The 63,998-nt window shown below is 47.0% G+C and overlaps 1 long non-coding RNA gene across 1 annotated transcript; it reads left to right on the forward strand.

The window, feature by feature from the left end:
• Positions 1-37,213: 37,213 nt before the first annotated feature.
• Positions 37,214-39,438, forward strand: LOC140000957 (uncharacterized). The gene is made up of 3 exons (XR_011806146.1): positions 37,214-37,292; positions 38,175-38,320; positions 39,381-39,438. It is a non-coding gene; the product is annotated as an uncharacterized lncRNA (long non-coding RNA).
• Positions 39,439-63,998: the final 24,560 nt, after the last annotated feature.

Consider the following 63,998-nt stretch of genomic DNA (forward strand, 5'->3'; position numbering starts at 1 on the left):
TGAAATGGCTGACCGAGCTTTTTATTTCCTCGCTTTGGGTGGAAATGACTGAATCTTTCCAGGCAGCGGAGCAGTGCTCGACCGGCTCCCTCGGCCTCCCCGCGTGGGAAGAGCTCTGCCAGGAGCAGCCCGCGTAACCCTCAGATGCCAGCCCCATCAGGATTAGGTCCAGCAATGGGATGTTGGCTCCTCTAAGTGAGGACGCATCCTCTCGAAACACATACACAGAGATTTAAATGAGATATTCCCAAGAACACCTGCCTATTCTTTCAGCACGTGTGCAAAGAGTAAATTCATTTTACTTCATTCCTCTTTTTCTCAACTCTCCCCTCCTTCCTCCGGAAGGAAACAGCCAAGCAATATTAGCAGGGCCTTCCTTTTCCCCTGGTGGAGTCCAAGAACGCGAGAATTGAGAAAAGCGACTTGTCAGGAATCAAGTTTAAGAAGAGTGTTTGTGGACTGCGAGGTAAAATACCGGAAGCTGTAATCAGAAACACAACTTTTAACTAAAAAAAGCTTCTTTCCATTGTAAATTATTCCAGTTAGTGAAATAACAAATTAGTTCTCTGCTCAGCCACAGCCTCCTCCACCAAATTTAAGTAAAACCTGCAAAGAAGTCAAAGTTGTAAAACATTTGTCAGATGCAAGGGGCAGCGTTGCGTGGGTTAGCATCACGCTCAGATGCCCACAGTACCAACAGGTGCTTTCTTTCCAGAGGCACTGGCTCCTCCACGAGTTCCCCGCACGAAGAACTGAAGAAGCTGCAGGCAGGGTGAGCCTTCCTCAGTCCTCATCCTCACAGCAAGGAGTACTGGGGATGGGGAGCTGTGTTTCGGCTTGCTAAGAAGCAGAAACCCCCCGAGTTTTCAGGCGGGCTCCGCTCAGCTCCCCTTGTGACTGCTGCTCAGGACACGACCCTGCCTTGCTCAGCACCCTCGACTCCAGCAGGTGCTGCTGCTGGCAGCTGCCCTATGTATATAAAAAAAGAAGAAACCAACACAGTATTTTCCTGCTTTTAAGTATATCCCAAAGATTTACTAGGCATTGTGACGTTCTGCAGAAGCCCACAGCTGTAACTAAGGTTTGTGGGGTGTAGAGGGGCTGGGGGCTAAACAAGGCCAACAAGAGCCACATCTCCTCCCCGTTTGTCTCCCCTGTACTCTTTTTAGGACATCCAACATTCCCAGATCTTGTTTTGTCCCAGTGACCAAACAGGAGCCTGGCACTCATGCACTACGCCTTAAAACCTCTACATATCGTGCGCCTAAGTCACAGCACTCATTATAAGCCGGCAGCTCTTTCTGGTCTCACAAACTATATGTGGCTTGAGAGATGCTCTCCAGATTCAGGGCGCTGAACACCTGCAGCCTTTGCCATAACCATGACAAAGTTCAGGAGCTCCCTGCTGGCTCCAAGGCTGGCTCCAGCAGCGGCTTCAAGCTGTGGGTCAAGAAGGCCAAGACACCCAACGAGAACCTGCAACACCAAGTGGCTTTCTGGAACGGCTCCAAACACAACTGGAAGCCTGTTGTTTTTTTTGGAAGTGAGCTCTTGTGGACCTGTTAGGTGCAAGCAGAAGTCAAACTCTCAAAGCATGTTTGCATCATTAAGCTCTCCATGATCTATCTCCAAGGTCTTCTAAGAGCTAGTAGCAACGTGGTCAGAGTTCTTGCCTGTTTTTCCCTTCACGTTCTTCCACGTCAGCAGCCCTGTGCTCCCTTTGGGCTGACTTCCAGAGCTGGGTAGAAAGGATCCCCTGGAAGCAGAGATGCTGCTTTATGCAACACCTTGCAGCTCACTGCACTCTGAAGGGTACACGAAAAGAGGTGAGTGGTCCTGGTGTGGTTCCTTCCAGCTCTCAGAAAGGCAAGAGAACTGGAAATGAACCATCAGCCAAAGGGAGGCACGGCGCAGCCTTGCGAAATGCCATCTGGCTGCTACAGGATAAGGAAAGGAGGCATTTTTGGTGGCTCCCATCTCCACAGAAAAAGAAACAACTATTTATGCAGCAGAGTGGTTGGAGTATTTCAGGAGGCCCTGAGCTACCCCAAAAACCAACAACGAAACCACAAACCAAACCGAAACCAAACCAAACTAACATGATGGACTGCAATAAAAGATGAAAATCAGAATTAATACTACCAATGACAATAAAGATGTTGAAAACTTGAGTCATCACATCCCTTGTGTAGACTGCAGGAGGAAGCACCTTTAGTGCCTGATGTGACAGTGTCAGAAAGTTAATTAATAACACCACAAAACTGGATTCCTGTGAGCACACACTCGGCAAAGGTGATACAACCGACAGCCGGACTTGAACACTGATACTGGTACCTGACTGGGAAACAGCGAGGAAACAAAGGGAGGAGGGGAAACCGTGCTATCCTGAAAATTGCATCACTTGTTTACAAGTCACCGGCAACTCCGAGGCAAACCATCTCGGGCATTTATGGATCAGTGACCTCACGTCTCTGGCACAGGACGGAGAGGGAATACCGACCGTGAGTTCACAGAAGGGAATAGTGCGTCCAGGCCCTCCTGCACTGCGCCAAATGTGGTCAGAATGTCCCCTCCCCTCATCACCCCAAAACTTATCACGTAGGACTTCTATTAAACAGACCCCAAAGAGCTCGTTCTGTCAATTTTGCAACAGGCTCAGCATTTCTCAAAATTAGAGAGGCTAACTTCATAATATACAAAAATACTGCATCTGGCACAGGGGAATTCTCAGCTAGACTTCAGCCTTGAGACAAAGCGAAACTGACCATAGAAATAGAGATTGGCCAGAGCTCAGCCACAAGAGAGTATGCCTCCGTTATATTTATTATGTGCAAACAGAACTAGAAAAACAGTTTACACTGACTTGCTGCTTTAGAAGTTAGTTCCATAAAGATGGAAGAAATTCTCAACTCAAACTTGAAGAAAGCATCAGACTTCAAAACCAGTCGTAGATCTTTGAAGTAAGACTGTTATGAATTCAGAAGTCACATCCAAACAAAAAGATCATTTATATTAATGGTAACTAGATTAAAAAAAAATTAATCCTGTCCCTCAGGCTTTGTAAGTGACTGGGGGAAAAACAGCGCAAGGATAGTAATAAGCCTAAGTGAAACACCACAAACTGCTAAGGGAAGCAAAAGACCCAAAGAAACAGCCTTTTTGGTACATTAGGAACAAAAGGAATCCTAACAACAGCACAAAGTCCATCACTTGACAGAAATTCTTCAGCGTAGAGAAATTTACAAAAGGCAGAACCGTTCAAAACCAAGCTCTAACAGGCTCCAGGGACGCATGGACACGCAGCAATAAACATCGGTTTTCCCAGTAATAACCAGCAGAGATAAATGACGACAATTACGGCTAGCAAACGGAGCGCTGGATGCAGCTGAAGCAGGCACAGGTCATCGAGGGCTTGGCAAGAGAAGAGAGAGCCCAGGAGAGCCACAAGAAGCATTCAAGGAGTAGGAAAGCCTCACAAAGAGAATGCGTGCCCTACCTCCAAGTGTTATGTCTCAAACTTGTCTTTGTTAAACAAGCACAGTGCACAGGTGCTTTACGGAAATGCAAAGGGCTTTTTGGCTGAGGAAAGCTAGTAAGACTGCCAGCCTGAAGTTAGCAGTCACCTCGTTTAGAAAAAATGGCACCTCCTTCTAACGAGCTCCGGAGAACCCAATTAACAGCGTAACTGGAAGAGGCTGCCTTGCTGGCAATGTTTCAAGATGGTAACAAATGGGTTTTCTACATAATGTCTGCTTGTTCGGGGAGGTTTGGACTTACAGCCTATGGCATTTAGGTCCTGGGGTTTGCCTCATACAGGTTGTTCTCCACAGCTGGACCAGGTTCCTCAGAGCACCCACCAGCTCCTCGTGCGTGAAACCCCTCTGAGCAAACACCAACACAGCACAGGCTGCTGCTTAACACCAGCAGCGCAGCTTTCCAAACTCCCCTCTCCTTTCCCCCTCCAGCGGGCTGCTCGTGTTCACCTCAGGCCTTCCACAACAAAGCCCCCTTTGCACGGATCGCCGTGCACTTTGACAGCCCCAAGGCGCTCTCTGGGGCGCCTGTCCCGGCTGGGACCGCCACCTCAGCCTTGACTCACCCTTCAACGAAGCCAAACTCCTCCGTCAAGCCTGACAGGGAGCCCCAGCACCTACCGGGCAGCGCTGACAGCCGCAGCCTCTCCGCTCCCTCAGCGCCCCGCCGCCGCCTCCATTAGGTGCCTCGCCCCGCCGGCTGCCGATCTCCAGCGCCACGCAGCACCTGGGGGTCAGCCGGGCGTCAGGGCGGCCCCTGGTACCGCAAAAGCCCCCGGCACCGCAAAACCCCCCGGCAGGGCTGGGGACATGGCCCCGCTCCCCTCCCACCGCCACACCGAGCGCGTGTGTGTATATATAGAGGGGGGGGGAGCCCGGTCTCGGCTGGCTCCGTCCCGTTTCAAGGCACGGAAAGCGAAGTTGCTCGCCCTGCCCGTGTGCCCCCCATACCCCCGGCTCTGTCACAGCCCAACCGCGCCCCGTTCCCCCCTCACAGAGCCGGGGAAGGGGTGCTCGCAGCCGCCCCTCTCCTCAGGGCCGGCCGGGGGAGCGCCTCGCCTTCTCCCCGGGGGTCTCCCGTGGCCGCTTGGGGTCGCCTCCCGCAGCCGCCTCGCCCCCCTCTCCTCTCAGCCCCGCCGCCTGCCTCCTCCTCCGCCGCCGCCGTTTTGCGTCTCTGGGAGTCGTCCGCTGCCGGCGGGGCGGGCGCTGAGCCGTCCCCGAGTCCCAGCTCCGCCGGCCGCCCGGGCCCTCGCCTCGCAGCCCGCGGAACCCACTCGCATCCTCCTGGCACCTCGCAGCTTCCCCCCCCCGTCCCTGGGAGGGTTTGAGAGCCGGGCAGGGCCAGGCAGCGGCGGGCCGCGGTGCCTCAGCCTCCCCCGGCAGGGAGCGGGGCGGAGCCACTCCGCCCGGCAGGCGGCGGCCGGCCCGGCCCAGCTCGGCTCGCCTCGGCTCATGGCATAAAGGCGCTGAGGGCGCCCGGCTCCCCGACCTCGGCTTCTTCTCCAGCCCCGAGTTCCCCTCAGGTGCCCGGTGCTGAGTGAGGAATGCCCTCCGGGGCTGGCTGGGACACCCCCAAAACCTTTGGAGAAAAAACAAACAAACAGCGAACAAACAAAAAACCCACCCCCAACCCCCTTTTTTTCCACCTCCAAGTTGAATAAAGAGGAGCTCTTCCTTCAGTACGTGTCCAGATATCTTAGTCTACGCTTCGCTTTAACTCCCACTACGTACTTCTCTTCAATACCGCTGCTTTTAGCAATGTTTTTACCTCAGACACTAAAAGTTGATCTTTTCCCCAAGTCAGAAAAACCAGAATGGGGCTTCTGGGAACCCTTAGCTGTGACAGCTGTTCATGTCCAACCTAGATTTACTCCTTTATATATATTTAACTGTGAAGGTCTTCTTCTCTCCAGACTAATAACGGGGAGAAGTTTGCCCAAAACTTTGAAGAGCAAAAGTTTTGATGCCAGGAACGCTCCTGCTTCCTCGTTGCCTGTCATTCCCTTTTAAGTATGAAATTTTCCAGTTGCAATGCAATGAGCTGACTGTGGTTCCAGAGGTAAAGATGCATTTAGGATACCAGGTTTTCAACATCGTCTTGAAGTGGATAAGAAGAAACACATTTTTGCCTCAGTGATATGTTTTTTTCCTCTCCTTTGCCTGGAGATGCAATGAAAGCTTCCTGTTGTCCGCTCACCACAGGCATCTTCTTCACGGTAGCTTTTTAAATACAGTGCTAACAACACAGCTCTTTGTTCCCTTCTGTACATCTACTGAAACGCAGATTAGGTGCCAGGCGTAGGTCAGTCTTGGAAAAAGCTGCCACCCCTAACACACTGACGGAAACGTCAGCATTGAGTTGCACCTGGCTCACGATTTGCCAGTGTTTGCCTAGAAAGCTCCATGGTTTATATAGCATAGATAGATCCTGAAACAATTGAGAAAAGTTAGACTTGGAGCACTGTGTCCAGCAGTTCTGGGCTCCCCAGTACAAAAAAGACAGGGGTCTCCTGGAAAGAGTCCAGCGGAGGGCAACAAAGACGATAATGGGGCCTGGAGCATCTCCCCTGTGAGGAAAGGCTGAGAGACCCGGGGCTGTTCAGCCTGGAGAAAAGACTGAGAGGGGATCTCCTCAATGTGTATAAATATCTGAGATGTGGTGGACAGAGGGATTTGGCCAACCTCTTTTCAGTGGTTTGTGGGGACAGGACAAGGGGCAATGGCCACAAAATGGAGCCCAGGAAGCTCCGCACCAACATGTGAAAGAACTTCTTCACGGTGAGGGTGATGGAGCACTGGGACAGGCAGCCCAGGGAGGTTGTGGAGTCCCCTTCTCTGGAGATATTCAAGGCCCATCTGGATGCCTACCTGGGCAACCTGCTCTAAGGAACCTGCTTTGGCAGGGGAGTTGGACCCGATGATCTCTGGAGGTCCCTTCCAACCCCTACAATTCTAACAAAAAGGACTGGTTCATATTCATACTGGTGCCACAGTGGTGGAAGACGCTTATTAGACTGGCCTAGAAACCTGAAGTAATGTGCTCAGGAGTGCTAGCTAGTATCCCAAAAACTCAGCCCTGTAGAATGCAGTCACGGGAGAAAGATGACAATGCACTTACAACAGATTAGGAAAAAAGCTAGGAAGCAGAAATGGATATTTTTATGGTGTACTCTTTTGAGCACCTCAGAAGTTCTTGTCACCTGTCTTGTCTGTGATTCCTCAACTTCATGTTCATTATATAAAGGATTTCTCAAAAAGTCATTTTAGAGAACAAGAAAAGCAAACCATATACACAATCCCATTAAAAATGTCAAGCATAGATAAAAAACATCATACGATGGGTGAGCGATGTCTGACGGGTAGGGCTCAGAGGGTTATGGTAAATGGGGCTACATCAGGCTGGTGGCTGGTCACCAGTGGGGTCCCCCAGGGCTCCGTTTTAGGGCCAGTTCTTTTCAATGCTTTTATAAACAATTTGGATGTAGGACTAGAAGGTGTTTTGAGCAAATTTGCTGATGACACTAAACTTGAAGTTGTTGACTGTTGAGGGTGGAAAGGCCTTGCAGAGAGATCTGGACAGATTGGAGAGCTGGGCGATCACCAACCGCATGAAGTTTTACAAGAGCAAGTGTCGGGTCCTGCACCGGGGACGGGGCAACCCTGGTTATATGTACAGACTGGGCGATGAGATGCTGGAGAGCAGCTCTGCAGAGACGGATCTAGGGGGGTCGTGGTTGACAGCAAGTTGAGTATGAGCCAGCAGTGTGCCCTGGCAGCCAGAAGGGCCAACCATACCCTGGGGTGCATCAAGCACAGCACTGCTAATCGGTTGAGGGAGGTGATTGTCCTGCACTGCTCCGCGCTGTGCGGCCTCACCTCGAGCACTGTGTGCAGTTCTGGGCACCACAGTACAAAAAGAACATTAAACTGTTGGAGAGTGTCCAGAGAAGAGCTACGAAGATGGTGAAGGGCCTTGAGGGGAAGACATATGAGGAGCGGCTGAGGGCACTGGGCCCATGCGGCCTGGAAAGGAGCAGGCTGAGGGGAGACCTCATCGTGGTCTACAGCTTCCTCATGAAAGAATCATAGAAACACAAGGTTGGAAAGGACCCACAAGATCATCTAGTCCAACCATCCTTCTATTACCATTACTACCTATTACTAAAATAGCAGTAAGCACAAATGAAAGCTTAAGAACACTTTCTATTACTATAAAAATAAATAATTTGTAATACATGGTTAGTAATATTTAGCAAACAGTGTGCTACCACCATCACAACGGCCTATTACCCCTTCTAGCTTCAGAGGCATCCATACACATCCAAAATAGAGAGGAGGATATAAACTATATGGATCTCTCTCAGCAGTGGTTTCACAACAATTAGAAGGAAGAAACAGTTGCTGAGAAGCCACAACAAGCTCAAGTTAATTTCTGGACTTTGAATAATTACTCCTTAAGTTCTCTCTCTCTCCATACAGTAGAGCATGCTCCTGACTAACTTGTACAGTGCACTCTGAATAGGAGAGATTTGTTTGCCTAAGCTAAAGGAAGAAATAGAAAACCAAGAAAGCTACTTAACTTTTAACACTTAAATTAAATGTTAAGTTACAAAAGTTCACAGGCCATGAGATAACATAAATAAATCCCTTCTCGAGCTAAAAGATCTCATTTTTTTTTTCAGGAGCGGCCTCCCTGAATCTAAATAATCCTCTCACAGGCAGAACAGAGTGTCCGTTCTAACTCTTTATCCGATGTGGAAGAAGAGATCGAGATGACCAGTGCCTAAAAAAAAGAGGCACTCTCTTTTCAAGGCAGACTGATCGGCACAACAAATTTCATCTGTTCTCAAGCACAAGCAACTCTAAGATAAATGGGTTCAAGGATCTTCAATGTGAAGAGTGAATATCCAAGCGTATACTGGGAACACCTGACTTGGACCATGGACGCCTCACACAGATTTCTGAGGAGTTCGGACAACTCCGAAATCATCTTTTACAGGAAGAGACCAGAGAATTTGACTCAGTGTAAAACTGGCACAGGCAGAAATCTCCCCAATTACAGATGCTCAAGCGCATTAGTTAAAAAGAGATTAGAGTGTGACTAGAGAGAAGTCTCAAACTCTTGTTATATACTTAAATTTCTCTCCAAGGATGGAACAACTGCTATCACCGTGCATGACTGGCTGTAGAGGGAGAGAGCGAGTGAAAGACTTAGAAAAGCACCTTCCCTTCGTAGTCCTCCCGCTCCCAAAATGGTTCCCCAGGAAAACTACTGACAGACTAAGGTTAACTGCTTTGAAAGGGCTGTGTGGGTGGACCCATTGTCTTCAAGTTCAAGCTTTTTCCTGCAGAAACTGCCAACAGTTATGCCAAATATAACAATTGTTTTGCAAGGTGGATAAACGTCTTCCAGACTGAAAGGGAGAAGTCGTACTGTTGTTGTCTGTGCACAGACAGCTAAGCAGTGAAGAGCAATGCTAAACAACCACGATACCCCAGAACACACAAATACTGCGTAACAGTGACAGAAAGTGCTAGAATTCAAAACAAAAATTACCTTCACCAAATCGGTTTTGTCGTAGTCTTCCCTCTGGTTGTAAATACACTGATTAATGACGCCATATACTTTTTCCAGGTGATAAATGTCAAATCCCTTCGTTATCTCAGTGACAAAGCATAACAATTTCTGAAGACAACAATGGAGCAAAACAACAACTTTGAATACGCTCTATATGTTTTCGGAGGTTGAACAGTAACAATACAAATGAGAGCCTACTTTTTCTTACGCTATTAAATAAAATGTGACACTTCAGAGAACAGATTAAATATCCCATGAGATTTCAGCAGGGAAAATGAGTTAATTTTTCATATTTCAGAGAAAGGAAAGGCTGAAATTTCGGACAATCTTTTACTACTAACCAATCTATCACATCAGTGGTTGTAATTGCAAGTCGACTGCTCCCAAAGCAGCAGGGAATGACACGATCCTCTTTGTAGGACAGCTGCTGCCACAGCAAAGCCACTGTTGCATTTCATTAGAGAAGCATTGCAGCAGCGCGGGGCACTGTAAAAAGGCTGCAGATCTTGTAGATACAGCTGTGCCAGCTGGAAAAGGAAGCACCCTTAGGTGATTACCTTTACCCACGTGTGCCATGCCTACAACTCTGCTGGCAGAACAGATTGCTCAAACGCCCAGAGCAAAGGTGGATTAGTTTGCTCAATCCTACCTTTAAATTCAGGGGTGGGTAAATAGCAAAGCGACTGCTTGTAGCAATCACCTCTCTCTCACACAGTCATTTCTATTACCAAAGATGCAGAGATGATAATCTCTGGCACAGCAACAGTGACAAGCTAGTGGCAGCACCTTCTTCCACTGCCACAGCTGTCCATTACCTGTGTGAGCCTGCAAGCATGTAGCTTTAGGGAGCAGCCATACCAAATGGAAATACTACTGCCCCCTGGAAATAATGCTGCTTATCATCTTATCAGCAAACTCTGCCTCCTTCATATATATATATATATATATATATATATATATATATATATATATATATACACACACACACACACACAATATAAGAAATTCTAATACTGCACTTTCAAGGAATTTCAGAAAAGTAGTCACTTCTCCATGGCTAGCTAGTTTACGTCAACCTGCTAACTTCAGGTTTAATATCATCACTGCAAGAAATAAAGATCCTTTTCAGGTTCTTAGTACATCAAAGCATGAAAAAAAATCCCCAAATAAAAGCCCTCAAACCCATCATAAGAATTATGAATCATTAAAATGATATCCATAATAGTACTAGCAGGTTGTCAGTGTGGTATTTTAAAATTCAGCAAGGCCTTTTGTCTTAAAAATTAGGCAAAGAATCTGTCTCCTAAACTACAGATAACCAGAAGCAAATGGTAGCCTACAGAAATCTCCATGAGGTGTGGAAACTAAACAGTCACAGTGCATTAAAGGCTGAATTATTTCACTATCTGTATGTCCTTCCAATTAATTGTTTTAATTGGCATTGGTTAACAATGGGCTTAATTTGCAATTTTACATGACGCAGGAATATGTCCTATTTGAGCATTAAAAAAAAGCTGAAATTAGACATACTTTGAGCTCATAGCGATCCACAATAACTATGTAGTCTGTCTCCGTAGGGACTTGTACAGTGTTCTCATCACTTATCTGTTGTTGGTCTTCTTCCCAAGAACGTTCAGGAGTCACCGCTTGAAATGCCCAGGAATCTGGAAGGACACAGATTTCTTCAGTCAGGTTTTCTGTTTATCTAGAATACAGTCTCAGTGAAGTATCCTGTACCTGCCAAACAGTCTCTTTCTACAAATACAGAGACAGAATTGTTATCGTCTTCACTGAGAAATACTTGGCTTCTCCCTTCTTTCCAGCTAAAGTCACTGCTCCACAAAAATTAGAAACTAAGACAAAAAAAGCAAACAAAAATACCCACAAACAAACCAAAAGCACTAATGAAAAGCTTAATAGTGGAAAAAAATAGTCATGTTGCCAATTCAGGTTAGGGAACACATCTTAGAGTACAACATTAGGGCTTAAGTCTCCTATTCCACATGTTACTCTGGATCCACGCATCTTGAAGTGCAGCTTTTTCACCTAAGCTGCTCGTTATTGGAAAGCACCCCGTACAATAAAAGAATGTCAGTGACTGCTGGCTTTCAGTTAGGTACCATTAGAAAAAAACAGACTTCAGAATCAAAAAAACAGCACCTACAGAAACATGCGGGCTTGGCTTGCACAATTAGAGGAGCAACATCATTACGGAATAAACTGTGTGGTGACTTTTGAGAGCTGTAACAGAAAAAATAGAGTGAAATTGAAGGCTAAAGCTAATAAATAGTGCAATCCTCCTCAGCAAGAATAAGGTGCTAAAGGATCCGTTGGACTTCTCCCTTACCATTTGAACTTGGATTTTCATTAGTTATAGTTCCCCATCTTGGTGGGGAATATCCACAAAGCTTAGCACTTTCCTTTTCAGTGTTAAGTTTTACTTGACAGATGTCAGAAACATGTTTGTCCACAAACTCTTCTTCATCACTATCGTTTTGGTCATCTGTTGGTACTCTGTTCTCTGTATCGAATTGAGAACTCCTTCTTCGCTTTGCTGCAGCATGCGCACAGTTGTTCCTTCTGCACTTTCTTTCTGACGCACCTACAAAGAGACAGCATAAAAAAGTAATCCAAAACATAACCAAAAGAATTCTTTCTTCAAAATCCATTATCTTCATCTTACTTGACTGACAAGGAAAACAAAGGAACTGAGCTACCACTGCCTACATATGCTGAGAAAAGAGTTGAAAGTTAATGGGGTCAGTTTGCTATTAAGATTAAAAACAAGCAAACAAACCACACACACTGCTATGGAATTTCATTCACTAAACAGTCACTTTCAGGATTTTACATGCTGAGGATTCTTACTTTGGATTGGCAGTATTAATACAACGTGAGGTTATTTGATAAAGTCACTGTCTTACTGCATGAACTAATACAGATGAACATCATAAAAGCCTCTGGAAATAAGCTCTCCTTCGAGTCTGGTATCAAGCTGAAGACTTCAAAAGCTGAATACATGTTTGGAAGAGATTAATTAATGAGACAATTTTAAGGGAATATTCAAAGGAGAAAAAACGTGAAGACTTATACCTCGTATGCTTCCTGATTCGGTAAACCTTTTGTGAAAAAACAAACTTTGTGGTTTTGCCCAACATTCGTAGTATTCATATAGTATTGCAAAAGGATATGGGTGGAGTCCATGGCAAAATTCCCACTCTCACTAGTTAGACTTCCCTCCTTCAACTGGAAATCACAGTATGAGGTAGCTAAGATTTTAGCATTTGGGGAAGGGAGGGGTGGAGTGGGGGTAAAAATACCATTTTGCATAATTAAAAACTAGTTAAGTATTCAGAAACTGCCATCCACAACATTTTTTACCTCAAGAATTAGCAATTTAGGGGCGACTAAATGGCAATTGGGCCGTCAAAGTTTTTGTTTGTTTTGTTTTATTTTGTTTTTGTTTTTTTGTTTTTTATATTGTAAACCAACTTTCTTTGAACTTTAATTCATAACTATATTGAATGGATGACCTCTGGATTTCTCTCTCACATTTTGAAGTAAATTTGAAAACAAAATACCTCTGGCATAAAGAGCCAGGCATCAGAGACACCTGTTGCGTCTCAAGAACAGAGAAGGTATGAATGACAAGAGCAGCTGAATAAAATGCAACTTACCATTAGAAATGGGTGTACTGGCATCTACAGGTGCCGCTGTCATCGCCTCATTTTCATTACTCTCTTCATCTGGTTTGTCGTCTTCAGCAGCAGGGTTCTGCTGTGGTGACTTGGAGTTGTCACATGGAGCACATGCTGGAGAGGTGCGACCTTGCATTAAAGAATAGATACCAAAGATCTTCGTTGTGCATTTTCAGTTACAAATGCAGAGACAAGTCTTAAAATCCTTAGCGTTAAAGCACGTACCTCTTTTCTCACGAGATTCTTTAATTTGTTCACAAAGTCGTCCAAACTCTGTATCCATTTTGTTCCTCACCATTGAATATGCAGTGTCTTGCAAAACATAGGCTCTGTGACAATCTGAAATTTTACAGACTTTAACTGAATGTTGTCTACCAACCAATGAAACTGTTTTGATCACAGAAAAAAATTGCTTTCTTCATAGGTTGGTTCCGAAAGGTTATCTCAGTGAATATTTTCAGCATATCAACATAGAAGTTAATTAAAACAAAAGCACTAGTTCCTTGGGAACATTTATATCACAATTCCATGCCCAAGTAGCAAAATGATAAAATATTTACAATGTGGTAAGAGATGTTCTCTGTGGATGTCCAAAATCATCGAATCCATCCAAAGTCTATTGTCCGCACACAGCATTTATCCATCTATACGTTTGACAGATTTTTTAAACTAGGGCTAAAAAGCACATCCTCACTTGTAGATCTTTGATCTGGGTAGTACTCTAAGGCATTGTTACAGATTAGATCGATGTCCTTCAGATAGTCTCCTGCAGCGGGGTACTGGCACGAGTCAATTTGAGTCAGACCTGTTGAAAGATCCATCGGCTCTTTAATCCTTGTGGCATAGTCAGGTACCTGCAGATCAAATACAAGCATTCAGAGGTTTTCTTAACCTTGCACACTGTCTACCAAAATTACTCTGAAAACTTTAAATAAACGACTTCCTAAAAACCCTGAACATTTGCGATGCATCAGAAGATGCTGAAATTAACCAGTTTGCTTCTCAAAAATGGAAGGGCTCTTTCAACTGGCATTAGAGCTGCTAGGAGAGGACAACAAGAAGTAGGGAGGTCAGAAGCACGTGCATGGTACAGAAGAAACACTGAGGGTGGGAGATTCATTTCACTTTGCTTCAGAAAATCACAACAGTGAAAGCTGAGTAAGCCATCCAACATTCTTTTTGCTGTCGACATTGAGGAAAAGGTGCATGAATTGCACCTGTGAAGTACCTATTGCAGGCATCTACTTTAGAATGAGATAACTGGGCCCAGAGGTGCTGATTTCTTCCCTCAGACCATAAGAGGAGCCTAATGACTAGTTCAGATGAAGACATACGTATCTGTCTAGATTTTTCACAGCTCAAGAACCTAGGAGAAAAGGGGAAGAAAAGCCAGTGGATGCCCACGTGAAGAGGCCTTTGCTGATCCGCAGGTATAGTCAAGTTACACCTGTCTTTGAAATATACGCCCCTAGTTTAGGCTTATCTAATCAATTAAGGAGAAAAAGGGATCTAAGCAGCCTATTGGAGGAAAAAGAAAACACACTGCACTTATGGTTGATTCCTCTTGAGGAGTTCCAGATGAAACAGAGAACAGGATCTCAAAACTTATTTTTACAAACTGCTGCTCCTATTCCTGTTCCCACAGGAACTGACAGTCCAATAAAGGGCTTTAGACTTCATTAAAGTAGTCCTGTAAGTACTGTTTGTAATTATAAGGAAAGATCTCTGTGCTTTTCAGTGCTGTGACATGCCTACATATCAAAGCCTTTTCACGAACAGACTGTGTTGGCATTTGGACTGGCTTCTTAGAATGAAACCAGGGCTTTCAGCGAATAATCCGATAAGAGACATCTGAGAGTCAGCAGAAGTAAAAGCACTGCCTCTGCTTCTTGCAAAATCCTAATAGTGCAGCCCTAAAAACAAAGTTGAACCTTCCCCAAAACGCTGAGAAATACAAACGCTGAGAAGTTACAGACACACACAGATCAGCACTAGTTTACCTTCTGTGGGTCAACGGGCTTTGCAAATTCCCTGAAACGTCTGTCAGTGGCAAGTCTGTGAGTAACGTCCCTCAAGAAAATTCTAAGTTCACGCAAGGTATCCTCCTCTTCCTCCTCCAGCATCCCTACTTCTTCCTCTTGTGGCTTCTGAGGCTCAGCTGGTGGTGCTACAGGCAGGACTTCCAATGTCCGATCAACTTCAATTAATCAGGAAAAATTAGCCAATTTACAGTACTCAAATACAAGCATATGACAAAATTACTGACAGAAAATGACCACCAAAGCAAATCCCAAAGAGCTAGTAACTTCGATAGGAAAGTTTTAGATGTACTTCTCATATCCTCCTCACCTGTTTTCTTTACAGGAGGCTTAGCCACTTGATTTAGAATTAGGTCCTCAAAAAAAGCTGCTCTCTCTGCCCTACCAGGCAACTCAATATTGCACACTTCTCCAAATTCCTTATTAAATAATTTTTGGATCTAAAGCAGAAGGAGGAAAGACATTTCAGATTTAAGGCCACAAAAACTCATCTTCTATTCCAAAAAGATGAGTACCTTTTAAGATGAATAATAACCTGAAGAACACAAACTGAAAAAAGTTATCTTCCTGGCCTTAAATGGCTACATTTTCACAGGCTGGCATGGCAAATTCAAATATCACCTTTAAGAATCACCTGTAGAATTAAATCTTGGTGAAGGGATTGTACGCTACACTGATAAAGTAATGGCTTTCACCACATCCAACATCGCTTCCTTTGTATTTACTGGCCCTGCTGCATCCTTTACTTAGAACCTTTATGGCTATAGAGGGAAGAGAAAGGCTTCAGCAGACAAGTGAGGGCTTTTTGCTGAGTTTTTATTTCTCTACCAAAAGGTGTCTGAAGTAGCTAGTACCTCTACATCTTCCTCCATTTTCAATTTCTAGTATTAAAAGGTAGGTAAGGAATTTCACTACTTATTTTAGAAGGAATTTAGAACCTGTACAAAAACTTCTGTGGGAACTCAAGCACTTTCAAAGCAGTTGATAATAAACACATCTAGGTAAGACCTGTTCTCTTCCCCCAGTAACTGAGACAAAATAATCGGAATGAGAACAGCGTGTTCCTGTTTTGGGCACCTTCCCTTAATGTAAACTCTCAGAAGTCAATGAAGTTCTGCATGTACTTTTACTACAGTTTATTTAGGAATACAACTAGAATTCCATTCCAAAGTTACTTGAGCAGAAATTGGAACTCAGCTTTCCAGCTTGGAAAGCTTTGGCCTATATGAAGAAAGAAACTGATTTTTTTTTTTTTTTTTAATCAAAGTGTTTCAATTCTCTACTAAATTGCATTATTAGCAGTTTACCCAACATAGCATGGAATGGCAGACTGTCAGAAGAAATCTCTTCAGTAAAAACATCTTCTTGTCATTTCAAGCACTGCATATTCTTGACTGAACCACTTTGTAGCCACCAGAATTATTGTATTAATTTATTATTTGCATGCATGAGAAGGGGGTGAAAGTCACTTGCTTGACTCAGAAAAAACCTTAAGCAGATGCTTTCACAGTATTCTTTTTCTCTAAGCAAATTTTAAGTGATTTGTTAGGGTGCCTGAGTAATAACAGTAGGCATTTAAGAAAGCGCAGCATTTTGATGCTGAAAGCATTCATAAATTACAAGACACTGAAGAAATAGTAAGAAAAGTATTGACAAATACCTCTTCTGGGAGATCTGAGTGACATACATCAGACGTAGCAAGCAGCAAAACTGGCGAAAATGCTGGAAGAGTTAGAGTTAGAAAAGTAAGTTTCAAGGCAGGTCCAACGTTGTCCCACCATAAATGGATATCTGGGACATAAATTATGCTTGGTGCTGTCTTCTGAGCATTTCGGATCAGCTAGTGAAAAGGAAAGCTTGGGTAAGAAAACTAAAACACGTAGAATAACCTGTTAATACATAGCTACATAGCCACCTGACTGCCCCATGAAAGGAAACTATGTGAACAGAGTGGCAAGCATCCTTTCACATAAGGAATTTCTCTGTGCACCCTTTCAGATTACCAGTATTCGAAGAACTCTAGTCAGAAGATGGGAAGGATATATTCAGGCAGTGGCTAGACACCGTAGCTATATGGCCACAGCCACAATCATCGCATAACAAAGAAAGGAAATGTCCCTCTTATGGGACACATCAGTATTCAGTCGTGTAACATGTCTGTCCTTACTTGTATGGCTCTCAAATGTTCCCACTAAAGGTAAAAATATTTAAAGGTAGTGATGCCAAACAATAAAATGGATTTCCTGCCTAAAAGTAAAAACACCAGATCTGTTTATTTTTTCTAGTTAAAACCACATCAGCGTGCAAATGAAGTGTTTAGTGAATGTTAATGCTTTTATTGCACATACTGCAACGGCACAAGTTGTGTATGTCCGTGTGAAAACAAAATAAACAGAAGCCCCAAACCTTGGTTGCCTTACTAATACAATTTAGAAGAAGGCTATAAAAAGTAGCCGACATGCAGTCTGATACAGAGCCATCTACTGGGAGCACACAGTCTTCGGAGGCAATGAGAACTACTTTCTGGATCCCAGGGAGATGAGCAGCATTTCTTTCCACAAAGAGATGTTTATTAGCAACACCGCCCAGCTTCCTGAGCTGCTAGCAACATCATCACTGTAAAATTGGGTATGGAAAATGTGGACATGTACAACATCCAGATTGTTTGTGGTTTTGTCTAAAAGAAAAGGGGATTTTCAGACAGAAGCAAACATCCCAGCACATTAAAACAACGCCACCTCCATTACCAATGAATTTTGCTCACCTTACTTGCAACTCGATTGATCCTTTATATACAGTCAGTGAATCCGATGAGAATAAAAAGAAAAAAGGTACCTGTCTGCAGATCTCTTCTGGCGGTGCAACGTTTGTAAGCAGAACAGAAAGGTCCAGGGTGTGAACGGGAAACTTCTCCAAAGCATGCAACACCACGGGTGCCACGTAAGAAACCTGGCCGTACCCTTCTTTTCCTGCTATTAGCAGACGGGGCCGGCGTGATGTTGGTTCACAGAAAGCACTCCTAGAACAAGAGTAAAGAAAACAAGTTTATAAATGAGGTGCTGAATAGACACACACAGATGTTCCAAGTAATTTTCCTATAGACTTACTTTTCCATCCCCAAATAATCCAAATGGTAGCGGTACATTAAATACATGTAAGATTTCCAGTTAAGTTATTCAGTCATTCCAATTGTTTCATCTTCTTCCCTTGTGTTGCCTATTCTTTACTGAACCAAGACTGCAAATTAATATCCCTGCAATCTTGCTTTACTACTAGGAAATAAATTTGTGAGGAGCATTTGTTTCCCCACTACAATCAGGCTGTACCTTTGCTGGCTTAAATCAAAGATGCTAGAGACTTAGCCTTGCTCTAGAGGACAGAAAATCTTCTGGACAGCACAGCAATAGAAACTGAGAAAAATAACTGATCCAGCTGTGACAACATGATCTAACTTTCCAACAGTGGGCTTGCATGACTTCCATACTAAAATACCACAAGATTAACACAACTTGGTGGCTTAACAAATAAAGACACCATTCAGATTTTTCTCAAGGTGTTTTAACAAGCCATTTCTCAGTTTTCTTTCTGCTACATAATTCACCATTGGTTTAAGAATCCTGGAAAACAGAAGGGCAAAAGGTGGCAACACAAACCCATAAAGTTGGGGTATTTTTAGCTAAAAGGACAGACAGGACATTTATGTGGTCTTGAGTCTTTCAAAGAATGCCATGGATTAAGTCAACGTGTTCTGGTAGTCTACGGATCACTTTGGCTTAGGAAGAGAAGCCTGGGCTTTTCAATTTGGTCATTCAGAGCAACTTCATTACCACTTTAGTCCCTTCACCCTTTCTCCTTGTGAATACCAAGCACCCCTTCAACACACAAACTTGATGTTACCCCTTCGTCTACCACCCCTCGCACTTTTAACAGCTGGAACTGTTTACAAAGACTCAGCAGTCCTGAGAATGTAAACATAACACGGATCTATCTTTCTTTACCTGCTGAAACAGAGGCGTTTTTTCTCTGGTATGTCAGGCATTCCATCTTTTAATTCATCTCCAGAAACCAAGGATGCATCGTCATCACTGTCGAACGTATCATCTTGTAAAATAGGATTTAAATGGTCTGAAAGACAAAAGAGGTTTGTTAACTTTCCTGAATAGCCTTTGTCTCGTTCTCTTACATGAATACAGCTTCTAAATAAGTGCCAAAACCCTTTCTTCATTTGAGAGCACACACTGAAAGCTATTTCCTAGAGTTCATCCCACCACAGATCTAAGGAGATGGCACAAGGCCCTACAAAGCTGTACTAAGTCCCACTGATGTGTACGTATAAGGTATGCTACTCTTGGTGATTTTTTTCTCCCCCTTAGAATAAAGGAGATTACAAACAATTTCCGCAGTTGCTAAATAGCTAAAAACAAACAAACAAACAAACAAACAAAAAACAAAACAAAACAAAACAAAAAAAAAAAAAAAAAAAAAAAAAACAAGACCATTTCTTTCTGGAGGAGGTTCCCACAATGAAAGCACGGGGATTAAGGATGTGATGGCCACAGAATTCCATTCATCTAGTAAATATCAGTGCTAATTGATCTCACGTGCACATGTATAGTACGATCTACAAACATTTAAATTAGGAGACTGGTTAAAAACGATGATAGCTAAAACAATATTTAGCTTAGACCAGTTATACTTGTATCCTGGTCCCGACATTCTTCAGAAAGGAATTAGAAACATTGACCTAGAAATGCTTCCCCTCCAAATATCTGAGTTTTGATTTTTTAAAGAAAAATAGGTGCCTTATACTTCAAACCTCAAGTCAACCTCTACAAATGCTAATTATCTTAGCTGCCGTCAGAAGCAGGATGCTTCAGTAGAGAACGCATCGTCCTTTACTGTGTATTGAGTCATTCAGGGCTTCCATTTGGCATTTCAGTTTCGAATCCAGAATAAAACCTATGCGTTATCTTCCAGACATGCCCGAAAGAAAGACATGCACATGCAAATAATAAAATTCTACCATCATTATGTCTGAAAGGTTTAAGTTGATTGCACAAACCACAAGTTTTTGCTTTAGCAGAACTATAAAGAAGTGGATGCTGTGGTTATACCTTGCTGTCGGTCCTCCTTTAGTGCAAGCTGTGCATGCGGGAAGATCTTCTGCACAACTTGTAAAATATTCGCTCCTGATCTTTTAAAAAGTGGCTTGAAAATGGGTGATAGTGCTTGTCCGGGTGAAGCCACGATCCTGTTTGATGCCGGAACAACCTTCTTCAGAGCCATGAAAAAGTCCTTTGCTTTTATTTTAATAGAATTAACGTCTAGTAGCAACTTCTCCCTACTTGCATAAATCTGAGGATAGCATCGACGTAGAGAGCACAGGGCAGCTTCAGTACATAAAGATTTGATATCTGCACCACAGTACCCTAACAAACAAAAATCAAACGTTACATCAGTCAAGGCCCAGGTTTACAACATGCAACATTTAAAGAATTTGTAATGCCAAAACCAAACAGGTTAACAGGGAATTCAAAGTGCTACCGCTCTGCAGGGAAGTTTCATGTTGCTCACTGCCTGATATCCTGCGCTTATGCAGCTGAAGCAGACTCCTCATCAAAAACTATACTCTTGAGGAAGATGCCCCAGAACCATTTAACGTTCTCAGAAAACAAAAAGAACGACAACAAAGAGTAAATAGATGAAAGCATCTAACTCTGATTGCTATGAAGGCGTGCCAGCTGCCTCGTTGACTAGTTGTGCAGCAAGGCACAAGAGCTTGGGTACTGCCTGGTACAAGCTAAGGTTCTTTACAACTTGCTCACAAGCAAGAATCCATTTTGGTTTCAGTCTTACCAATGCATTTCTCAGCTAGTTCATCAAGCAACATGTCCGGTGGCTTAGGGGTCCAGTCACGAGTATGAATCTTGAAAATTTCTTTTCTAGCCTGGAAGCAAAATCATTGCGTTTTAGCTTGCCCCAAGTTTTCCTTAAAAATACCAACAAGAAACAAACAAACCAAAAAGCAAACAAACAAACAAACAAACAAACAGTCCTCCCTGAAAACCCCTCATCTATTAATACGCTTTTCTTACTTGCTCAACTTTCAAGTATTTTACAGTTATTTAATATACACTCTGCATTTTCAACCAGGAAATTGAATATTTCTTATTTGTTATACTGAACTTTTTCTAGGAACCTACAATGAAAGAAAAGGCATTTATAGCTTCAATAACAAGTTTCCAAACTACGAGACCTAATGACCCAGAGGAAAATACTGTAATGAAAAATTTATCCAGAAACATTTCTTTGTTGTCCAAAAAAACTTCTCTAAAACTTAGCAAGCTTTCATTGTGACAGTCTCATTACTTCATCACATTTGCTTTTCAGGCAGTAAATGCACAGAAAGCACTTCTGGCACAATGCTTCAAATTGCTACAATTACTATAAAGAAGAAAATAATTATGACTCAAACTACTACCACTGATCCGGGGCACAATCAAATGCAAACACGTCCCCTATTCATTCAGAAGTGAAGGATTGTGACCAAAAACACAACTTCATGATGAAAACGCCCAAGTGGACTAAATAATTAAGCAAACAGGTACAACTTTGCAGTGTCTCCACATATCACTCTTTTGTTCAAGTTGTCAATTATTTTTTTTTCCTATAAAGTTGGACTTTGCCATGGTAGCACTAACATTCAATTTAAGTTCTCACCTCTTTATTTGGCAAGTTGAAGAGGAACTCTCTGCCAAAGCGTCCTGGTCTTCGTAAAGCAGGATCTATAGAATCCAGTCTGTTGGTAGCTCCGATTACCACGATCTCCCCTCTGTTATCTGTGCCATCCATAAGCGTCAGAAGAGTTGAAACAATGGAACTAATAGAAAAATATAGTTTTTATTTACTGGTTCAGTAAATTTTATTACATTCCACGTGACTTTCTTGATGCCGGAACAACCTTCTTCCTGGTAGTCATTCAAAAGTAAGAAAAAAATAGTCTACCAAGTCGGGTTTTTTTTTGGTTTGATAATAAATCTGCAGACTGGTAAGTCATCAAGCACTTCAAGACTGTTTGATATAATCTCTACAGGAGGAACAGCCAGTGTTGGAAATGAAAAAAAGCAGCCCGTTTCTTCAGAGTCTTAAGCCTATGCTACTAGGAAAAAAAAAAAAAACAAACAAAACAAAACAAGAGGAGAGGAGAACAACAGCGGGAAATTTACCTATTCTCCAGGTGTTCAATTGCAAAGCCTCCTCTGGAGGATCAACAGCTGTGAATTCAGCGTGCTTAGGAGAAATCAGATCTACGTCTGAACCACAACTATTTCAGCAGTATCACTACCATGTTACTCTGAAGAAGCAGTCAGCACCCTTTCTATGTTAGGAAATAGCTGAACAGAGTCTGTTATTCACGTGAAGTAGTCAGGCAGGTTTCTTTAGGAAGGCTGGGTTTCACTAGAACATTACTAGCCTGTAAGCCTCATGGCATCACCTTCCATCTTGACTGCTAAACCTCCTTGTCCCCTACTATCTTCTTTGCCAAGGTACAGCTGTCCACATTTACTTTTCCTACTTGGCTGGACTGAATTTAAGAAGGGATCTTGCATCTAAGAAAGGGAACAAAAGTTGCTGCCCAGCAGCCTCTGGCTCAGGGAGGAGTGGGAAAGCTCTGTGCAGCCCCCAAGGGCCGTGCAGCAGGAGGCAGGAGGTGCTCCAGGCTCACAGCAGCAGTTCCCTTGCGGCCTGTGCAGGGAGAGGCCCCCGGTGGAGCAGGCTGTCCCCCTGCACCCATGGGTCCCACATGGAGCAGATCTCCACGCTGCAGCCCCCCTGTGGCTGGAGGAGCCCCCGGTGGAGCAGGTGGCTATGGCCTGGAGGAGACCGCAGCCTGTGGAGAGCCCCCACAGGAGCAGGCCCCGGGCTGGACTGGAACAGGCTGTGCTGAGCCTGCTTTGCCCGTGACGCTCCTTGTGGAGTGATCTCCCTGTCCTTCTGGCAGCCCTTGAGCCCTTTCCAGCCTCTTTTCTCCCCTTGGCATTGGAGGAGGGGCAGGGAGAGAGCGCTTGTGCTGGAGCTCAGCTGCCCAGCTGAGGAAAACCACCACGGTTTGCTCTCTCTTGCCGCTGCTGCAGCACACTGGTAGCAGCCAGCAGCATCTGTTCTTCAAGCCTCAGCAAGCCCACAGCATCTTCCTTGAAGGGATCCCTTTCCTTCACGCCTGCCAGGCGCCGCCTCCAGAGGCTGAGGGCTTGTGCCCCGTTTGCAAGCGCTTTCTCAGTGCCCCCTTCCCCAGAGAAGGATCCCAGCTGCTTGGCTTCCCTGCCCTCTGCTGCCAGGCTCCCGCAGCTGCTATCCCAGCAGCGCAGCAGCCAGCTGACAATGTGCTCGCCTGGAGGACAGCTGCAATCTTGTCCCATGGCTCGCAGCTCGCCCAGGGATGGGGATCACCTGCTTGCTGCTGCTTTTCTCTCTGCTCTCCTTTCCAACAGCCTCCTGTTCCCTGGGATGGCCCTACCTTGGGGTAGGCTGCCTTGCCTTCCTCTTGCTCCTTCCCCTTCTTGGGAGGACTTTCTGCCCTTCCAAAACGAGATGACTTCTGCATGCATTCCTTCCCCTTGTGTGTATTGGCGCCTGAGACAGCACCGGGGTAGTCCCCGGAGCCAGCTCTTAGGGCCTGTGCCAGGCTTGGAGGGGCTGCAGGGAACATGCCAGGGGCTCGAGGGGCTGCAGGGCGAGTGACAAGGCTTTGAGGGGCCTCAGGTCCCAGCGCAGTGGTTGAAGTCGATGCAGGGAACATCAGAGTTGTTGGAGGGGCTGCAGGTAAAATGCCAGGGGTTGCGGGGGCTGCAGGGTGCTGAGTCACAGCTTTGCATCAGGTCAAGACGCATTTTCCTAGAACCATCCATTTCCTCCTGAAGGGGCTGAATAGCATGGAACGGTCTTCAAAATGCACAGAGCAGACCCCAGCAAACGTAGGGATGCTGCTACCAAGTAGGTAACTATTTTGTTGCTGTTCTTAACATTGCTTCACAACAACAGATGCAAACATGATAAGATTAAATAATAATCATTATAATTTTATAGTAATAAAACAATGCCATACTGTACAACACAGTCAATAAAGTGGATTGAATGCAATAAAAATAAAACCCATTTATCCCATCCCAATGAGTTCCTATCCCCATCATCACTTCCCATCCCACTGATCATTTCCTATCCCAACAACGTCCCAGTTCTGATCCCAAGGCTGAATTCCCAACTCCCACCCACCCACCCACCCAGCCAGCCATGCACCCATTTTCTGCATTTTCAGGTCACAAGACTCTGATGAAGGCCACCTCAGCCTTTACCCCGAAAATAAAGCTGCGCTTTATTGTGAAAAACTTCACTTTTGCACAACACTGCAGACCCAGCCAAGATGGTCCTGCAAGACAAGGTGAAACAAACATACAAAACCCATATGGATGTAAATTGGTTCATCTAAACAAATTCCTACCACGAAATCCTGATCCTCAATCTCAGCACCGATGAAAAAAGAGGATACAGTTCCCTCCTCCAAGGTCCCTCTCTGTCCCTGCTCCCTGTGGGCTCCTCTCCATGGCTGCAGCTGCGGCCCGGGGCCTGCTCCTGCGGGGGCTCTCCACAGGCCGCAGCCTCCTCCAGGCCACAGCCACCTGCTCCACTGGGGGCTCCTCCACCCACAGGGGGGCAGCAGCGTGGAGATCTGCTCCATGGGGGACCCATGGGTGCAGGGGGACAGCCTGCTCCACCAGGGGCCTCTCCCTGCACAGCCCGCAGGGGAACTGCTGCTGTGAGCCTGGAGCACCTCCTGCCTCCTGCTGCACTCACCTTGGGGGCTGCAGGGCTGCTTCTCACTCCTTGCTCTTCCAGCTTCTGTTGTGCAGCAGTATTTCCCCCTTCTTACATCTGCTCTCCCAGAGGTGCAAACAACATCGCTTATTGGCTCAGCTCTGGCAAGCGCCGGGGCCCTTTTGGAGCTATCTGGAGCTGGCTGTTGTCTGGCCTGTTCTCACAGACGCCATCCCTGCAGGCCCCTGCTACCAAACGTAAATCCGATCGAAGTGTATGCAGCAATTACAAAGCCGCTGTGCTTTGGGCTGTCACGATCCTCCTGCAAGTGCAGGGGAGGTGCAGGGTTGCTTTGCATTTCCAAAAGGAGGAAGAAAGCCTCCAACCCCACTGGACCTCAGCCACTTGCAGGATCCAAGCAACGCTCCCCACTTTCAGTTATCTCCCTCCCATGCACACAGTGGGAGCAAGGTTGAACAAGCACATTTTTGAAAATGTTTATCTTAATGAAGAATAAAAGAAGTCTACAACACCCAATCCCTCTGTGCACCCAAGGCAAAAATCGTGGACTATTCTGCCTCAACACTATTTTCAGACCCAATTTGTCAAGTCATCTAGCAGAGGATTTCTCTCTTGTTCACTCACTAGCTTAGTAGAGCACCAGTTTACATAGGTGCTGGAGCAGATTCCTCAACCATCTGAAGGGACTTGATCCCAGAAAAGTTCAAAACTGCAGATGACTCATGATTTTGTGGTGAAGCATCTATTAAATGAGAGCTGTTCCGCTTAGGGCACAGTGAGACAGTGTGAGAAGAACCCTGTATCTCACTGATTGAGGCTTTATAACTCTACAGAATTGTCAGTCAACAATAAATGGAAAGTGCAGGAGATATGTTCTTTCTTCCTCCTTTCCCTGCCATACATTAGCAGAGAGATTGTGGTGGGATATAGGTTCAGAGCCTCACAGAAGAAGGATTTGAACCCAGGCTCTCCACAGTCTGCACCACTGCCTTCCTGATGGCTTTTGACTATTTTAATTTATTTTTTTATTTTATTTTATTTTATTTTATTTTATTTTATTTTATTTTATTTTATTTTATTTTATTTTATTTTATTATTTTATTTTATTTTATTTTATTTTATTTTATTTTATTTACTGTATTAGTATTATTCTTCTTATTTTTCTGGATGGTGTCTAAGTCTTGGGGGGGAAGAACCAACTGTGGGAGGAGGGAATGCTACTACTGTCTGTGACAGTGGTGATTTCTGGACAGTGTTAGCAACAGAGCTTCTGCAGAGAAGAGAAAATGCCAGGCAGTCTCTCTTGGTATTCCATGTACTGAGTACTGAGTGCAGTTTTGGGCTCCACAGTATAAGAAAAAGTATCCGAACAAACCAGTGCACTGTGATAAAGAGAGTTTAATAGGGTACAAAAGGAATAAAACCAAACAAAATAAGAAATGAGAATATTGATAATTTATAATGTATCATAGAATCATAGAATATCCTGAGTTGGAAGGGACCCTTAAGGATCATCAAGTCCAACTCTTGATACCGCACAGGTCTACCCAAAAGTTCAGACCATGTGACTAAGTGCACAGTCCAATCTCTTCTTAAATTCAGACAGGCTCGGTGCAGTGACCACTTCCCTGGGGAGCCCGTTCCAGTGTGCAACCACCCTCTCTGTGAAGAACCCCCTCCTTATGTCAAGCCTAAATTTCCCCTGCCTCAGCTTAACCCCATTCCCGTGGGTCCTGTCGCTGGTGTTAATGGAGAAAAGGTCTCCTGCCTCTCGACACCCCCTTACGAGTATAAAATATAGAAATATTGTTTAATTAATAATATTAAATACTTATCATTTTATAATAATGAAACAATGCCATACTGTACAACACAGTCAATAAAGTGGATTTCATGAAATAAATAATACAACCAGTACATTAAATAAAATTTAAAAATTTAAATTTAATAAAAATAAAACTCAGTAAATTAAATAAAATTTAAAAATTTAAATTTAATACAAATAAAACCCATTTTTCCCGTGCCAATGAGTTCCTATCCCCATCATCACTTCCCATCCCACTGATCATTTCCTATCCCAACAACGTCCCAGTTCTGATCCCCTCGGTGTCCCAGTGCAAGAAGAGCTGCAGGCAGAGGCCTTGCTGAGTGAGCACCTAAGGAGAGGAATGTAATCCAGAAGGCAGCAAAGAAGAGCAATGCCCTGAAAGAAGAGCTAAGTCTTGTCTCTCAGCCCTTTGGTGTCCCAAGCAGCAGTTGCCATGGGCAAGCTTTCCCAGCCCAGCTCCTGCCAGCATCCCCCCAGCTTGCCATTGCCACCTTCCTGGGTGAGGCGCGCGCGCATTTGCCATTGGCATTTGCCGTTGCCCATCCCTGAGAGTGGCAAGCAGTGCGTAGGTCCAGCACGAGAGAGGGGAGAGGGCAAGCGAGAGGGGCAAGGGCTGAGGAGCGTGGCTGAAGCTGGAGCAGGTGCCTGCAGAGGTCTCTGTGCCTGCCTGCGTGCTGAGCGGGCCTGGGTGCTGCGGGGGCCGTCGAGGAGAAGCCCGAGGTCGGTCACGGGTAGCCGTAAGAGTAGGCTCTGGCGTGGTCCTTCTGCCGCTGCTCGAAGAATTGCCCGGGGCCGATCTTCATGTGGTGGGCCGCCCGCTGCCGCTCCTCCTGGGCCAGCTTCTTGAGGCGCTCCCGCTCGGGACGCTGCTGCGGCGTGATGGGCACCGACGACTCCTGCTCCTCCAGCGGTGTGGGTGCTGCGTCGCCGCCCGCCCAGGGCCCCACGCAGGGCACGTAGTCCCCGCGGGGCTGCGCCGGACGCTGCAGCGTGCGCGGCTGCGTGGGCAGAGCCATGGGCAGTCCCCTCCAGAGCGGGGGGCTCTGGAGGGGACTGCGAGGGGGACTGGGCAGGGCTCTCCTGAGGGCTGGGAGAAGTTGAGGCCTCTTGAGGGGAGCCAAGGGAGGCTGGGGCAGGGTTCTCTTGCGGGCAGGGATGAATTCCTGCTGGGGGGGCCTTTTGGGGAGAGGCTTGGGCATGGGTCTCCTGCGGGCAGGTTCGGGGGGGCTCTGGAGGGGACTCAGGCGAGGCTTGGGCAGGGCTCTCCTGAGGGCAGTGAGGAAATCAGGGTCGGGGGGGCTCTGGACGGGAGCCTGGGGAGGCTGGGGCAGGGGTCTCTTGTGGGCAGGGAGGCAGTCAGGGTCGGGGCGCCTCTTGAGGGGAGCCAAGGGAGGCTGGGGCAGGGTTCTCCTGCAGGCAGGGATGAATTCCTGCAGGGGGGGCCTTTTGGGCAGGGCTCTCCTGAGCTGGGGCCGGGCTGCAGGCTTGAGGGGGGAGCTGAGTGGCGGCACAGCAGCTGCAGGGGGCTGCAGCGCCCGCCCAGCCTGCACCTTGTCGGGGTGCAGCCCAGGGCTTGAGGGGACCTCACCCAGCGCTCTGGTGGCTGCCAGTCCCTGTGTGCTGGGCTCCTCGATGTCCTCGCAGAGGTCGGGCAGCTGCGAGAGGAAGCGCTTGAGGACAGGACTGCTGGGGACAGCGGCGAAGGCGTCCTGGTGCTCCACGGCATCCAGGCAGCTGAGCAGCTCCTCCAAGCCGGAGCTGTCCAGGTCGGCCGGGAGCTGGTCCTGCAGGTGCTGCAGCTGCTGGCTGTCCCCTGCCAGCTGGGGAAAGGCCTCGGCGAAGGCATCGGGGCCCAGCTCCAGCAGCTCCAGGGGCTCCTCAGGCACCTCTGCAAGTGTCGCCGCTGAGGAAAAAGCAAGCCAATGCAATCCCCCAAGCATCCCCCGCTGCCAGCTTTGCCATGGCTCCTGGGTGTGGGGCGCCCAGCGGCCGGCTGTGCCAGCCCCAAACTCACCGTCGGGCGTCGCCGTCTGGGTGCTGGCGGTCGCTGGAGCCTGGGCAGGCTCGGGGGGAGTGGGGCCGGGCAGCGGGGGCCCCTGGTCCTCGCTGAGCCCCACGGCGTGCAAGCAGGGCTCCGGCAGCTGCCCCCGGCTGCTGCTGAGGGTGCGGGGCGCGGGGAGCGCCTGCCCCCGCAGCGGAGGCCCCGGCACGAGGAGTGTTGTGGGGCCGGGGTAGGCAGGGGCCTGCAGCAGGCAGGTGCCTGCGGGGTGCAGGAGCTCCCCATGGAGCACGGCCCTGGGCCTCAAGCAGAGGGGAGCACCATCCTGGGGCACCAGCGTCCCCGTCCACATCAGCAGGGGCTGGGAGACACTGGGGGCACCCACAGGAGCGCTGTGGGGGAGCTGCCCCACAGCAGGGAGCTGCCCCACGGCGGCGGCGGGGAGCTGCCCAAGCTGCAGGTGGTGCCCCTGGGCTGGGAGGTGCCCCCCAGGTGGCAGCTGCACCCTGGCGGGGAGCTGCAGCACCTGCCCCTGGACCCCCGGCACCACGTGCCAGACGGTGGCCTGGGGCAGTGCGGAGGGGAGGGTGGGTACCTGGGGGGGCTGCAAGGGCAGCGCCATCGCTCCGGGGAGGGAGGGAAGCAGCCAGGCAGCCACCGTTGGCGGCACGGCTGGGATGATGAAGGGGGAGTTTTGCATCTGCGGAAGCCGCGGAAGCCGTCTGGGGAAACCCTCTGTGGGAAAAAGGGCGCTGGGCTGAGCTCTGGGGCGCTGGGCTCACCAGCAGGGCCGCAGCCCCGGGAGGAGCGGGAGCCGGCTGCTGGACCTGCCATGGTGGCTGGAGAGTGGGGCGGTTGCTTGGGGAACGCGGGCAACGGGGGTTCCGTCCCAACGGCTGACCAGCCCCTCGCCGACATCTTGGGGAGGACTGCAGGCTTTGGAGCCAAGCAGGCTGCCCAGCGCAAGACTTGGCCATCCCCAGCAGGCTTTCCCTCCCACGCAGCACTTGCCATGCCCACGACGCTTCCACACCACCACTTGCCCGGCCCAAGGCTTGCCCAGCCCAGGACCAGCTTCTCGGCCTCAGCGGCAGTGCCCATCCTTGCCATTTCACCGCATGGCACATTCCCAGCAACCCAGACGAAATCTGCCCCATCAACACGAAGCGTTTCTTCAGCCAAAGAGACCTCGTCCCAAAGAATTCCCCTCTCTTGGAGGACTTCTCCAAGCACTTCCTTCCCCAGGGAATGGTACCCACCCCATTCAAGACTTCCCATCCCAAGGCTTTTGCTTCCCAGGGATTTCCTTCCTAGGGAACATTGCCCATTTCCTAGCCCAATGGCTTCCCACCCCAAGGAAGTCTTCCCATGCTGTAGCCCCGAAATGCCCCCAGAGGGCACCTGGCAGCTACTGGGAAGGAAATGAGCTCTGTCATGGTGAGCTAGCCGCTCAAGGCCCTGCTCTTTGGCCCAGGTGTCTGTGAGGCGGTGTTGGCAAGGAGTCCTGTTGTGAACATAAGAACATAAAGTAACAGAAGAACATAAAATCACATAAGAGAGAAAAAAATATAGAATAACAGAACGCGACATAAGAACATCAAACAAAGACAACTCTCATGATGTGGTCTGATAGGATGGAGGAGAAAGCAGAAATCCAGCAATGCTGTCTTTCCTACTCCTCAAAACCAGTTCCGTTGACAACTGGGAATGCTTCCAGCTGGAAAAAAATGCCAGAATGAAGTGGAGGACTCCTTGCCATCACTGTGTTTCTGGAGCACACCTCTACCTTTCTGTCCAACAGGGGGTTCTTCTTGGGAGATAATTGCCCAACATGAAAAAACACAACCAAAGCCAGAGGACCCATCTCCGCAACAAGACGATAAATAGAAAAGACATCTCTAGATGCAGACCCCAGAGCTCCAATTCACTATGTCCCACTAGTGGAAGTTATTTTTTAGGCTTTGTTTTTAAGGCCACTGGCTGCCTCCTCCCTTATGCTGCCCATTCTCCCTGTTGTCCTGTCTTCTTTCTCCTGCATTGCTTCCTTTCCTTGGTGGACCTTGCTGAGCTCTTTGATGTTTTGTTGTATATATATGTATGAAGACATAAAACTGTTAGAGAGTGTCGAAAGAAGGGCAACAAACAAGAGGGTCTCTTTTAAGAGGGGGATTGAGGTTTGTGGCAAGGTTTTGGTAGCAATTTAGGGGCTGCACTGTGCTGGACACAGCAACAGACGCACCATAAGCCAAAGTCAGACAATAAGCCAAGGTGTGTTCACGCGTGGTTTACTGTGGTTTCACAGAATCACAGAATTTCTAGGTTGGAAGAGACCTCAAGATCATCGAGTCCAACCTCTAACCTAACACTAACAGTCCCCACTAAACCATATCCCTAAGCTCTACATCTAAACGTCTTTTGAAGACTTCCAGGGATGGTGACTCCACCACCTCCCTGGGCAGCCCGTTCCAGTGCCTCACAACCCTTTCAGTAAAGAAATTCTTCCTAACATCTAACCTAAAACTTCCCTGGCGTAACTTTAGCCCATTCCCCCTCGTCCTGTCACCAGGCACATGGGAGAACAGGCCAACCCCCACCTCTCTACAGCCTCCTTTAATGTACTTATACAGAGCAATAAGGTCACCCCTGAGCCTCCTCTTCTCTAGGCTGAACAAGCCCAGCTCCTTCAGCCTCTCCTCATAGGACTTGCTCTCCAGGCCCCTCACCAGCTTCGTCGCCCTTCTTTGGACCCGCTCAAGCACCTCGATGTCCTTCTTGTAGCGAGGGGCCCAAAACTGAACACAGTACTCGAGGTGCGGCCTCACCAGAGCCGAGTACAGGGGGACGATCACCTCCCTAGCCCTGCTGGTCACAGTGTTTCTGATACAAGCCAGGATGCCGTTGGCCTTCTTGGCCACCTGAGCACACTGCTGGCTCATATTCAGCCGACTGTCCACCATCACTCCCAGGTCCTTCTCTGCCTGGCAGCTCTCCAACCATTCCTCTCCCAGCCTGTAGTTCTGCTTGGGGTTATTGCGCCCCAGGTGCAGGACCCGGCACTTGGCCTTGTTGAACTTCATACAGTTGACCTCAGCCCATCGGTGCAGCCTATCCAGATCCTCCTGCAGAGCCTTCCTACCCTCGAGCAGATCGACACACGCACCTAGCTTGGTGTCATCTGCAAACTTACTGAGGGTGCACTCAATGCCATCATCCAGATCATTGATGAAGATGTTAAAGAGGACCGGCCCCAGCACCGAGCCCTGGGGGACGCCACTAGTGACTGGCCTCCAACTGGACTTGGCTCCATTCACCACAACTCTTTGGGCCCGGCTATCCAGCCAGTTTCTAACCCAACGAAGCGTGCGCCAGTCCAAGCCAAGAGCAGCCAGTTTCTTGAGGAGAATGCTGTGGGAGACGGTGTCAAAAGCCTTGCTGAAGTCAAGGTAGACCACATCCACAGCCTTTCCCTCATCCACCCAGCGCGTCACTTTGTCGTAGAAGGAGATCAGGTTCGTCAAGCAGGACCTGCCTTCCATAAACCCATGCTGGCTGGGCCTGATCACCTGCTTGCCCTTCAAGTGCCGCATGATGACTCCCAAGAGGATCTGCTCCATGAGCTTCCCTGGTACTGAGGTCAAACTGACCGGCCTGTAGTTCCCCGGGTCTGCCCTCCGGCCCTTCTTGTAGATGGGCGTCACATTTGCTAGTCGCCAGTCAGCTGGGACCTCCCCCGATAGCCAGGACTGCTGATAAATGATGGATAGGGGCTTGGCCAGCTCCTCTGCCAGTTCTCTCAGTACCCTTGGGTGGATCCCATCCGGCCCCATCGATTTGTGCACATCCAAGTGCCGTAGCAGGTCACCAACCAGTTCTTCGTGGATGGTGAGGGCCACATCCTGCTCCCCGTCCCCTTCCACCATTTCTGGGTACTGGGTATCCAGAGAGCAACCGGTTTTGCCACTAAAGACTGAGGCAAAGAAGGCATTAAGCACCTCCGCCTTTTCCTCATCTCTTGTAACTAAGTTTCCCCCCGCATCCAGTAAAGGATGGAGATTCTCCCTAGTCCTCCTTTTGGTGTTGATGTATTTATAAAAGCGTTTTTTGTTATCTTTAACAGCAGTAGCCAGATTGAGCTCCAGATGAGCTTTGGCCTTCCTAATCTTGTCCCTGCACAGCCTCGCTACATCCTTATAGTCCTCCTTAGTGGCCTGCCCAATTTTCCAAAGATTATAAACCCTCTTTTTTCTCCCAAGCTCAAGCCACAATTCTCTGTTGAGCCAGGCTGGTCTTCTTCCCCGCTGGCTCATCTTTGGGCACAAAGATGATTTACGTGTGGTTTACGTATAGAAGAAAGTTTTCGCCTATTGGTGAGTATACTGCAGATTTGCTGCATTGTTCTAAATTAAACAGCAAGATAAGTGATGGCATCGTAGGCTGGGAAAATATTTCTAGAGTATTAGCGCATTTTGAGCATCATTTTAACTGTTTATGCAAACATGAAGATTATTAAAATCAGTGTTTATTTATGTCTGTATGTAAACAGGTGATCATGTTGTATAGCATGCAGTAAATGGTTTGTGAATGCTGCTTGAAGAATGAAAAGAGTAAGTCAGCTCCACAAGGAATAAATGAATTTTGTTTATTTGTGCAATGCAGAGATTAGAATTAGACCAACAGCATGGAACCAAAGTCTTGCTCTGTGCCTTTTATCTGTAGGACAGTTCATGGAGGCTTCAGCAGCCCTATCTGTTTTCTAGCACTCTGAAATGTCCTCTGTGGTGCTGCACCCAGTTGAAAGCCTGCACTGATTGTGCTGAACTTTCCTAACAGGAGGCACGGGTCCTTCGTCGGACGCTGGCTGGGGATGTATGCTGCGATGCGGGCAGATGATGCTGGCCCAAGCACTGATCTGCAGACACTTAGGGAGAGGTGAGTGCTGGTCCTGAGGGAACTTTGGTATTGTCTGCAGACGCTTCTTCGTAAGTACTCCATTAAAAGCACAAACCCTGAATTTATTAGTGAGACTTTCTTTGATGCCCTGGTAACAGTTCCTAATGAATCAATTCATATTCAGCTGGGTGAAATCATCCCAGCCTGAAGCAGAGAAATAGGCATAGAAGGAGAAGAAATGGGGAATCCTGTCGCCATTATTTTATAAACCTTTTAGTGTAACACCCAAGTTGAGGCCAAGGGAAAACCTGCCACCGTGGGACAGTGCTCTTACCCTTCTCTTCACTCCTCACTTGTCAGCAGCACGAGGTCCAAACCCCCCTGGTGCAAGCTCTTAAGCGTGCATGTCACTTCCCAGGATGCTGCCAGTGGAGTGTTTGGACTTTCTGTATGGATCTTATGTTGTTATTTAATGGGTGCTTAGAAATCCAACAAGGTCTAAACACAGCCTGTACTTTTAAATAATCTTGGAAGCTCAGAGATACTGGAATGGCTATCAACACGCAGCATGATCCGTCAGAATATGTTTGCAGTTGATGTTTTTGTTTTGTTTTATTTTCCCTGTTTTGACAATCTAGCCTATGATGATAAAGGGCAGCTTGATGATAAATAACAAGCTTGGAATTCTAGGAGCTCTACACAAAATGTAAATATTCGAGATGAATTGAAATGTCTTTTAACATCTCATTATAAAGCTTTCTGCTGTCTAGACATTTGATCAGTGTAATGAAAACGTCACCATTTTTTATTCTATATCAATTTTTCCTTTCAGATTGGCAATGGGAAAACCACAAAAAACAACCAGAAGAATATCACAGAATCCTACGATGCTTTCTCAACAGGAAGGCTTGCTGTTAGTCAATCCACCAGATGGGTAAGAACAAACATAAACTTTCAGGTTTTTTCCACTGAAATTTCTACTGTGTTGAATCACTAATTTGCAGTATGTTAATTCATAATTTTAAAAAGTGGATGTGAAGACAGTGTGTATGCTTATACAAAAATAAAAAGGTATGCAGATGGGCGCAAAGACTAGTAGTACAGAAACATTCCCTGAGACCTAAATAAAGCCATGTACTAGAATGTAGCTCTTGATAAACTCTGTAAGCCTTGGGTACCAGAGTCAGTAATGTTAGAACAGACAGTCTTGTAGCTTATTGCTGTAATTTGTAATAAAGGGCACTAACATTTGTTAACTTGTAATTCTCATTGTAGTTTAGAAGCCTTTTGTTTATTAAAGAAACTGGCACTCCCTAAGTTTTGAAAAGAGCATAGATTGAGAAAATAATTGTTATTGCTAAGTACAGATTGCAGTTACTCTAGAATGTTTGACAGTCACGGTATTTACTGTATATTGTTCCCACATTCTTTATGGTCTCATTTTTCTTTGATTTTGTGTCCGTGTGTCTTTTTTTCACTATGAAAACAGCACAGGTGGGTGTTGGAGAGGGGAAGTCAATTGGAGAATGGTTTGGACCAAATACAGTTGCTCAAGTACTAAAGTAAGTGAGATCATACCAGTCTCATTCAGAACGTACTCCCCTGGGGCAGCCAAGAGAAGGCCCAGGCAGAGTTTTGAAGGCTGCATCTCCCCCTGTCCCACAGTCAGGAATGTACTTGCCATCTATTTACAAGTGCAGCATGGAATGTCATGCCACAGCTCGGTGTGCAGGTACTGAGTTGGGAATGGGTGACCTCTAAATTTTAATAAAGGAAGAGCCTGAGGAGAAGAAACTGCAGGAAAGTCTCCTGCTATGCCGTCTGCATGCCCTCACCAGTCACACCACAGATGTATATTCCTTTCTGCACAGTGGCACAGCTCTGGCAGGTCGAGAGTGCCACCGTGTAGGTCGGAGTGGTGGTGTGAAACATCAGAGAGAAGCCATCTCGGCTGAGGAGGGAACTGAGCTGCAATTCCTCCCTTTCTGAGCAGCAGTTCTGCCAGCAAGGCTACTGGATAAAGATGGGCAGCTCCTCATAGTCTGGGAGCCACACTGAAAGGAACTGAGGCTGCTCAGTTCTCCAGGGGTACGTGGAGGTGTCTTACCTCAGGCAGGGGCTAGGCTACAGGTCCTGCGAGCTCAGCAGCAAGTCTTTGACACCCTGGAACAGGCACATGATCTGAAGAGGGAGGGGAGCTGAAGCATGCCCTGGACTCCAGATCTTTCATGGCCAAGTTTTTCATGGTGAAACGCTCACCCCCATTTCTTTCTGGCTTATTTGAAACAGCTAATTCTGCCAGTGCAGCTTAAGAGTGTAGCTCCCTTCCCCAAAGGTTTGGATTTGCAGAAGTGGACATAAAACTGTGTGCTGCTGTCTCCCACTGAAGTTTTGGTGCCCCAAACCCTTAGCTGGTTTAGCTTTTAATGCCCCATTTCTGCTGTGCACGCAGGCTCAGGCAGAAGTAATTCCACTGAATTCAGTGGAATTTCTTAAGCAAAAAGTAATCTGCAAAACTGGCATAGGAATTTTTTTCTTTTCCAGATGAGAAAAGACACAATTGGGCAAGAACCCATTGCAGAGACTGTCGAGTGCAATAAAAAGTAATAAACTTGATGTAGTTGGACTGTTACTGTCACTGCACTTAGCAGTAAGACAAAACAGTTTGCACATGGTGCAGCGCATATGTTTTTCCTGGTACCACTCAGTACCTATTTTTCTAAAGATATTAAACATTTAATGTTTAAAGTTTTCTTTTTCTTACATGGAGACTTTAAAAAATGCAGAAAGGATGTTTTTTCTTAAGAAAAAATAAATAAATAAATCAAATGGTTCTGAGTGTAAAGCTACCCTTTTGATCCAACTAGTTTATATTAATTAGTACCTTAATGTTTTCTAGGAAGCTTGCTTTATTTGATGAATGGAATTCATTAGCAGTTTATGTATCTATGGGCAATACGGTGGTCATTGAAGACATCAGTAAGTGAAACCTCATCAGTTTTCTGGTAACAGTTTCTGATTTGACTCCATTTGCCAGCATGTATCTAAACATGAACAAATACTTGGGGGGCCATGGGTTTGTCTTGCAAGGGTAAGAAGAGGGAAGAAGGACATACAAACTCAGTTGTGTTTTTTTGATCCCTGATGCCAACTTCGTGCTCACATCACTGGATGTGAAGAGCTCCTTGAAGAATTTCTACTGTCATCATTGCTGCCATTTCATTTCTCTGGCGTTTTATAGGCAAAGCTTGACACTATTAATAACATTAATAGGACATGTCACTGCAGTCTTAAATTGTCATCTCCCAATCATTTATCTAACGTCTCACTTGGACGTGCCAGCACATACTGTCTGCTAGAATCACTTCTACTAAATAGCTGTAATTGCCATGCCCGGCTCGTTTTGTCTTGGGTGCCCTATAAAGATCCCAGGCAAACTAGCTTAATTCACTACTGAGAGGAAGATCTGCTTTGTGTTCCTCTGTGCGTTGACTGATTTCTAGTTTTATTCCCGCAGAAAAAATGTGCTGGTGCCCTCCTCAGAGCAGCAGCGCGTCCCACAGCAGTGCACATTTGCACAGAAGTGCTCTTGGCCGAAGCAAGAACGCAGGAGGACTCTGCAAAGGCTGGAAACCCCTCTTGCTTATTATACCTCTACGACTAGGGATAAATCACATAAATCCCGTATATATTGATGCATTTAAAGTAAGGTTTTCTTTCAATTCATTGCTCGTTACTGTCAAATAAGTTTGGGTATCTGTGATGTCAGTAAAGAAATGAATGACAATTTCCTTTATTCCTTTTGAACTCCTAGGAATGCTTTAAGATGCCACAGTCTTTGGGAGCATTAGGAGGGAAACCAAAGAATGCCTATTATTTCATAGGATTTTTAGGTAAGGAAAAAAGAAACTTATTCCAAATGTGCAGATGATCAAAAGAGAACATTTTTTGAAGGGGAAATAGTAAGGGGTCTAAGCGTGAACCTCTAGAAGTAAAGAAAGATGAGAATAGAATAAAATAAATGAAGAAGCATATCTAAAAGAGTTTAGAAACAGTATGAGATGATCCTTAACAGGAGCAGAAAGTTAACAGCAAAGCTAGGTGTAAAAATAAGTGATGACATCAACAAGAGCAACATACTGAGAATAGCTGATAGCATTTGACAAGTGTATTGGTCAAATGTCACTTTTATTTTCTTGTATTTCAAAACTGTTTCTGATGGCAGTATCTTTTTCACCTTTTGTATACCTTCTGTTATTAAGTATTGCTCTAATTAATTTAAAATGCATTCCTTCAGATTTCACCCCACTTTGGGCCAAAATTTTGCAACCCTATTTTGTCCTTTTGTAAAACCTAACCTGTTTTAGTTAGGCTTTTTTGTTCCAATTTCTGAATGAATGCCTAATGGGATTACAGATTGCATCTGTGAACATCCTGTACCTTTTAATCTGTCAAATGTTAGTGTTTACAACACTTGAGATTAAAAAAAAAAAAAAAAAAAAGTACTGGATCTCACATGGAAAAATAAAAGTATGTGACAAAGATAGAACATAACCAACCAAAAAATTACAGTAATAGGTGACAATAGGAAGTTATACTAAATACCCTGTGGGAAACGTTGTGTCTAACCCTTCCGATTCTCTTAAAGAATCCCTAGCTGGAAAGTCTAGATTATACTGACTGCGATGGCAATCTAATTTCTATTTTACAGTTCTGGACCAAGTGCTTATTAATGTCACTTGCTTATTTTTAACATACGGCTTTTACCCATCCAGGCAATGAGCTGATCTATCTGGACCCTCACACCACTCAAAGCTTTGTAGATTCAGAAGAAAATGGCACGGTTGACGATGAGAGTTTCCACTGCCAGGAAGCCCCACATAGAATGAAGATCATGAATTTGGACCCTTCAGTAGCTTTAGTAAGTGTCAGGAAATCTGGAATGCATGTACTTTATCTCAAAGTAATGTCTCTCTACATTGGTAAGGGCAGCAATGCATCTCCTTGAACAGAACCAAGATCACAAAGCTGTCTTCTGTGATCAACACATAGTAGTTTGTACATAACTACATGGAGAATCTTAGGGCAAGTGGGGAGCTGTCTGTACTGTAGGGAGCTCGCTTTGTTTTCTTTACTGAGCAGCTTTTACTTCTTTCAAGAGGCATTATAATGGTCAGAGCAAGGAACTGAAACAGGTTTACGTGTTTTATTCTATCACTACTTTATGTTTGGTCACCTCTAGACAAGTTACTTAAACTTACTTTATATCATAAGTTAAAAATGTTTAAGTGGAATTATTGTATTTCACCCCAAATTACAAATACAAATGTATTATTTGTAATTCACCCAAAATGTCATGGGGGTACTGTGGTATTTGAAAAAATTGGATCTGATCCCATGCCAGTATCCTGTGATTGGGTGATTGGCAGTTGTCACCAGTGGGATGTGTTTCTAAAGCTTTAAACAATCTGTAAAGATACCGGTATCTGTCATTCATTCACATACCTGTTTTTTAATACTGCTGCTTTTTAGAAAGTTTTTTTGTTTTGTTTTGTTTTGTTTTGTTTTAATACTTAACTACGTAACTGTGCAAAATGTGGCATGATGCAACGAGACAGACAAAATCATAATGAAGAGCAAATATTTTCAGTATAGATACCAGAATGGAAATGTTCCTTAGGTGGTCCATCATCTACAAGTTTTCAGCTTCTGCTGATACCTGGACTGTAGGAACTGGGTGGCGCTCCATGGAGGAGCACACAGGAGCTGCTGCTATTTTTTGCTTGACTATTTCGTTAGGGGTTTGCAGGGCCTTGTTCTCCCCGTGGGTTCTCTCCCTAGAGCTGCCACATATTTGGAGTCTTATATCTACTGATCGTACAGGGCATTACTGTATCAGAGGTCAAACCGCCTTACCTGCTGGTACCACATACCTACCATCAGCAAAGGTAAAACTCTGTGTGTTTTTTTTTTCCCCTAAGGGCTTCTTTTGCAAAGAAGAATGTGATTTTGATAACCGGTGTAGTCTTGTACAAAAGGTAAGAGTGGGAACTTAGCATCTCGATTTGTTCTTTATAAAGTCTGTTTTTTATTGTTTGTTTTTTGTAAAATTTTCCTTTGCATTTTCCTTTGTATACAAATTGTATGAGCCATAGAGAAGAATGCATTAAAGCATCAGGGTAAGGCAATACTACTGAATTGCTAATTGGAAATTGTTCAGCACTTTACCAGCCACAAACCCTGCCAGTTGGAAAATGGGTGTAAACATCCACACTTGAAGGTGTTACTGGGTGACACTTGCTTTTAACTTCTAATTCTCACTAAATGACTAAGGTTTAACTGCCATATTGTAGTGATGTATCAATGATTTGCTTCCTGATCCTTTTTTATTGTTTGACATAATAGATTGCGTGTTCTAATTATGACTGTTAGTCCCTGCTATCTTAAAGATCTGATTCTGTAAGTGCTGCAGGCCTCTAGCTCCTGCTGATCTAGGGAGAACAGAAGGTGCTGGCTGCCACAGGAAACAGACTTGAGGATGTTTCTGCATGCAGCTGTTAAGCTAAGCACCAGACGTCTGAATGTAAAGTACTATCAACCTCTAAAGGCATTTATTTAAAAAAAAAAAAAAATCATCTAAGGAAAACAGTTTGTAAATAACTGAAATACAGGACAGAAGGTAACTTCTCTTTGAAGAGGAATAGCGTTTGGCTTCAGGAACACCTTTTTTCCTGACCAAAACCTGTCCTTCAAAATCTGATGCGTTTTTTTTTTTTTTTTTTCCCTTTGGAGGAGCTGATAGATCTGTCTTTTGTGCTATTGATCAACAGAAAACTTGAGGAGAGTTCTATGCAAGCAACTTTCTTTTAAAAAGCAGAAAATATTGTACATTCCTAGTGTGCTTGCTACATGTAAACAAAATTACAGGTTTGCAGATATCAAAGCTGATATCAAAAGATGATAAGACTGATAATTTGTAGTACAGTTCAAGAGATCTGTCTTCCAGATGTGTTTTAACTAGGGATGTATTACAGAGACCATGGTGCTTGGATTTCACAGTATGTCTGTATAAAGACTTTTTTTTCCTGATGGACATGCGTAATTAAAAAACACTTTCAATTAAGCAGACGCATTTTGTGTTTGAAGCGTCTCCCGAGCCAGCTTTTAAAATGAAAGTATTCTGTCCTCAGGAGATTCTAAAGCAGCAGAGTCTATGGATGTTTGAGCTGGTCCAGAAGCACCCGCCACACTGGCCTCCTTTCATACCTCCAACAAAACCAGAAGTGAAAACCACAGGAGCAGGTAAGGCACCGATTAAAAGCCTAATTGTGCAATGTTATGTTCCTCGTTAGCAAATAAAAGAATAATCACAGGTAGAATAACTATCCTTTGTGAGTGTCAAGCAATATATAGCAGGCATGTATCCAAACAAGCCATACAATTGCTAGCACAGATTTTTTTTTTCACTCTTACAAAGTACTTTTCTGGAATGCGTCTTTCAAAGTTTTTTTTTTAAGTGAACAAAATCAGGCATGTCTTTAGAAGCATTTTTTTCTTTATCTTTTTTTACAGAACTCATTGAATCTACTGACAAGCTATTTGAATTGGAAGAAGAATTTGAAATCCTGAGTGTGTGAAGGAAACTGTGGTGACTCTTCTGAGTGTTGAATATATTGGTAATATTATTGCATTGACTTAAACAGCCATGTTAGCCCCGAAGTGCCTGAAATTATGGATAACAGAGCACAGAAATCTAGTAGCATCCAAAACTCCAAGGGCAGTTTAACACACAAGCTTCCCCGGATGGAAAGGCAGTAAGAGATCTTGTGATAAGATGCTTAAAGGGAATCTCTTTTTAACGTACCTTACGTGGAGACAAACGGGCCTTTGAGATTAAGGCAAAAATACATGTATCACTGGTCACCATGTTTGGAGAAAGGGATAACCCAAATGGATATTTCTTGCTCTCATATAATAATGCAATAGTTTAGTTCTTCAAACAAAACAGTCTTCAGTTAAGGAGGATGTTTACTTCTGTTCCCTCCTGTGGGCTGCGTCATAGGAAAAATACATCGTCTTGTTTAAAAGATCGACTGGATCAGGAGAAAATTGTTTCCTTGTTAAATATTTTAACATGTATTTGAGCAACCAGACTTTATTACAAAAATGTTTCTGTAAAAGGAGCTATGTCTAATGTATACATTTTGCAATAGCCTTCCTGTTTCTGGGAGACCTCAAGAGGAACAGGAGCCTCAAATAGTTGATACAGATCACAACCACTGTTATAGTTATGGTATATTTCACCTTGACCTTAAAATTCAAATGATTAAAACTTAGGTTATTTCTTTCCGAGTTAAAACGAGTCAAAGGTGGTTTAACTGTACCTTATTTATTTTAGAATAGATTTACACAAGTTTCTCTGTTACAGCACTTTATCTGTGCATCTAATAAATTTCTTAAGCTTTTCTTAGGTTGTATGCTGCTATGTTTGGTTAATTTGTGTGAACTAAATATAAACCAGGTTATCTTAAAACTTAATATAGAAGCGTACACAGATTACTGAATTGTTGCTTTTTGACTTCTTGCCTTTTGAAATCTGTTTTGGTAGAAGTGCCTTAACCCTACAGGTTTATCAGAACAGCCTGGGCAGTTTTATTTCTAAGGCAGAGAATCTCTCTCTAGCAGCCGTAAGAAAAACAGTTCAGAATAAAGAAAGGCAAAGATTTTTAATCCATGCTGAAGTTCCTTTTCACTACCAGACAGTCCCCCTTGTAGTCATTTTGTCATGCTAGTGTAATGAACATGAACTGCAGACTTTCATCTTCACCAATAAATGACAACATAGAGAAATACTGAATATTGTCTCCTCTCACTTGCACCTCTCGATCAGGGCCACTGTTTTTTCAAACAAAAGAGTTAACGAGATCCTATTGCATCTTGTTTAATGTTTATTAACTACAGTTTGGAAACCACAAACGTAGAAAAAAAATATCATTTCCTTATTTTATTAAAACATATATAAAACATATATAAAACATATATAATATATATATATAACACATACTGTGTTGTAAAGCACACAATTCCCTACCAATGACAACAAAAAAATCATCTAATTGAGCATGCAGTTTTCATTAACCTGTTTTTTTTTTTCTTTTTTTTTTTTACAAATACCCAACAACACATACGCATGTGTTGTGTTGTGTTTTTTTCCATCATTTCTCACTGAAGCAATACCCATCCCGTATCAGATCTGTGTCATTACTCTAATTTTTGTTCCTAATGTACTTGAAAAACTTCTTAACTCTATTGATTGCAACAGTGGACTTTTTTCCCTCCGATCTTAACTCCATTTATCAATTACTTATTCTCTTAAAATCCTGCTTTTAAGAGATGGTTAGGTATTCACCATCTCTCACTCTTATTTATAGCTTTTCTTTTCTTTTTCAGTAGTTCAGCCCTAGTCAACTCGGAGGTGGGCAGCAGCAGCTTCTATGGAGCTCCTATGCTGAAAAAAAAAAAAAAAAAAAGTTGAGCCTTGAGGGAAAAGGAAGGTGGGAGAGCCAGATGGGGCAAGAGGAAGGGAGGTGGTTTGACCAGGACACCTTGAGGGTCTGGGAAGAGAAGAAATGGATGGGTGCTTAAGAGATGAGCAGCATCACAGCCTACATATGGAAGAATTGTGACGAGCAGTTTAGAAATGTGAGCGATTGGTGGTCTTGTGTTGATCGGCAGCTGTGCTCCATGGTTATAGCTGTAATTTCAGCAGGTTACTGTGTAAGCCGCATGTTGCCACTTCCTTGATCAAGGCAATGCTGTTCAGTTGCAGGGAAGAGGGGCAAGACTCAGGGAAGAAACGGAACGGAGAAAACTCTACACTGTGGATATGCACACGTAGCCATAAAATCAGTGCTGGACAGAAACAGAGAAAGACAGACAGACAGACAGAACGAAAGGAAGGAAGGAAGGAAGGAAGGAAGGAAGGAAGGAAGGAAGGAAGGAAGGAAGGAAGGAAGGAAGGAAGGAAGGAAGGAGTTGTTGGAGGGGCTGCAGGTAAAATGCCAGGGGTTGCGGGGGCTGCAGGGTGCTGAGTCACAGCTTTGCATCAGGTCAAGACGCATTTTCCTAGAACCATCCATTTCCTCCTGAAGGGGCTGAATAGCATGGAACGGTCTTCAAAATGCACAGAGCAGACCCCAGCAAACGTAGGGATGCTGCTAGCAAGTAGGGAACTTTTTTGTTGATGTTGTTAACATTGTTTCACGACAATAGATGCAAACATGTATCTTGAGTTGAGGGCAAAGGTGACCTTGGATCTGAAGCACACAGGCGTTCACTAATGTCCCCCCATCCGGAGTGAATCCACAACGACTCGGAAGGAAAACTAAAGTCCAAAGCAGTGCACTGGGATAAAGAGAGTTTAATAGGGTAGAAAAGGAATAAAAACAATATAATAAATATTAATATTTATAATTTATAATATAATAACGTATAAAAATTGTTTAATTAATAAGATTAAATAATAATCATCATAATTTTATAGTAATAAAACAACGCCATACTGTACAACACAGTCAATAAAGTGGATTGAATGCAATAAAAATAAAACCTATTTATCCCATCCTAATGAGTTCCTATCCCCATCATCACTTCCCATCCCACTGATCATTTCCTATCCCAACAACGTCCCAGTTCTGATCCCAAGGCTGAATTCCCAACTCCCACCCACCCATCCAGCCAGCCATGCACCCATTTTCTGCATTTTCAGGTCACAAGACTCTGATGAAGGCCACCTCAGCCTTTTCCCCCCCAAAAAAAGCTGCTCTTTATTGTGAAAAACTTCACTTTTGCACAACACTGCAGACCCAGCCAAGATGGTCCTGCAAGACAAGGTGAAAGAAACATACAAAACCCATATGGAGGTAAATTGGTTCATCTAAACAAATTCCTACCACGAAATCCTGATCCTCAATCTCAGCACCGATGAAAAAAGAGGATACAGTTCCCTCCTCCAAGGTCCCTCTCTGCCCCTGCTCCCCGTGGGCTCCTCTCCATGGCTGCAGCTGCGGCCCGGGGCCTGCTCCTGCGGGGGCTCTCCATGGGCCGCAGCCTCCTCCAGGCCACAGCCACCTGCTCCACCGGGGGCTCCTCCACCCACAGGGGGGCAGCAGCGTGGAGATCTGCTCCATGTGGGACCCATGGGTGCAGGGGGACAGCCTGCTCCACCAGGGGCCTCTCCCTGCACAGCCCGCAGGGGAACTGCTGCTGCCTCCTGCCCTCCTGCTGCACTCACCTGGGGGGCTGCAGGGCTGCTTCTCCTCTCTTTCTCCCTGTGAAACAGCTTTTTGTTGTTATTTTTGTTCTCCTTTCTTCAATATGCTCTCCCAGAGGAACAAGCGACATCGTTTCTTGGCTTGGCTCTGGCCAGCAGTGGAGCCGTTATCTAACGGGGGGCAGCTTCTAGATTCTTCTCACGGAAGCCACCAAAGGGAGGACAGACCAAATGATTGCAAATTGATATCCACATGACAGCAAAATGGAGTCAAAGGATAAATTGTGCTATTCAGACTAAAAATGTGTAACATGCAGCTACATATATCTGACCTTTGCACCCAAGTGCTGTTAACCATCCCAGGCATTTGTTGTTCACATGGTGAATAAGTGCTGTTTTGGATTTACAGAGATAATCTGTAGATTTGGTTCCAAAGGGGTTCAAATTCAGGCAAGGCAGTGAGAGCTTTGTGGGCTGCAGGAGAACCAAAATGCAGGAACTGTCAGGGCTCATCCTCACCCGGGACCAACTCTCATTTGGTCTTCTTTGGAGAGAAAGCCAAGCCAGCCAGATGGCTTCCACTACTTCTATGGGAGTGACATTGGGATTGATCTTTAAAATGAAATGAAGCAGAAGGCTGTGGGTTCTCCAACCTTCAAGATATGCAGCACTTGTCTGGGAAGGTTTCTTCCGTTCCTATGGATTTGAAGAATTAGGGCTGAAAGAAGCAGCAGGACCCTAGGGCCATATTCTGTCATCTCTATGGAAACTCCTGATGGGAATTACCTCCCTACTGGTGTCAAACTGCAGGCAGGCAAACGGGTGCGGTCTCCTCTCTGTGCAACTCCCCAGTCCATGGTGTCTCTTTGCATGTGTGAAATTGCATGTGTATAGGGGGTGTGGTGGCAGAAGAGGGAAAGCCTCTTCTGATGGGTCCTAAAGCTGTGAGTCTGACCCTTCTGTGACTGTACTGAAAGCGATCCTGGGGATAGAAGGGAGAGTGATCCAGCTGCACATCATGAGACGGGGAAGAGACAGAGGCTCTGGCGTGCACTGCTGACTGGTTTGCCTCGGTGGGGTTGGAGTGAGGAAGCTGTACCCTCCTCTGTTAGCACAAAGGAGAGGAGTTATTCCACGCTATTTTTCCTCCTCTGTGTATGAATGGACAGACTGCACAGTTGGTTAAGGCCGTAGCTACTGAAGACAAGAACTCGATTGTCTGCTGCTCTTCAGGCAGAAGGCAGAAGGAATCAAGAGACAGGACTGGCTCTGTCTGCATACTGCAGTAGACGCACTTTTTTGCATCTTCTGTGCGTGAAAAAGTATGTTTTAATTGATAAGAATCCCAAGGGCCTAGAAATACTGCAGTTTTAGGATAAATCTGGTATAAACTGAGTGTCCTGAGGATTTTGAGTACTCCATTTCCGTGGCCAGACCAACAGAAACTCCAGGGCAATAGTAAACACAACTTTCTCTCTCTTATCCTAAATTAGACAGTGAGAATTTAAAAACTTTAAAACCAACCAACCAACCAACCAACCAACCAACCAAACAGAAAACCACCTCGCCACACTACCTCCATCCCAGGCTAAACCTCAGTCTTGATTCTTCTACCTATTTCCCACGGAGCAGTGGGGGGGTGGTTGGAGGATGTTGGGGACTGGAGGTTGCAGGCTCTGCTGCTCCTTCATCGTATTTGGCAATTTTATTGATGGTAGCGCTCCCCACCCCTCCCATCCCCTCTTTTCCCTTCCCTCCACTCCCCTGCCCTCCCCTATGCTCCCTGTTCTTTCTGACCAACAGTATGATAGATTTGGGTGGGTGGTCAGCACGTGGGGCTACGGGGAGAGGACATGTACACAAAGATCTGGCTCCAGATCCAAAATGTCATGTATTTGGCAATTTTATTTATGGTAGCACTCCCCTCCCCTCCCGTCCCCTCCCGTCCCCTCCCGTCCCCTCCCGTCCCCTCCCCTCCCCTCCCCTCCCCTCCCCTCCCCTCCCCTCCCCTCCCCTCCCCTCCCCTCCCCTCCACTCCCCTCTTTTGCCTCCTCTCCCCACTTTTGCCTCCCCTCCCCTCCCCCCCATCCCCTCCCCTCCCCTCCCCTCCCGTCTCCTCCCCTCCCCTACCATCCCCTCCCCTATGCTCCCTGTCCCTATACTCTGCTACACTCCCCTCCCCTATACTACCCTACACACTCCTACACTCCCCTCCCCTATCCTACCCTAAACTCCCGTTCGCTACACTACCCTACATTACCCTATGCCCCCCTCCCCTACACTCTCCTACACTCCCCTCCCGTATCCTACCCTACACTCCCCTAAACTCCGATCCCCTACACTACCCTATACTCTCCTATGCTCCCCTCCCCTCTAACACGCTACACTACCCTACCCTACCCTACCCTACCCTACCCTACCCTACCCTACCCTACCCTACCCTACCCTACCCTACCCTACCCTACCCTACCCCACCCTATCCTATCCTATCCTATCCTATCCTATCCTATCCTATCCTATCCTATCCTATCCTATCCTACCCTCCCCTACCCTCCCTTCCTTTTATTCCCTCCCCTTCCCTCCCCTCTTGTCTTCTTCTCTCCTCTCTTCTTTCTTTCAGGTAACTTCAAATCGCTTCAGTCGTTCTCATAGCTCCTATCCCTGGCTGATTCACGGGAACCCATCAGCAGCAACCAGAAGCGCTCCAGCTGCTGTGTCACTGGTCGAGCAACAGTCTCCAACTGGGAATCGCTGACTTCGTTGTGTGGCTCAGACAGGTGCCTTGCAGTTCCACCGTGGCCTGGACGTGTCCTCTTGCTGTGTCCCTACCTACAGCGCAGTTCTGCTTAGAAGCAGCAGCAGGCTTTGGAAGATGTCCCACTCCTTCCATTTTCAGTGGTTTAGCTTGGCTAGCCGGGTGGTGTCTGTCAATAGAAGACAACAACGAGATTTGGGTTAGAAACAGCTAACTGAGTAGTTCCTTTGCACAAGGGCAAGGAATATTTACCCCTTCCTACTGGAGGCTGCAGTGTCAGAGATAATGACGGGTCCTTCCGAGAGCTTTGAAATATCCCTTGGGGATGCTGAGTCCAGAGGACCAGAGCAAACCTGTCTAAAGTACACCGTGGAATCACTCGGAATGACTTCCTAGCAGAAGCATGTGTCTGATATGGCTTCAGCTGCTTGCAGTGTTCTTCTTCACCTCCTACCTAAATTCAGATGAGAGATCTCAATGAAGATGGAAAGGTTGAGAAATAGAGAAATCACTGATGTGCTTTGAGAACTTCTAAGGACTGAGTACTGCATCAATCCCATGTTGTAACATTAAGGATTGGTTAGAAAAGCAAACGTTAAAAACAAGGAAAGGGGAAGAACAAGTAAGCTTTCTTAAAGTATCTATTCTATTTAAGGTATCTTTAAAGAAGTAAATAAGTACTGAAATATATATGCAGATAGAGAGAGAGAGAGAGAGAGAAAGAGAGAGATACAGAAACCTAAGAGTCTGCTGTGCAGGTTAGCTTCTTGCTCTCTTTTCTAAAAGTCACAGTGAATGCAGCATCTGTGTGCGTTACAAGCATTACCCTCAGTCCAGCACAGGTACACACGAGAGGTCAGCCTGCAGGTTGCGGAGGCAAAGCAACTGCTCTGGCTGGATGTGAAGAGCCAAGACAGAAGTTGCTGTCAGGGAAAAGATACGCAGAGGGGATGAAAAAGACGGAGTGTGCTTCCGACCTTCACAACTTCTAAGCAAGCGGAGATGAGGTTGTGGAAGAAGCAAATAAGATGTTGATCTAGAAGCAGCCTGAAGATTGTCCTTAAGCAGGGCCTTGCATTCTTCATTTTTACAGCATTGCTTGCCTTCAAGTGCACGACGATGATTTTATGAACTTTCTACCACTACAGAAATGCACCGGATTCTTTCACAAAACTTACGGGTGGTACTTGGCAATATTGGTCAGCATTCTCTATTTCCTTCTTCATCTCAATTCTCTTTTGGCCTGTGAAGCTTTCCAGATCAGAGGAGAAGATCCACGGTAATACGGAGCTTTGGATACTGCAAAGGAAACGAAGAATCCTACTGACAACTCTTTTCAACCTCGCCTGCAAGCATCACAGAAAAGAACACCGAAAGAACACTGCTTTATCATGGGAAGCATAAATTGGAGCATAGGTGTCCTACAGCTGAAGCGAGGTGAAGCAGGTTCCACACAAGGTGAAGGAGCACACCCATAAGCATTTCCATAAAGCCGTGTTTTCAAACAAAGGGTTAAGATTTAGATTTTCTTACAAGTGAAGAATGAAGAAATAAAAGGAAAAGAAAATTACCAGGACATCCAGTTTTCCTCTAGCTTGCTTTGCTTCTTTCCGAATCTGAGTCTGGAGTGACAGTCAGGGAGCAGCGTTGTGCAGAAATGCCAAAGCCTCCCCAGCTGGTTGTACCTTCATCAGCAAGGGCTTTGATACTGCTGCCTCCTCAGCAACATCAGCCATTTCCGAGGAAAGCTGGTGTCCATCAGGTCAAATAGGAATGGGAAATCCCTCTTGCCACAACTTCACACTCACACCAGAGTTGGCAGGACAGGCCGATGGACAGAGAAGCGTCTGCAAGAGTGTTAGAAAACAGACTTTAGATTTCCGTCAACCCAGGAAGAATTACTTCCCTTCAAAGCGAACTCTGAGTAGAAGGAGGGGATCCCAAGCTGCATTCCTGACATCTATGCTGCAAAGTCATCCAATGGGACATGTTACTGTAGCAGCCTGTTACGAACAGAAACAGGACTTTGAGGTTATGCTGTTGGATTAGAATTAAGCTCAAAGAGTTAGTCCTTTGACGTGTTTTTGTTTGCAAGTGTTTTCACTGCTTCCCAGACAATGTCTCCAGCAAGCTAGCTGCTTGCTTCATTTGTTCTGTTCTGTTCTGTTCTTTTTGATTCTGTTTTGTTTTGTTTTCTCAGCCAGGATTCTTAGAGAAATGAGATTAAAGTGATCATATTGTATGTCCACCCATCCCTCCCTCCCCTTCGCTTGTCCAGAGCTCTTACCTCGTCCAGCAGCTTGAATGAACTCGGTCCTAGGCGCAGTTGTGTCCAAGCCATTCTGTTCCTAGACGTGTTGTGAGAACAGACAGCTAAGTAGTGGGGAGAGGACGTGCTGCTGTCTGCAGTGTGACCTCAGCGCTTACCAAACAGTAGGGAATACACAGAGAAGGGCCTTAGGAGAACTTCAAGCCCCAGATACGTTTTATGTGGAAACCATATTTCCCAAGATAACACTGGACACAACTGCATAATCAGAAGGGATTCATTTCTTGGTTCATTCAACTCCTAGGTTTTAGTTTTAAAACATGTCTGTCTTGGCTTAAAGCACTCTTCCAATCTCTATTTCCAGTTCCTAGGATTTCCTGAAATAGGGAATCCCATTTTTTTCTTTGTACACTCTCCCAGCCTCTTTGTTTTCCTCTCCCCAAGAAACTTAGCACTGCTCTCTTCATACTTGACAACTAGATATGGAGCTGTATCAGCCAGAAGGAAGTTTCCTTCACACTTTCTGCTTCTTACGGTATCTGGGCTCTTACCTTTACACTTACTCACCCTTCCTACATTAGCACAAAGAAAGCTGTTTGGGAGATCTGATGTCTTGTTTTCCAGAAACTGCCCTGAATCACCTTTACGAGAGCTGTCCCACGCTGCGAGCACAAGTCTTGCAGTCTGGCCAGATATTTGCCTTCTAAGTCAATAACCAAATCTGTTACAAAGGTAAGAACATGTAATGAATGGAAAGGAAATCCTTTTATTTTCATCGCAGTTCACTTTTTTTAGTTAAGTTAAGAACATGTAATTAATGGAAAGGAAATCCTTTTATCCTTTTATTTTGATCCAAATTCACTTTTTTTTTTTTTCTTTTTTTTTTTCTAGACCAAGAATGAATCGTGGAGAACCACCAAAACTCAGGTGAGAAATGAAATGACAAATGTTAAGGTCAGGCAGCTTGCCCACTGCCATTGCTACCCTGAAAGCAGATGGAGTGCATCTTCATACGCCACAGCCTGAGACACTAGTCGACAGGCCAGCCCGTGTGAGGAAGTCCATTGCTGTCCTGAATTTTAACGTGACAGGGGGACTCTTAAGCCTCTTGTTTATGCTTTAGTACTTGCGGTCTATGGGAGGACCACAGCACACTCTTCTCTGTCTCCCCTTATTTGTTGATCGTCTGTAGGAAGAAGAGAACGTGCAGAGGCCCTCATCCGTACATTGGGTCTGTTCTCACTCTGTGCAGCTCCATCATTGAGCAAAGTACCAACCTTGAGGCTTCTGTAAGGACTTGACACAAACTACAGAATACTACAATGAAGCATTCACAACAAAACCACATTTTTTTCCTCAGCCAAGCATCAGAACACTTACAGAAGGGCATGGTCCCTCTCTGTGCACCTCAAGGGGAGATCCACAAATCCTCACGTGGTTTCATCGCATCCAGCACCCTTCTCTGTGCCTCCCAGCTAAACGTGCACGGAGGCAGCTGTTGCCAAAGTGCTGTGGTGACACAATTCAGTTCTGTTTCTGAAGTCATCACCGCAGGCGCCTCCCAGTGACAGCACAACACTCTCTGTTACTAATGCGTCTGTCTCAGAAACAGCTAGGGAAGTACCACTATGCCCAAACTGACTTGAATTAGAGTAGTTCCCAAATTATTCTCTGCTCCCCTACATCTGTGGAAGGTGTGTGATCAATCTTTTCCTTGAGAAAGGACTACAGAGCAAAAGAGCTTGATTCTGAGACGTTGCCCGTCCTTGTGGAGCAGTTCACCTTTGATTTCCATGTCAGAAAAAAGAAGGTGAAATCAACAATTCCCTTCCTCTGAGCTGGGAATAGGAAAGAAGCCCAATTCTCCAGGAAGCCTTCAAAAGGAAACTCTGCATTTCTTTGTTAAACACCTTGTTTAATTTCTTGAAAGAAATCTTTCCCAGGACTTTGCAACTGCGGTGGTTCGAAACGGGTGGGCAGCCGAGTTCCACCACGGCCGCTCTCTCACTCCCCCTCCTCAAAGGGAAAGGGGGAGAAAATACGATGCAAAGGGCTCCAGGGCTGAGATAAGGACAGGGCGATGGCTCAACAAGTATCGTGACGGGCAAAGCAGACTCAGCAGAGTGACCCTCAGGGTCCCTCCCTGCCCCTGCTCCCCGTGGGGTCCCTCCCATGGGATGCCGCCCTTCCCCAGCTGATCCCACACGGGCTGCCCACAGGCAGCAGCTCCTCAAGCACTGCTCCCACACGGCTCCGTCCCACGGGCTCCATCCATCCATCCATCCCCCAGGAGCAAACTGCTCCAGCACGGGTCCCCCACGGCTGGGCGGCAGCTCCCCCCAGCCCCCCTGCTCCTGCGGGGGCTCCTCTCCATGGCTGCAGCTGCGGCCCGGGGCCTGCTCCTGCGGGGGCTCTCCACAGGCCGCAGCCTCCTCCAGGCCACAGCCACCTGCTCCACCGGGGGCTCCTCCACCCACAGGGGGGCAGCAGCGTGGAGATCTGCTCCATGGGGGACCCATGGGTGCAGGGGGACAGCCTGCTCCACCAGGGGCCTCTCCCTGCACAGCCCGCAGGGGAACTGCTGCTGTGAGCCTGGAGCACCTCCTGCCTCCTGCTGCACTCACCTTGGGGGCTGCAGGGCTGCTTCTCACTCCTTGCTCTTCCAGCTTCTGTTGTGCAGCAGTATTTCCCCCTGCTTACATCTGCTCTCCCAGAGGTGCAAACAACATCGCTTATTGGCTCAGCTCTGGCAAGCGCCGGGGCCCTTTTGGAGCTATCTGGAGCTGGCTGTTGTCTGGACTGTTCTCACAGACGCCATCCCTGCAGGCCCCTGCTACCAAACGTAAATCTGATCGAAGTGTATGCAGCAATTACAAAGCCGCTGTGCTTTGGGCTGTCACGATCCTCCTGCAAGTGCAGGGGAGGTGCAGGGTTGCTTTGCATTTCCAAAAGGAGGAAGAAAGCCTCCAACCCCACTGGACCTCAGCCACTTGCAGGATCCAAGCAACGCTCCCCACTTTCAGTTATCTCCCTCCCATGCACACAGTGGGAGCAAGGTTGAACAAGCACATTTTTGAAAATGTTTATCTTAATGAAGAATAAAAGAAGTCTACAACACCCAATCCCTCTGTGCACCCAAGGCAAAAATCGTGGACTATTCTGCCTCAACACTATTTTCAGACCCAATTTGTCAAGTCATCTAGCAGAGGATTTCTCTCTTGTTCACTCACTAGCTTAGTAGAGCACCAGTTTACATAGGTGCTGGAGCAGATTCCTCAACCATCTGAAGGGACTTGATCCCAGAAAAGTTCAAAACTGCAGATGACTCATGATTTTGTGGTGAAGCATCTATTAAATGAGAGCTGTTCCGCTTAGGGCACAGTGAGACAATGTGAGAAGAACCCTGTATCTCACTGATTGAGGCTTTATAACTCTACAGAATTGTCAGTCAACAATAAATGGAAAGTGCAGGAGATATGTTCTTTCTTCCTCCTTTCCCTGCCATACATTAGCAGAGAGATTGTGGTGGGATATAGGTTCAGAGCCTCACAGAAGAAGGATTTGAACCCAGGCTCTCCACAGTCTGCACCACTGCCTTCCTGACGGCTTTTGACTATTTTAATTAATTTTATTATTATTTTATTTTATTTTATTTTATTTTATTTTATTTTATTTTATTTTATTTTATTTTATTTATTTTATTTTATTTTATTTTATTTTATTTTATTTTATTTTATTTTATTTACTGTATTAGTATTATTCTTCTCATTTTTCTGGATGGTGTCTAAGTCTTGGGGGGGAAGAACCAACTGTGGGAGGAGGGAATGCTACTACTGTCTGTGACAGTAGTGATTTCTGGACAGTGTTAGCAACAGAGCTTCTGCAGAGAAGAGAAAATGACAGGCAGTCTCTCTTGGTATTCCATGTACTGAGTATTGAGTGCAGTTTTGGGCTCCACAGTGTAAGAAAAAGTATAAGAACAAACCAGTGCACTGTGATAAAGAGAGTTTAATTGGGTACAAAAGGAATAAAACCAAACAAAATAAGAAATGAGAATATTGATAATTTATAATGTATCATAGAATCATAGAATCATAGAATATCCTGAGTTGGAAGGGACCCTTAAGGATCATCAAGTCCAACTCTTGACACCGCACAGGTCTACCCAAAAGTTCAGACCATGTGACTAAGTGCACGGTCCAATCTCTTCTCAAATTCAGACAGGCTCGGTGCAGTGACCACTTCCCTGGGGAGCCCGTTCCAGTGTGCAACCACCCTCTCTGTGAAGAACCCCCTCCTTATGTCAAGCCTAAATTTCCCCTGCCTCAGCTTAACCCCGTTCCCGTGGGTCCTGTCGCTGGTGTTAATGGAGAAAAGGTCTCCTGCCTCTCGACACCCCCTTACGAGTATAAAATATATAAATATTGTTTAATTAATAATATTAAATACTTATCATTTTATAATAATGAAACAATGCCATACTGTGCAACACAGTCAAGAAAGTGGATTTAATTAAATAAATAATAAAACCCAGTAAATTAAATAAAATTTTAAAATGTAAATTTAATACAAATAAAACCCATTTTTCCCATCCCAATGAGTTCCTATCCCCATCATCACTTCCCATCCCACTGATCATTTCCTATCCCAATAACCTCCCAGTTCTGATCCCAAGGCTGAATTCCCAACTCCCACCCAGCCATCCATCCAGCCATGCACCCATTTTCTGCCGTCCGTGCTGGCCATGCCCACATCCATGCCCGGCCTGAGCATGGGCAGCGGGAGCGGGCTGCATGAAATAACTGAACATGAAATCATGAAATAACATGAAATAATAAATGAGGTAACTTAATTGTTGCTGTTGTTAACATTGCTTCATGACAACAGATGCAAACATGGATCTTGAGTTGAGGGCAAAGGTGACCTTGGATCTGAAGCACACAGGCGTTCGCTAATGTCCCCCCATCCGGAGTGGATCCACAACGACTCAGAAGAAAAACTAAAGTCCAAACCAGTGCACTGGGATAAAGAGAGTTTAATAGGGTAGAAAAGGAATAAAAACAAACAAAATTAGAAATGAGAATATTGATAATTTATAATGTATAAAATATGTAAATATTGTTTAATTAATAATAGTAAATACTTATCATTTTCTAATAATGAAACAATGCCATACTGTACAACACAGTCAATAAAGTGGATTTCATGAAATAAATAATACAACCAGTACATTAAATAAAATTTAAAAATTTAAATTTAATAAAAATAAAACTCAGTAAATTAAATAAAATTTGAAAATTTAAATTTAATAAAAATAAAACTCAGAAATTTAAATAAAATTTAAAAATTTAAATTTAATACAAATAAAACCCATTTTTCCCGTGCCAATGAGTTCCTATCCCCATCATCACTTCCCATCCCACTGATCATTTCCTATCCCAACAACGTCCCAGTTCTGATCTCCTCGGCGTCCCAGTGCAAGAAGAGCTGCAGGCAGAGACCTTGCTGAGTGAGCACCTAAGGAGAGGAATGTAATCCAGAAGGCAGCAAAGAAGAGCAATGCCCTGAAAGAAGAGCTAAGTCTTGTCTCTCAGCCCTTTGGTGTCCCAAGCAGCAGTTGCCATGGGCAAGCTTTCCCAGCCCAGCTCCTGCCAGCATCCCCCCAGCTTGCCATTGCCACCTTCCTGGGTGAGGCGCGCGCGCATTTGCCATTGGCATTTGCCGTTGCCCATCCCTGAGAGTGGCAAGCAGTGCGTAGGTCCAGCACGAGAGAGGGGAGAGGGCAAGCGAGAGGGGCAAGGGCTGAGGAGCGTGGCTGAAGCTGGAGCAGGTGCCTGCAGAGGTCTCTGTGCCTGCCTGCGTGCTGAGCGGGCCTGGGTGCTGCGGGGGCCGTCGAGGAGAAGCCCGAGGTCGGTCACGGGTAGCCGTAAGAGTAGGCTCTGGCGTGGTCCTTCTGCCGCTGCTCGAAGAATTGCCCGGGGCCGATCCTCATGTGGTGGGCCGCCCGCTGCCGCTCCTCCTGGGCCAGCTTCTTGAGGCGCTCCCGCTCGGGACGCTGCTGCGGCGTGATGGGCACCGACGACTCCTGCTCCTCCAGCGGTGTGGGCGCTGCGTCGCCGCCCGCCCAGGGCCCCACGCAGGGCACGTAGTCCCCGCGGGGCTGCGCCGGACGCTGCAGCGTGTGCGGCTGCGTGGGCAGAGCCGTGGGCAGTCCCCTCCAGAGCGGGGGGCTCTGGAGGGGACTGCGAGGGGGACTGGGCAGGGCTCTCCTGAGGGCTGGGAGAAGTTGAGGCCTCTTGAGGGGAGCCAAGGGAGGCTGGGGCAGGGTTCTCTTGCGGGCAGGGATGAATTCCTGCTGGGGGGGCCTTTTGGGGAGAGGCTTGGGCATGGGTCTCCTGCGGGCAGGTTCGGGGGGGCTCTGGAGGGGACTCAGGCGAGGCTTGGGCAGGGCTCTCCTGAGGGCAGTGAGGAAGTCAGGGTCGGGGGGGCTCTGGACGGGAGCCTGGGGAGGCTGGGGCAGGGGTCTCTTGTGGGCAGGGAGGCAGTCAGGGTCGGGGCGCCTCTTGAGGGGAGCCAAGGGAGGCTGGGGCAGGGTTCTCCTGCGGGCAGGGATGAATTCCTGCTGGGGGGGCCTTTTGGGCAGGGCTCTCCTGAGCTGGGGCCGGGCTGCAGGCTTGAGGGGGGAGCTGAGTGGCGGCACAGCAGCTGCAGGGGGCTGCAGCGCCCGCCCAGCCTGCACCTTGTCGGGGTGCAGCCCAGGGCTTGAGGGGACCTCACCCAGCGCTCTGGTGGCTGCCAGTCCCTGTGTGCTGGGCTCCTCGATGTCCTCGCAGAGGTCGGGCAGCTGCGAGAGGAAGCGCTTGAGGACAGGACTGCTGGGGACAGCGGCGAAGGCGTCGTGGGGCTCCACGGCATCCAGGCAGCTGAGCAGCTCCTCCAAGCCGGAGCTGTCCAGGTTGGCCGGGAGCTGGTCCTGCAGGTGCTGCAGCTGCTGGCTGTCCCCTGCCAGCTGGGGAAAGGCCTCGGCGAAGGCATCGGGGCCCAGCTCCAGCAGCTCCAGGGGCTCCTCAGGCACCTCTGCAAGTGTCGCCGCTGAGGAAAAAGCAAGCCAATGCAATCCCCCAAGCATCCCCCACTGCCAGCTTTGCCATGGCCCCTGGGTGTGGGGCCACAAGCGGCCGGCTGTGCCAGCCCCAAACTCACCGTCGGGCGTCGCCGTCTGGGTGCTGGCGGTCGCTGGAGCCTGGGCAGGCTCGGGGGGAGTGGGGCCGGGCAGCGGGGGCCCCTGGTCCTCGCTGAGCCCCACGGCATGCAAGCAGGGCTCCGGCAGCTGCCCACGGCTGCTGCTGAGGGTGCAGGGCGCGGGGAGCGCCTGCCCCCGCAGCGGAGGCCCCGGGACGAGGGGTGGCGGGGGGTTGCGCTGGGCGGGGGCCTGCAACAGGCAGGTGCCTGCGGGGTGCAGGAGCTCCCCATGGAGCACGGCCCTGGGCCCCAGCCCCAGCGCATGGTGGGGCACCAGTGTCCCCGTCACCATGGGCTGTCCCCACTGATGGACGGGGGCACAGGGAGGAGCGGTGTGGGGGAGCTGCCCCACGGCGGGGAGCTGCACCAGCTGCAGCTGGTGCCCCATGGTTGGGAGCTGCACCAGCTGCAGGTTTTGCCCCACAGCGGGGAGCTGCACCAGCTGCAGGTTATGCCCCACGGCGGGGAGCTGCCCCACAGCAGGGAGCTGCCCCATGGTGGCGGCGGGGAGCTGCCCAAGCTGCAGGTGGTGCCCCTGGGCTGGGAGGTGCCCCCCAGGTGGCAGCTGCACCCTGGCGGGGAGCTGCAGCACCTGCCCCTGGATCCCCGGCACCACGTGCCAGATGGTGGCCTGGGGCAGTGCGGAGGGGAGGGTGGGTACCTGCAGGGGCTGCAAGGGCAGCACCGTCGCTCCGGGGGGGGAGGGAAGCAGCCAGGCAGCCACCGTTGGCGGCACGGCTGGGACGACGAAGGGGGAGTTTTGCGTCTGCGCAACCCGCAGAAGCCGTCTGGGGAAACCCTCTGTGGGAAAAAGGGCGCTGGGCTGAGCTCTGGGGCGCTGGGCTCGCCAGCAGGGCCGCAGCCCCGGGAGGAGCGGGAGCCGGCTGCTGGACCTGCCATGGTGGCTGGAGAGTGGGGCGGTTGCTTGGGGAACGCGGGCAACGGGGGTTCCGTCCCAACGGCTGACCAGCCCCTCGCCGACATCTTGGGGAGGACTGCAGGCTTTGGAGCCAAGCAGGCTGCCCAGCGCAAGACTTGGCCATCCCCAGCAGGCTTTCCCTCCCACGCAGTTCTTGCCATGCCCACGACGCTTCCACACCGCCTCTTGCCCGTCCTGAGCATTTCCCAGCCCAGGACCAGCTTTCATCCTCATGGTCATTTCCCATCCTGACAAGTTCACATGAGAACAGATTCCCATACAAAAGATTTCCCATCAACACAAACAGATTTTTCCCTTCATCCAAAGAGATCTCTTCCCAAAGAATTCCCCTCTCTTGGAGGACTTCCCCATGGTTTTCCTACTTCAATAAATGTTACCCACCCCATTAAAGATTTCCCATCCCAGTACTTTCCCATCCCAGGCGTGACTGCCCATCCCAATGCTTTTGCTTCCCAATGCTTTCAAACCCAGAGAACATTTCCCATCTCTTTCATTTCCGAGCCCAATGCCTTTCCACCCCAAGGAAGTCTTCCCATCCCAGCAAGGATTTCTCGGCGCACACATCCTTTCCCAACCCATTCCCATTTCCCACTTTCACCATCCAACACACAGCTTAGCCAGCCCACAGCTCTAGAGAGGGATTTGGACGATGCTGATAGACACAAGGTCACGGGAATTTGCTGTGCTGACGATTGCTCTTTCTTACAGATCAACACAGATCCCCAGTCCCAAGGGCGCCAGGCAGAATCTGGCCAATATGTAGATACGAGGCTCTTCCATTTCCTACCGGGAAAGAAAGAGATCTGTGCGTTTCTCTCTCTCCACCTCCGGAAAAAGAGAGGAAGGGGAGAGCGCTAATGAACAGGAGCATGCTCAGCTCAGCCACCGGCATGGAGGCTGCCCGCTCCTCAGCACCTCGAAGCAGCAGCACCTTCAAGTCTCCTCCTGCAGCAGCAGCACATCAGTGTCTCTTGTCCCACCAGCAGGACAGTGGCGTCTCCCATTGCACCATGCCGACCTCCACGCCTCGAGTGCCAGCAGCAGTCCTCAATGCGAGCTGGACGCTCAGGGTACTTGTGGCCACCCACCTTTGTGAGCTCCAAGGCTGACAGTGACTCTCTGCTGAGCTCCCACGGCTCTCAGGCGTCCCGCTGGCAGAGCTAATGGCGCTAAGCTGACTGCCAGGAGAAAAGGCTCCCGTGAAATGGCTGCTCCACAACGCCAGGAGCAAGGTCTGCTGGGCTGGGGGTTCGCAGAGGAGCTCGGCCTTGGGCCTGGCAACTGCGCCTGGAAGCCAGGGACGGCCTTGGTGTGCAGCTGGACACCTGGGCCTGAGAAAGCAAGGTCTCTTTCAAGACGCTTGGCACCATCGTCACCCAGTGGCTGTCTCAGGGCGACGAGAGAAATGCACAGCATCTCTTGCTGCCCTGCAGTGCTGCTGTCCTACGCCCTTGGGTGTCTCCGGGATAGAAAAAGGGACGGATTTTGCCCCAAAACCCAGCTCCTTTCTATCAAAAGCATCACGTCCTTCTCTCTTTCTTGGATTTGGCTATGACTTTAGGAATCCCTGCAATCCCTGCAGCTGTGTCCCCTGCCAGCTTCTTGTGTGCCCCAAGCATCCTCGCTTGCAGGGCAGTAGAAGATGCAGAAAAGGCCTTGCCTTAGTGGAAGCACTGCCCTGCAGGAGCTCCAACATCCCTCTTAGCAGCACGCTGTAGCCCCCAAATGCCCCCGAAACGGCACATTTCAGCTCCTGGGAAGGAAATGAGCTCGCTCAAGGGGAGCTACCTGCTCAAGGCCCAGGTGTCTGTGAGGCGGTGTTGGCAAGGAGTCCTGTTGTGTGAGTCCGTTCTTTGTGGGTGCTCCGTCCCCACAAGGCTTGCTTTGGAAGGCCCAGGAGAGTCTTGTGGGCACTGGCCTGGGGTCCCAGGCTGAGCCAGCTGCTGGCTGGCAATCAGGGAGGCTCGCTCAGTGTCTTGGCTTGGGTTTGCGTGGCCAGGCTGTGGGAGCGGGGGGCTGCAGGGGTGTCCTCTGTGAGGAGAATGCAGCAGCTGCCCCATGGGAGCTCAGGGCCGCTTCCAGGAGGCTCCTTCCAGGAGGGACCCACCCGCTGCTGCCCAGAACGCAGAGCAAAAGGATGATGTTTGCGCCTGGGGGAGAGCCCATCTAAGAAAGGGAACAAAAGCTGCTGCCCAGCAGTGTCTGGCTCAGGGAGGAGTGGGAAAGCTCTGTGCAGCCCCCAAGGGCCGTGCAGCAGGAAGCAGGAGGTGCTCCAGGCTCACAGCAGCAGTTCCCCTGCGGCCTGTGCAGGGAGAGGCCCCTGGTGGAGCAGGCTGTCCCCCTGCAGCCCATGGGTCCCCCGTGGAGCAGATCCCCACGCTGCAGCCCCCCCGTGGAGGAGCCCCCGTTGGAACAGGTGGATCTGCCCTAGAGGAGGCTGCGACCTGTGGAGGAGGCCCCAGAGGAGCAGGGTGTTCAAGGAAAGGTTGGAGCTGGTGCTTAGGAACATGGTTTATTGGGTGACATTGGTAGTACAGTGATGACTAGACCGGACAAATGTGAAGGTCTCCTCCAACAATAATGATTCTATGATACCTCCACCACGTCCTCCTCCTCCACTTCCTCCTCATCGTCCACGGCCTTTTTCTTGTCCACTGCCTCCTCCTTGTCTACCGCGTCCTCCTCGCCCCCCGCCTGCTAATCCTATTTCTCATTTTCCTCCTCCTTCTCCTCCTTCCCTGCCTCTTGCACCTCCAACACCTCCTCCACCTCCACTGCCTCTTCCTCCTTCTCCTTCTCCAGCCCCACTGACTATTCCTCCTCCACAGCCTCCTCCACCTCGGCAGAAGCTTCCTGGCCAACTTCCTCTGCATGCTCCTTGCTAAGGCATGCTGGTAGCAATGATCGTGAGCCCAGAAATGGCAGGAGGAGTTGCCAGGAACCAGGTGCGCCAAGGCGGCTTCTCTGGGAGGCTATGGCTGTGAGCGCTGCCCACCGCTCCTAATTCTAGTTCCATTTGTCACCCCACAGGACCATGGCACTGTGACCCTGTAAGGTAGCAGCTGGCGGCTCCTATCATCTTGATGACGCTCTGTGATGCGTTGCTTGTTGCCTGGGTAGCGATTGTTAGCTATTATGCAAATGGCTTGTCATCAATCGGGGATGTGGCTGCTCCTCCCTATAAATGGGCCAAGGGGGGCAGTGGGAGCCAGAGTGTTGGAGAGGGGAGATGGGAGAAGGTGGAAACAGAAAAGGAGGAGGATGAGGAAGAGGCATAGGTGGAAAAGGGGGAGTAAGAGAGGAAGGGGGCAGTGGAGGAGGTGGCGGAGGAGGAGGTGGCGGAGAAGATTGAGGAGGTGGCGGCATGAGTAGGAGTGGTGACAAAAGAGGAGGTGAGCAAGGGATAGGCAGAGGGACACGATGGAGGTGGAAGAGGAGAAGAAGGTGGTGGAGAAATAGTAGAATACTAGAGGAGGAGGTGGTGGCAAAAAAGAAAAAAAAAAAAAGGTGGAGGAGGAGAAGAAGGTGGTGGAGGAGGAGGCCGCCAAAAAAAACAAAAAAACAAAAGAGAAGGAGTAGAAGGTGGAGGAGGAGAAGGAGGTGGAGGAGGAGGAGGCAGAGGACTCCAAAACAAAAGACCCTCTCTGGTGGTGAGCGTTGACCGCTGCTCCTAATTCTAGTTCCATTTGTCACCCCACAGGACCATGGCACAGTAGCCCTGTAAGGTAGCAGCTGGCTGCTCCTAGCAACTTGATGATGCTCTGTGATGCGTTGCTTGTGGCCTGGTTGCCTGGGTAGCGATTGTTAGCTATTATGCAAAAGGCTTGTCATCAATCGGGGATGTGGCTGCTCCTCCCTATAAATGGGCCAAAGGGGGGCAGTGGGAGCCAGAGTGTTGGACAGGGGAGGGAGGAGGAGGTGGTGGTGGTGGTGGTGGTGGTGGTGGTGGTGGTGGTGGTGGTGGAAGTGGAAGCGGAAGCGGAAGCCAAAATAAAAAGGAATAAAAACAAAAAAAGAGGAGGAGGAGAAGGTGGCAGAGGAGGAGGCTGTGGAGGAGGAGGCCAAGGAGGAGGTTTGCTCAGCTACAGCAAGCCATGGGATTTTTGCTGTTTAAACTTTTAACTCCTTGCCTAACCACAGGGGTTGTCATTCGTGGACAAATACTGGGTTAAGTACACCATCGCTGCAAGAGGAGCACAAGCTACCTGCAAATGGGCAAATATACCTCTGCAAGTTTTCTTACAAGGGATTAAGACAAAAAGGCCTGTGCCTGGCAGAGGGAGCACTGAACGATGATCTAGCAAAGCAGTCTATCGCAGACAGACAACACTGGCCCGGAAATCCTGCTGGAAAATTTGGTGTACCTGAAACTGAGACGGAAATCGGAACTTCCTACAAAACGCTGTAGAGTAGAAGTTGTTTTAGCTGAACATACTGGGCACATATTTGAGTGCAAAAGGTAAGGTATTGCTTTGTTTCTGTAAGATCTGAGTGTTTCACCCAGCACTCCAGCATCCTCTCTTAAGTAGGGGAGGCAACCATAAGATGCAGAAGTTGGCAGATGCACAGGATGTGAAGTACTATAAGTAAAGAACTTCTTCCTAACATATATTAGAAATCTAACTTTTCAGTTGAAAGCTATTACTCCATGTCCTGTCACTCCAGGCCCTGATAAAGACCCCCTCCCCAGCTTTCCTATAGGTTGCCTTTAATTACAGGAAGGCTCTCCCTGGGGTCACAGTAAGCTCACGTGTTACCCAGGTGTCACAGATAATTCCTGAGATAGGAATAATGACAAGGGTTAATCTATTGCAGATGATTTCATACAATAATAGAAAAGCTTTTGTTGGAAAGCACAAGGGAGGGGGGAGGGTGGGCGAACAGCTCTGTGTTGTTTAACTGTCGGCTGGGTTAAACCACACCAGTGTGGTTTAAAAAAAAAAGTGGAGGAGGAGGTGACCAAAAATATCACAAATACAAAAAAGAAAAGAGGAGGAGGAGGAGGAGGGGGCCAAAAAATCACGAATACAAAAACAAAAAGAGGAGGAAGAGGAGGTGACCAAATACAGTGATTTTTTTGGCCGCTTCCTCCTCCTCCTCCTATTTTTTTTTTTGGATTTGTGTTGTTTTTTTTTTTTTTTTTGCCACCTCCTCCTCCTCATGCTTTTCTTTATGTATTTGTGACTTTTTTGGCCACCTCCTCCTCCTCATGCTTTTTTTTTTTGTATTTTTGAGTTTTTATAGCCACCTTCTCCTCCGCCTCTTCTTTTTTTTGTACTTTTGATTTTCTTGGCCTCCTCCTCCTCCTCCTCCTCTTTTTTTTGTATTTGTGTTTTTTGTGGTCATTTCCTTCTCCACCTCTTTTTTTTTTTTTTTTGTATTTGTGATTTTGTTGGCCACCTCCTCCTCCTCGTGCTCCTTTTTTTATACCTCTGATTTTTTTTGGCCACCTTCTCATCCTCATGCTCTTTTTTTTTTTTTTGTATTTTTGATTTTTTGACCACCTCCTCCTCCTCCTCTTCTTTTTTTTTCTGTATTTGTGATTTTTTTGGCTGCCTCCTCCTCCTCCAGTTCTTCTTTTCTTCTGTATTTGTGATTCTTTTGGCCACTTCCTCCTCCTCCTCCTCTTTCTTTTTTTTTTTTTGGATTTTTGATTTTTTTTGGCCTCCGCCTCCTTCTCCTCCTGTTTTCTTGTTTTTGTGACTTTTTTAGCCACCTCCTCCTCCTCAACCTCTTTTTGTTTTCTGTATTTGTGATTTTTTGGCCACCTCCTCCTCCTCATGCTAATGTTTTTTGTATTTGTGATTTTTGTGTCCACCTTCTCCTCCTCATCCTCTTTTATTTTGTATTTGTGATATTTTTAGCCACCTCCTCCTCGTCTATCTCTTTTTTTTTCGTATTTCTGATTTTTTTGGCCACCTCCTTCTTCTCTTTTTTGTATTTGTGATTTTTTGGCCACCTCCTCCTCTTCATGCTCTTTTTTTTATTTGTGTTTTTGTTGACCTCCTCCTCCTCCTCTTTTTTTTTTTTTTGTATTGGTGATTTTTTTAACCTCCTTCTCATCCTCTTTATTTTATTTTATTTTTTTTAAAATTTTTTATGGCCACCTTTTCCGCCTCTT

The sequence above is a fragment of the Anas platyrhynchos genome, chromosome 35 (assembly GCF_047663525.1).
Source record: "Anas platyrhynchos isolate ZD024472 breed Pekin duck chromosome 35, IASCAAS_PekinDuck_T2T, whole genome shotgun sequence".
Taxonomy (NCBI): Eukaryota; Metazoa; Chordata; class Aves; order Anseriformes; family Anatidae; genus Anas; species Anas platyrhynchos.